The 57,080-nt window shown below is 43.8% G+C and overlaps 3 protein-coding genes and 1 pseudogene across 6 annotated transcripts; 3 read left to right on the top strand and 1 right to left on the bottom strand.

The window, feature by feature from the left end:
- The first annotated feature begins 13,119 nt into the window (after positions 1-13,119).
- LOC129052820 (sperm protein associated with the nucleus on the X chromosome N2-like) lies at positions 13,120-20,368 on the top strand. Its single transcript, XM_054544178.1, has 3 exons — positions 13,120-13,183; positions 16,264-16,358; positions 19,943-20,368. Exons 1-3 carry the CDS (start codon positions 13,120-13,122, stop codon positions 20,366-20,368), a joined length of 585 nt encoding a protein of 194 aa, XP_054400153.1.
- Positions 20,369-33,901: 13,533 nt separating this feature from the next.
- On the top strand, positions 33,902-35,464 carry LOC129047312 (sperm protein associated with the nucleus on the X chromosome N2). Its single transcript, XM_002834675.5, has 2 exons — positions 33,902-34,331; positions 34,977-35,464. Exons 1-2 carry the CDS (start codon positions 34,257-34,259, stop codon positions 35,382-35,384), a joined length of 483 nt encoding a protein of 160 aa, XP_002834721.3. The 5' UTR covers positions 33,902-34,256; the 3' UTR covers positions 35,385-35,464.
- A 7,299-nt stretch (positions 35,465-42,763) lies between these two features.
- On the bottom strand, positions 42,764-50,593 carry LOC112130770 (protein SSX7). 4 transcript variants are annotated; one of them, XM_054544226.1, is made up of 7 exons: positions 50,525-50,593; positions 50,224-50,364; positions 49,989-50,103; positions 49,352-49,447; positions 47,461-47,510; positions 45,593-45,726; positions 42,764-42,866 (listed from the first exon to the last, which is right to left on the bottom strand). In XM_054544226.1, the coding sequence occupies exons 1-7, from the start codon at positions 50,591-50,593 to the stop codon at positions 42,764-42,766; spliced, it is 708 nt and encodes a 235-aa protein (XP_054400201.1). The 4 variants fall into 4 exon arrangements, with proteins under 4 accessions (XP_054400201.1, XP_024096376.1, XP_054400202.1 ...); XM_024240608.1 differs by lacking the exon at positions 50,224-50,364 and adding an exon at positions 43,944-44,048 and having other exon boundaries at positions 42,764-42,864; positions 45,591-45,726; XM_054544227.1 differs by lacking the exon at positions 50,224-50,364.
- A 15-nt stretch (positions 50,594-50,608) lies between these two features.
- Positions 50,609-54,670, top strand: LOC100450220 (ornithine aminotransferase, mitochondrial-like; annotated as a pseudogene).
- The last annotated feature ends 2,410 nt before the right edge of the window (positions 54,671-57,080 follow it).

Here is a 57,080-nt window from a genome sequence, read left to right as displayed (position 1 = left end):
TCAGAGCCGGCATCGTGTACAGACTGGGCTAGGACTCACCTTGGGAGAAAAGTTGGGGAGCCCCTTCTTCCAGGGGCCACATCCCATTGAGATGAGTCGACCCCCATGAGGATCTGCAGGATCTTGTCTGACATAGCCTCATTGGGAAGGGGCGTCTGATACTGTGCAGAGTGGGCCCCGGCACTACAGACTGAGACCCCAATAGGCTCTGCTCACTCCACCAGCCGTCAGCCTTGATGGGCCAGGTCCTCCCAGGCCTGCTGTCCCCACAGACCCCTTTTGGGCTCATCCTGAGGCTCTGGGAGGTCTGCCTTCTGCAGGGTGAGCACAAGCTCACAGCCAGGACATAAGCGGCATTCAAAGTTCATAGAACCTTGTCCCCATGTGCCTGAGGGTGGCAGGAGGAACACACAAGACAGACCTCAGCTGGCCTAAGGGCAACACTTGCACTGTCCACACGACCCTCTGCTCTGGCCTAGAGGGAAGGCCAAGCCAAGCCAGGCCTGGTCAGCTGCGCAGGGCACCGTGAGTCCTTCTGGAAACTGAGCCCACCCCTGACACGACACAGAAGAAAGGCAGGAGTGAGGTGAGCACTCTGCTGCCTGGGCCTTCCCTGCATCCATGGCCTCCTGTGCACAGCTGGACCCCAGGGTTGCCCAAAAAGGGCCCAGCACTGCCCACTGGGAGGTGCCCAGGGCAGAAATGAGGTGAAGGCACAGACCCCTCCCAGGAGACCCCATCTGGCCTGGTGTGCAGCCCTATTCCTAGAACATCTCCTGAAGCTGTCCCTCTTTGGCCCATGGGAGCTCCTTCAGGACATGCTGTCTCAGGCCTGGGCTCTTGAGGACCACATGGTGCTCAGGCCTCCATGGTCGAGTTGAGAAGGACACACTGCGACCTGCATCCCACGTGGGCTCCAGCCTCCCGAGTCACCCTCTGAGGCATTAAATCATGGGGAGCGCCCAGGACCCTCCATCCCTATTCCCTGGGCCTTCCTCCTTTTCCTCTTCCTTCTCAAAGAAGTTTCTGAAAACAGGACAGCTGGGCCCCAGGGCGGGTGCTAGACTCGCCTCAGTGACAGGGCATGGGATGAGGGCAAGACCCCGCCAAGCCCCTCCCCCACACCTCCCTCCCTCCCTCCTGGCCTAGAAGACCCCTAAGGGGCACTGGAGGGGTTGGTCCCATCTGTGCGAGCCAACACCCACAGCTGCCAGCACCAACGCCAGAGAACAGCAGGGGTCCCTCACTCACAAACACCCCTCCAAGGGTGTCAGGACAGCAAGCCTTGAGCCAGGGAGTGGAGAGAATCAGTGTCTCAGACCCAGAGAGGATTCAGGGAAACGGTGCAGTAGGCCCCTTGCTGTGGGAAGTCATGGCATGGCATGGATTGTCCGGGATGGCAGAGGGGCCCAGTGCCCAGGAGCGTCTCATGCGCTATGGAGACAGATCCTCATTCTTAGGTGGCAAGGGGGCCAGGTGACAGGTAAGGACTCTCCCAGCTGAGTTCTGGACCAGAGCTGAAGCCCAGACCGAGCCGTCCTGGGGTGAGGGTATGAGGCCTGGAGCCCCGAGCCGGCCTGAACCCTGGGGTCCGTCTCAGGAGCAGCCTGAGGTGCCCCGACAGCACCCATGCCCCAAGCTGCACACAGCCCTCACTCTGGGTTCAGCAACCTGTGGGTGTTTCCTCAATGTCACACCAGGTGGGCCACTAGAGGCCCCCAAAACTCCAGGGGTCCAGGTTCATGGGGCCCAGCCCTGCAAGGGACAAATGGGCTTGGTAGAGAAGTGGACCAAATCTGCTTTCCTTTCAGACAAACCTGCAAAGATCCCTAGGAAGGTCCTGGGCCAGGAGTGAGTGTCCCTGGCACCCAGGACTCTGCTGGCATCCCTCAGCATGCAGACCCTCCCCAAGGGGGATGGGCTGGCCCTCCGTGGCCCACCAGCTCAGCTCCAGAAGTCCAGAAGCTGACCCTGAGGCCAAGGCCCAGCAGCACGAGGGGACCTCTGCAGAGCCCCGGGCAGGAGGACACTCTCTGGGGGCTCAGCCGCCCAGAGTGCAGCAAGTCTGTTCCTATCTCAGGACAGACCCCGGGATTTTGGGCGATTTCTCTGTTGGTATCCTCTCCCAAAACTCCCCATTTGCCTGGGCATCCAGGGCTCATGGTTTCTACAGTGCAGCTTTGAGCAGGCATGCTGAACTCCTATTCCTTCCACATCTGCCCTGGACACCGCCAGGACCAATGGACAGGCCCATCCCTGCAACCCCAGCAGGGCTCCAACAACAAGACCTTGCCCACCCCACTGAAAACCCAGAGGTAGGACTACAGAAACTCCCCTTGCATGGTGGCATCTGGACCTGACGTTTCTCTGAGAATAGTGACCTGCACAGCCCCAAAGCAGCCAGTACTACTGCTAGGCCATATGGGATCAATATCAGTGGGGAAGTTGGGCCCTCAGAGGCTGCTGGAGGGGAGAGTGACTGTGGCAGCTACACAGCCCCAGCCAGCCAGCAGCATGTCACATGTCCTGTCTGCCCATTCGTGTGACAGAACCTCTCTCACATGGCAAGCGTCCTAGACCCACGGGGTTGCAATCCAGCCCAAGCCCTCCCCAACCAAAGCCCTAAGAGAAAAAGGACCCAGGGGAGCCATGGGTGCCCCAGAAACAGCTAAGATGGACACACAGGTGACTGAGTTCCTGGGACACTGGCCAGAACTAGACTGTGGCTCAAGGCAGGGCAAGCCCCTTAAAGCAGTGTGTGGGTACGCAGGGCCTGTGCATGCCTGGCAGAGCCAAGCCAGTGACATTACCAGGCTCAAAGAGCAACCATCCATGACGGCCATGGTGGGGCGGGAGCAGGTGGACCAGCCCGCTGCCTCATCAACTCAAGGAAACAGGGATGGCTGGGTTCCCAGGCCCTGAGTGCCCACCACCTGACCATTAGTGAGGCAGAGACATGAGGCCAATCACATGATCCTGGGGCCCTGCTTCCATCTTACAAGAACTCCTTCAGCTCACAGCACCAAGAAAATCCTGGGCAAGTGAGGGTCCAGGAGGCCAGGTTCCTGTCTCCTTGTCGGGTGCATTTTGTCATTGGGAAAAGTCAGAAAACGTGGCCTCAGTCCACGTAAGCAGGCTCCAAAGTGGGCACCATAGCTACAGAGAGAGAAGGAGCTCCTGGCGGCACTGGAATAGGCTCCGGCAGGATCCCAGATTCTGTGATTCTGTCCCCCGCAACCTTTTTTTTTTTTTTTCCCTGAGTGCTTGGAATCGTCCCTATTTTACATGGAGTCTGCAGCCATTGACAATCAGTTTATTAGAGGACTTTTCAGCACCCACTTCTGTAGCCATCCTGTGGAAAGCTGGATGAAAGGCACACTGCTATCTCTGCACAACAGTGACCATCCGGATCTCACCAACAGGCAGAGACAATTTCTTAAATCTGAGTAATGGTATCTGCCAGATCACCAACATACACTGTGATGGAATCCTTCTCTGCTGGTGAGTCAAGATGAAGTGTGGTTGAAGCCTGCTTTAGAAGCTTATCTGCTACAGGGTCATTGTTTCCACAATATCGATCTTTAATATTCTGACCAGCAAGGGGGGTCATCCGGATCTGCAGCCTTCTCATGTCTTTACAGACAGTCCTTTCCTTTCACCTGGACAGAACAAATGTAAGGCTTATTCCTCAGCCAGCACAGTGTGGTCCGGGCCAGTTTGAGCAGCATCTCACTACTGGACGTGGCTTTCCCCAGCAGAACAACTGGCCATGTTCTATCAGGGTTAGAAATTCCTCTGTCCATATCTGCAGTCACCTTTAAAGGCAAGTCTGTGTCAAGAACCTGTATGGGCAGTCATACTCCAGGTCTAAGAAGCAAGTCTGACAGACATTCCCTGCAGGCTTGGCCCCCTTCAGTCTTCTTGGGATGCATGTGCTCCCCCGGGCACCAGCCAAACACTGAATGGCCTGACAGAGTTTGCATTTTTTCTCATAGTTCTCCTTGGTCATGTTTCTCTGAGACATATCTGGCACAGAATGGAGAAATCGACACCCTCCCAGTTTTGCCTGTTTTAGGTGCTGGAACCCAGAGAGGTCGCCATCTCGAGAGGGTCGGCACACAGCGGTAGATTTTCAGATGGGAGAGAGGACCCCCAGAATCCCACCAGACCCAGCTCTCCTTCCTGGCGCTGTTCTTGAGGCCCTGGACAATTGCCTTTCACCGTACGTGAGTCATCTTTCTTGAGTCAAGGTGAACCTCACTTTCAAGGAATCCCCATTCTTGTAGGACACTCTGTGCTTCCTGGTCTCTCCAGGAGCTGGCTAAAATTCCATGCTTTTCCATTGGAATACTGAGATAGACAACCTTGAAGTGCAGTTTTTTACAGGTGTCTTTAACCAGCCGTGGCATTAATTTCCCGTTTGGTAGGAGGACAATAGTCTTATTTTCATCAGTATGTGTAGTGCATGCTAGTGCACAGCATGAACCTTAGAGGAAGACTTTTACCTTGAGATGTGAAATGCATCAAGAGCTTGTGTGGAGTTAATAAACCTGCTCTACCTCCACGAGTGTCAGTTTCCTCACCCATAAAATGGGGATCACACAACGACTTTTTCAAGTTGTTGCCAGAGTTACATTCACCAAGATATTTAAAAGTACCTAACTACAAGGGTCCACATCATTAATAAAACCGCATCAGCCTTCAATGCACACAAAAGGAATAAAGTACATGTGTCCAAAGACGAGATGAGCAGCTTTCTAAGCAGTCTGATGAGCATCAGAATGAGATCTATGTTTACGTAGAATTCTTCACAGCTCCACTGAAGAGGACACACATGGGGGCTCCAAGAAGATAAGCACATGGCCATTGCACAGTAACTGGTGCAGTGTGGATGGAATCCCTGAAGACCCTCTGAAATATCATTACACAACTGGCTCTCAGGGAACACTGGAACAAATCAGGAAACTCAGCAGATGCTACCAGGAACTGGGTGAGCAGAGGGGGGTCACGTCCACAAATTTAAGCAGAAGACACCAAACCGCAAGGAGCTCCTGGCTCTGCAACAGCAGCTGTGGTGGCGTCGGGGCCAATCTTCTGAGACAGCTGCTGTGGGATTGCTGAGACCATGTGTTTTTGCAGCCACACACCCAAAAGCAGTGCATTTGAAAACGGATCACAAAACTCTCCTCTCCATTCATCTTTGTTTTAAGATGACTGATGATGGATACCCTCACATTGCAACATCCCCACCAACACTTGTGGACAATCATATTTAGAAAATCCCACCTAAAGAGGGAACAGTCAGGAGTAGGATGAGAATATTGAGGGATGGGGGAGAGATGAGGGTGCTTCACCCCACAGACTCTGTTTGAAACAAGAGCCGTTGTGCTGTGGTCTCCCTATACTTCCTCATTTCGCCACATTCGTAGATGCCACCTGGTTTTTGTCCCTTTATTTACAGAGGTGCTGATGAGCCCATGGGTAATTAACCCTGAAGGAGGAAATTCTTTACAAAATACAATAACAGAGTCCAATTTCAATGACCAGGTTTTTAGTTTTGTTTTTTTTTCATAGTATCCCACATGAAAAATCACAAATGAAACCTGTTGGAATGTGTGATATGAACAAAGTCTTATTTTCATGCAGATTAACAACTTGGCTTTTACGAATTACACATAAAAGCATAAAAGCTGGTACCATCCCAGAATGAAAGGAACGGTCCCTGAGGACATACGGAATGTAGGGACATCTATTATTAAGAGGCTACACGAAACTGGAAGTGCTCCCAGAAGTTTTCATTGTCTAGACAGAAAAATTCAAGACATCAGCCCCAGAGAGTAAAGGTACGTCCCTGGCTGCCGTGGGTGATGAGCTTTTCGTTCAAAGCAGTGATATGAAGCCTGAGGTATCTCAAAGGCACCCCAAGTGCTCCACACCTTGAAAGTCACTCCCACAAAGCTGGAACACCATCTGTTCCTGAAGGATCAGGTCATGACCTGTATCTTTGAGACACTGGGCAGTCAGGCCTCAGTTGTGATGAAGCCAATGATTTCAAGTGTAAAATGCCTAAAACCAAATCTTTAGGTAGCTATTGGGAGCCCCGTCCACTTAAATGGGTTGGTGAACATGGCCCAGCAGACAGACACACACCTGAGCACTGGGGTTTTCTCCTTTGTTCTTAGCATCCCCTGGGTAAACCAGTAATTACCCTCCCTCATGCCTCAACGTTCACATCCGTGAAAAAGGTGATGGTGAGAGTGGCCTTTCCAGGAAAGCGGAGCACATGTCAACACCTGCTAAGCTCTGAATTTGTGCGTGGGCCCAGGTGACGGATTTCCCCAGAAAGCAGCTGAACTGGGACTCTGGCTGAAGAGAGCGGAGGTCAGCAGCACAATGCACAGCCCCTGGGACCTCAGGCCAGTTCCATAGCAGCTTAGGAAAGCAGTTGGGTCCCTAGGCTGGAGGAGGCCCGATGCTCTGGAAAGATCCAGGGTGCGGGTGGAGAGGAAACGGAGCTGAGCAAGTGAGAGGTGGGGTGAGCACCACGTCCATCCGGTTTGGGCAAAGGCAAGGTGTCCTTTGCAGTGTCACACCCTCCTCACTGCTGAGACCAGAACTGCCTCTCATGGCCCTCTCCAGACTCACTTTCCATGGCCAGGAGGTGGCACACCATCAGTAGCCAGCATCATTCTTCTATACAGTTAAATTCTTATTGACTACCATCTCCCGGTTGTGCTATCAAATAGGACGTCTTATTCACTCTTTCTAACTATGTTTTTGGTACCCATTAACCATCCCCACATCCCCCAAGCTCCCCACTACCCTTCCCAGCCTCTGGTAACCATCCTTCTACTCTCTATGTCCATGGGTTGAATTGTTTGGATTTTTAGATCCCACAAACAGGTGAGACTATTTGGTGTTTGTCTTTCTGTGAATGGATTATTTCACTTAACATATTGATCTCCAGTTCCATTCACGGTTTTGCAAATGAGTGGCTCTCATTTTTTTTATGGCTGAAGAGTACTCCCTTGTGTGTATGTGCCACATTTTCTTCATTCCTCTGTTGCTGGACTCTTAGGTTGCTTCCAAATCTTAGCTATTGTGAACAGTGCTGCAACACACATGGGAGTGCAGATATCTCTTCGATATACTGGCTTCATTTCTTTGGGGCATATACCCAGCAATAGGATTGCTTGATCATGTGGAAGCTCTATTTTTAGTTTTTAGAGAAACCTCCAAACTGTTCTCCATAGTGGTTGTATATTACATTTCCATCAACAGTGTATGAGGGTTCCCTTTTCTCCACATCCTCGCCAGCATTTGGTATTGCGTGACTGTTGGTTAAAAGCCATTTGAACTGAGGTGAGATGACATCTCATTGTAGTTTTGATTCGCATTTCTCCAAAGATCAGCGATGCTGTTTTTTATCATATGCCTTTATCATATGCCTGTTTTCCATTTGTATGTCTTCCTTTGAGAAATGTCCACTCAAATCTTTTGGCCATTTCTTGATCTGATATTAGATTTTTTCCTATAGAAATGTTTGAGCTTCCTATATATTCTGGTTATTAATCCCTTGTGAGATAGGTAATTTGCAAATATTTTGTGCTATTCTGTGTGCTGTCTCTTCAATTTGTTGATTGTATCCTCTGCTATGCAGAAGCTTTTTAACTTGATGTGATCTCATTTGCCCTTGTTTGCTTTGGATGCCTGTGTTTGTGGGGCATTACTCAAGAGATTTTTGCCCAGGGAAATCTACAATCTAAATGTCTTGTAGATTTTCCTCAGTATTGTATTGTTTACTTTCATAGTTTGAAAGCTTAGATTTCCTTAATCCATTCTGATTTGATTTCTGTATATGGTGAGAGATAGGGGTCTAGATTCATTCTTCTGCATATGGATATCCAGGTTTCCCAGTACCATTTATTGATGAGACTGTCTTTCCCCAGTGCATGTTCTTGACACCTTTGTGGAAAGTGAGTTCACTGTAAGTGTGTGGGCTTGTTTCTGGTTTCTGTATTCTGTTTGACGGGTCTATATGTCTGTTTTAATGTCAGTACCATGCTGTTTGGGTTACTATCTCTCTGTAGTATGATTTGAAGTCAGGTAATGTGATTCCTCCAGATTTGTTCTTTGTGTTTAGAAGAGCTTGGCTATTCTAGGTCATTTGTTGTTCCATATGAACTTTATGATTGCTTTATCCATTTCTGTGAGAAATGTCACTGTCTTTTTTTTTTTTTTTTTTTTTTTTTTTTTTTTTTTTTTTTAGGGATTGCATTAAATCAGTAGATTGCTTGCTTGTATATGTTTTAGAATGAGTTTTGCTAGCTAGTGTCCTTCAAATAATTTTTTCAGTCAATATAAATATGTTTCCGGTTAGCGTTTCTTGTAAGGTTCCCTGTTGTACATTTAATATCTGAAAGATCTGTGCTGATATAACGAACCTCTAGGTTTACTGATATTGATAATTTGTGGTCTCTGTGTCTCCCTCTCTCATCAGTCTGGATAAAGGTTTATTAATTTGACTTGTCTTCTCAAAGAAACAATGTCTGGGTTTCACTGATATTTTCTATAGATTTTTATCAATTCTATTTAATTCATTTTTCCTCATGTCTTTTACATTTTTTTCCTTCTTTTTATTCTCCTTTGTTGTTGTTGTTGTTTTTTTAAACAGAATCTCACTCTGTCACCCAGGCTGGAGTGCAGTGGCATGATCTTGGCTCACTGCAGCCTCCACCTCCCAGGTTGAAGCCATTCTCCGGCCTTAGCCTCCCGAGTATCTGAAACTATAGGCGTGTACCACCAGCCCAACCAGCTTTTGTATTTTTAGTAGAGATGGGGTTTCACCATGTTGGCCAGGCTGGTCTCGAACTCCAGACCTCGGGGGATCCACCACCTCAGCCTCTAAGAGTGCTGGGATTACAGGCGTGAGCCACTGTGCACAGCCTAACAGTTCTCCTTCTTACTTTGGGTATAATTTGATTTTATTTTTCTAGTTTCTTAATGTGGAAACTTAGATAATTGATTTGAGACTTTTCTTCCTTTCAGACATAAATATTGAAGGATATAAATTTCCCTCTATGCTTTAATTTCATCTTGCAAAGTTTGATAAGTTCAGTTTTCATTTAAAAATTTTTTCCTGCAATTTCTTCTTTGATCTCTGAGTTACTTAAATGTGACGTTTAATTTCTAAGATTTCATGAATTGCAGACGTCTTTCTACAACTAATTTCCATTTCAATTTTTTTTTTTTTTTGGTCATAGAACATGTTTTACAACATTTCATTCCTTTTGAATTTGTTGAGATTTGTTTTTTGGCCCACAATATGGTCTATCTTGGTGATCATTCTATGGAATGAGACCACCACTTCTCCTGTTGTCCTTCCCAGCCTCTCCCCCACCTCCCCTTTTCCCTAGTTCATAAGACAGGAGAAAAGGGAGAAAGCAAAAAGTTGGAAAGAAACAGAAGTAAGATAAATAGCTGACGACCTTGGTGCCACCACCTGGCCCTGGTGGTTAAAATAATAATAATAATATTAACCCCCGACCGAACAAACTGGTGTTATCTGTAAATTCCAGACATTGTAATGAGAAAGCACTGTAAAACTTTTTGTTCTGTTAGTTGATGCATGTAGCCCCCAGTCCCATTCCTCACGCTTACTTGATCTATCATGACCCTTTCACGTGGACCCCTTAGAGTTGTAAGCCCTTAAAAGGACTAGGAATTTCTTTTTTGGAGAGCTCAGCTCTTAAGACGCGAGTCTGCCGACGCTCCCGGCCGAATAAAAACCTCTTCCTTCTTTAATCCGGTATCTGAGGAGTTTTGTCTGCGGCTTGTCCTGCTACAATTCCATGAGCACTTGAGAAGAATGTGCACTCTGCTGTTGCTCTTTGAATATCAATTAAGCCATGTTGTTTGATAGTGCTGTTCAAGCCTTCTGCATTTATATATCCTGATTTTTTGACACTTTTTCTACTGAATGCCGGGAGTAATGGGGAAGTCTTCTACTAAATGCACGTATGTTTATTTCTTCTTTGTGATGTATCAGTTTTCCCTCAAGTATTTTGAAAGTGCCTACATATTCATGGTGTTTCAGTCTTCTGAATCAATGCACCTCTCTATGATTATTATGTAATGTCCCACTTTGTCCCTTGTAATAATCTCCACTATAAAATGTGCTTTGTGAGGTATTAATTTGACACTTCGAGTTTATGTGATTCATATTTGCAGGAAATATCTTCTTCCATCTTTTATTGGTATCTTATTTATATTTAGAGTGCAGTTCTTTTTTTTCAAGATACAGATTACTGATAAATATATTGTGAAAATCAAGATCTTCTTACGACTGTGCAACAACAATAAAAATACCAAAAAATTAGATGCAGAAGGTAATATACAACTAAAATATTATGCAGAAATACACAGAATACTTTGCTAGGTTCTTCAAAAGAACCTCAATCAAACTCTTTGACAGCCTTTCTGGAAAGATATCTTGACACCAAAGTGATATAATTATATGAAAAATATAATTTTATCCCCGTATTTTCTACAGTAGGGTTTTGGATAAAATTTCATTTCATGAAGGTGTTCTTTTGCTAAAAATTCTTTGAAAAACAACTATATAAAATGATCTCTCAGAGTTCTCTTAGCTTTGAAATCTGAGGATTCAAATATCCCTCTGTAGATTGAGGAGGTAAAGTAAAAAAAAAAAAAAAAATATATATATATATATATATACATATATATATATATCATAGGGGAGGAAATGTTGGTCTCCTGCACTTTTCTTTTCTTTTTCTTCCTAGACTAACCAGTCTGTGTTGGTCCTCAGATGGGCTGTTAATCCAGGGAAGAGTTGGCCTTCTGGAGAATACATGGATTTAATGGAGACCAAGGCAGGTTTGAATTGCTCAGAAACAACAGCCAGAATAACTTTTGAAGGGCTGTAAATGAAGATGATTAAAATCCTCTGATTTATGTTACTTTTCCCTCAAGTTTCTAAAAGTGCCTTCCCACCAAGAGCTGTTTGGCTAGAGGCAGAAACGTTTGTTCAGCCCTATTTTTCTCTCTCTCCTTCCTTCCTTCCTTCCTTCATTCCTTCTTTCCTTCCTCCCTTCCTCCCTTCTTCTCTCCCTCCCTTCCTCCCTCTCTTACTTCTTTCCATCCTCCCTCCCTCGCTCCATTTGTCCTTATTTTCTCCCTTCCTCCCTCGCTCCCTTTATGTCTCACTCCCTTCCTTCTTTCCTTCTTTTTATAAAAAGAAATGAACTGATATTTTTAAGTAGAAAGATCAGAAGACTTCACAATTTTTTGCGAGTTTTCTTTTAACTTTTATTTTGCATTCGGGGGTGCATGTGCAGGCTTGTAATATAGGTAAACTCATGTCATGGGGTTTGTTGTACAGATTATTTCATCACCCAGGTATTAAGGCCAGTGCCCATTAGTTATTTTGTTGATCCTCTCCCTCCTCCCGTCCTCTACCCTCTGATAGGCCCTGTCATGTTGGCCCTCTCTGGGTGTCCATGTGTTCTCAGCAATTAGCTCCCATTTATAAGTGACTTCTTGTGGTATTGGGTTTTCTGTTCCTGCATTACTTTGCTAAGGATAATGGCCTCCAGCTCCATCCGTGTTCCTGGAAAGGACATGATCTCACTGTTTTTTATGGCTGCATAGTACTCCATGGTGTATATGTACCACATTTTAAAAAGTGCAGTCTATTACTGATGGGCATTTAGGTTGATTCCATGTCCTTGCTATTGTGAGTACTGCTACAATGACCATACATGTGCATGTGTCTTTATAACAGAAAAATTTATGTACCTTTGGGTACAGTCCCAGCAATGGGATTGCGAGGCCAAATGGTACTTCTGTTCTTAAGTCCGTGAGGAATTGCCACACTCCTTTCCACAATGGTTGAACTAATTTATACTCCAGCCAGCAGGGTGTAAGCATTGCCTTTTCTACACAAACTCACCTGCATCTGTTATTTTTGTTCTTGCTTTTTATCCAGTCTTATAGACTCTGACTCTGTTTTTTGAGACGGGATATCTTTCTGTCTGTGAACGTGAATTCCACTGGTGTCTGAGACTTCCCAGGATTCCAGCTCTCTCAAATGCCTGTGTTTGAACTTTATGAATTTGTTACATTTTCAGTGGTTTTCTTCTTACCCCCTGTTATGGCTGTCACTTCTTCCACACATGCTCTGCCACAGGTGATGCAGTTTGTGTGTCTCATCCCTCCTCAGAGGGACTAGTCACCCTTTTGGATCAGTTCTCATGGCTGCCTTGTTACCTCAGGTCTCTCATGATCTACAAACAAAGCAAAACAAAAGATAATGTTATAGATTATTAGGCTTTTTCCCATTTTCAAGGCTAAAGTGACCTTCTCTTGAGGCTTTCTAAATCTTGCCTGGTGGTAGAACTCTCCTTTGTTAATATTTTGACTACTGGTACAAAAATACAGCATTCAAATATGTGAAGTAAAAGATAATCCAGGGGCTAGCTGACTATGGCTTGAGGTCTAAATACAGCCCATAGCTTGTTTTGCATAGCCATTGAGATAAGGATTTTTTTTCCATTTAAAAGTATTATTTCCAAAAAACACAACACTATGCCACAGAAACTTCGTGACCCACAAAGACTGAAATAATTACGATCAGATCTGTTAAAGCAAAATTTGGTGATGCCGTATTAATCAAATACCGGTTATTCTGCTTTGCATTGTTGCATACATCTTTTCATCCATTAATTAATTTATTTACACTCGAATTGAAAATATGGATGTCACTCTATCTCCTCAAGAAAGCATCCAGCTTTATGATACCATGGTTTCAGTCTGGGAAGCTTGTCCCAAAGATCAGGTCAATACACAAACATATATTTGAGGTAGGAGACTGGCAGGACTTGTTTTCTGGTCATAACTGAGCCTAGAGCCTATGATCAGAATCTATGGCTATTTCTGAAACACACACTGTCTGAATGACCTACAGGTATATTCAGGGAAATTAGTTACCAGTCCAGAGATTTAAATGTGTAGTAACACAACCTAAAAGAAAAAAGTAAACAGGCGTGAATGTATTTAGTCTACAGAAGAATTTATTCAATTACGTTTATTCGAAGCATGGCAGAAAACCCAGAACCAGAGAACAAAGTGATTAATAAAAGCATTTATAAAACTAGCCAAGGTGAGAGGATGGCTTGAGCCCAGTAAAAGGAGACCAGCATGGGCAACACAGTGAGACCACTATCTAAAAAATAAATAAACCAATTACCCAGGTGTGGTGTCTGCATCTGTAGTAGCAGGGACTGGGGAGGCTACATCGGGAGGATTGTTTGAGCCCAGGAGATGGAGGCTTCAGTGAGGTATGGTCATGCCACTGCCCTCCAGCCTGAGCAACAGAGTGACACTCTGTCCGGAAAAAAAAAAGTAAAAAAGGCTTTATAAATAAAGATATGAAAATAATTTATTTCTTCCACAAAAGATTTTTCTGAGACACATCCTCCGGTAAGGGACTGTCTGTTCCCAACGTTTCTGAATGCATGAGATTGGACAAAGAGAGACGAAAGCTCTCAAGTCCCTTTTTCTACTACAAATGCCCTGGGGATGCCCTGCAAAGTCCCTGGCTCAAAGTGCCTGTCCCTTTCTATGAAAGTTCCTCGGTGCCCTGCAGTCATACCTCCTGCATTAGTGTGAGAAATTGGCATAGACTATCCAGGGACATGGGGAAGGGAAACTAGGAAAGATCTGAAACAAAGTAGGAGATAAAAGATTGGAAATTGGCGACGGAGCGTGTTATGGGCTAGGGTGTTCTGGATTGGCAAATTCTGGAATTCTTGTTAAGTACAGTGAGGCTGGTCCTACGAGGGAAGGAGAATAATTTGGGGGTGAACAAATTTCTGCACGTGGATCTGGTGCTCTTTTTAGTTTAGAATGGTGCGTTCAGTGTGGAAAGGATGTTAGCTTTGGCGCTGTGGGAGTAGTTAGCATCACCTGGTGAGAATCCCTCCACTTAGGTTGGAGAGGGGAGGAGGAGGAGTCTGTGATTCAGACCCAGTCCCCTGGTTGTAGGGACAGGAAGGAGTGTTTTGAGGATGGACTTTTAGGCTGGGTCAAGCAAGCATTTGCGTATTGTCTTATTAGATATTGGGTGAGGTGTAACGCTGGCCAAGTATTCCATATAGAAGGGGGAGAAAATACGGGGATATTTTGGAGGATAAAGGGGGATTTGTACATGAGTTTAAATGGGCTTAGGCTGAGGGGCTTTTGGGAAATGACTCATAAACGCATGAGGAACAGTGGGAGAAGTGAAGTCCAGGCCATTTTAACCTTTAGGGAGAGTTTGGTTAGTTGTTGTTTTTTATAAAATTTTTCCTGAAGATTCGGGGTGGCAAAGAATATGCAAAGCCGATTTAATGTTTAGAGCCTTTGCCAGCTGTTGGTTAAACTGTGAAACAAATTGGCACATTATCTGACTGGATGCAAGAGCGAGTTTAAACCGGTGGATAATATGGGTGAAGAGAATAGAAGCGATGGTGCATGCCTTTTTGGTGGTGGTGGGAAAAGCTTTTGTCCATCCAGATAATTTATCTACTATTATCAGAAGGTATAGGAATCACTTTCTGGGGGGCATGTGAGCGATGTTGATTTGCTAGTCCTGCCCTGGTAAGTGTCCTCAGGCCTTGTGTGTTGGAAAGGAGGTGGTTTGATAGCTTCCTGAGGGGAAGTTTGAGTGCAAAGGGAACATGCCTTAGTAATATCTTTGAGATGGGCAGCCACGGTGGAAGAATATATATAAGTTTTTAAAAACTGGAGTAGGGGCAATAACTGGCATGGAAATGGTTGTGCGCATATGAAAGTACAGAAGGTTTTTAAACTTGGACAAGACACTTTTATCATTGAGGTGGAACCATTTTTTCCTGAATGGCGCCAGTCCAGGCAAGTGGGGTTCGTTCCTACTGGGTATATGCAGGGTGTATGCTGGGAAAAAATGAGCAATAACGATGGGGTTTTAAAGGCTGCCTGCCAGGCTGCCGAATTTGTTGAAAGGTTTTTCTCGGTTTTGGCATCTGTAGCCTTTCAGTGTCCCTTGCAATGGATAATGGTGGCTTTTAGTGGTAGTTTATCCACCCCCAGCAGCTTATGTATAAGTTTGCCATTTCTTATGGGAGTTCCTTTTATAGTTAGGAAACCCTGTTCCTGCCAGATTAAGGCATGAGACTGTAGGATATAGTATGCATATTTGGAATTGGTGTCAATGTTGACCCTCTTTCCCTTTGCTAGTGTGAGGGCCCTGGTTAGGGCAACTAGCTTTGCCTGTTGAGAGGTAGCATGGGGTGGGAGAGCATTGGACTCTAGGAGTTTATTTTCAGCAATGATGGAATAGCCAGCTGCTGGACACGGCTCCCTAAAAGAGCTTCCATTAATTAATCATGTATGTGTTCCCTGCAAAGGGGCATCTGAAGTGTGTTGGAAGTGGGAGGAGAGGGAGTCTAAGAGGTCCAGGCAGGAGTGAGAGCGCTTAGAGTCGGAAGTGTTTACAGGGAGGAAGGTGGCTGGGTTGAGAGTTTTATGTTTCTGGAAGGTGATTAGAGGGTTACCTATGAATAAGGCATGTACCTGATGTAAGCAGGATGGTGTGAGGGATAGAAGAAATTGATGGTTTATGAGGTCCTGTAGGTAATGGGAAGATGCAATAGTAATGTGTTGGTAAAGAGGGAGTTTCCGTGCCTCTAAGGCCAGCAACGTGGCCGTCCCCAAGATTTTTAGTCAGAGTGACCAGCATTGGATGACAGAGTCCAGTTGTTTTGAGAGATGTGCAATGGCTTGTGCGGCATCACCGTATGTTTGGCAGAGTGGTCCAAGGGCAAGGCCTTGGTCGGAATGTACATACAAAGTAAAGGGCTTGGTGAGGTTGGGCAGTCCTGGTGTCAGGGCAATTAAAAGGGCATTTTTAAGTTTTGTTTGTTTGTTTGTTCGTTTGTTTTTGTTTTTGTTTTGTTTTAGTGGGAATTGATGGGGTAACCTCGGTTTGGGGGTTTTGGGATGGGCCCATGTGAGGCCATGTAGAGTGGCTTGGCCAGCAAGTCAAAGTTGGGAATTCACAGCCAAAAGTATCCCACAAGGCCCAAGAAGGAGAGGAGGTCCTTTTTTGTGTGTGGGGAAGGGGCATGTCCCAAATTAGCTCCTTTCGTTGGTTTGGGATGGTTCGAGAATTAGGGGTTAGGACAAACCCATGTTTGTGCTACCTGAGATTTTGTGGGTTAGGCCCAATCTCCTTGATTATGGAGGAAGTTAAAAACCTGAGTGGTATGTTGAATGGACAGGTTAAGGAAAGGGCTACAGAGAAGGAGGTCATTGACGTATTGGAGGAGGGCCCTAGGAAAAAGAGGAAGTTCAGCTAGGTCCTTGATGAGGGCCTGTCTGAATAGGTGGGGGCTATCCTGGAACCCCTGTGGGAGTATAATCCATGTTAGTTGGGTGGACATGTGAGTATTAGGATTTGGCCAAGTTAAAACAAAGAGACTTTGGTAAGCTGGGTTTAAGGGAATAGTGAAATAGGCGTCTTTTAGCTCCAACACAGAGGAGTGTGTGGTAGAGGTAGGAGTACAGGAGAGTAGAGTATATGGGTTGCAGACCACCAGATGGATTGGTACCACTGCCTGGTTAACAACTTGGAGATCCTGGAAAAAGGGCTAAGTCTTGTCTGTCTTTTGGAAAGCCAGAATAGGGCTATTGTGGGGAGAGTTGACAGGCTTGAGAATTTTAGCTTGCCAAAGTTTACAAATAGGATTGAGGCCCCTTAAACCGGCTGGATTAAGGGTATATTGAGACTGACAAAGGAAAATGGAGGGGTTCTGAAGGGTTATTTTAACTGGGATGTGATGTGTGGCTATTGTGGGTTTAGAAACATTCCAAACTTTAGAATTAACAGAAGGTAACGGTAAATAATGAGGATGAGTGGGGGGAGAGGGAAGCATTTCGGTGTCAGAGTAAAATAAAAGGGGTAGAATTGTAGGAATCACATTGCATGGAGGCCTGGAATTTACTTAATATGTCCCACCCCAAGATAGGTGTAGGGGCTGAGGGATAACCGGGAAAGAGTGGGTGAAGGGGGGTGTTGAATAGGTTGTATAATAAAGGACGAGTCTGTGCCTAGAGGGGATTCTATTGACTCTCACAATAGAGACCGAAGAACTGAAAAAGGATCTAGAATATTCGGGTAAAATCGAGTAACTAGTTGTCCCATTGAGCATCCAATAGGAAAGACATGGGCTTACTAGAGACTGACAGAATTACCCTGGGTTCCGAGGTGGTGATGGCAGTAGGGGCAGTGGACTCTAGGCCCCATCTGTCTTCAGGTGTGGGTGGTGAAGCAGGATGAAGAGTTTCACTGAGCACAGTTTGACTTCCAGTGTTGCTTGGTACCACAGATGGGGCAAGGTTTTCAGAATATCCTGGGATTAGGGTAGGCTTTTTCCCAGTGTCTGTGTTGGACGCACCTATAACAGGCTCCTGGAGTTGACTGTTGCCAGGTTGAGGAATTCTGTATGCCTTGGGAACCCTGTTGACTGGCAGCTACCAGCATTTGGTATTTAGCCTGGTCTTTCTTTAGGTTTGGGGTTTTCAGTGCTGCCTCTCTATTCTTAAAGACCTTAAAGGCCACTTTGATTAAGTTTCTTTGGGAGGCTTGAGGGCCATCCTCCATTTTTTTTAAGTTTTCTTCAAATGTCTGGGGCTGACTGGGAGATAAAGTGTAAATGGAGGTCGATTTTGCCCTTATTGTTACTAGGGCTTAAGGTGGCATATTTAGTTGTGACCTTTGGAAGGCAGGAGAGGAAAAGAGCAGGGGCAACTTTATTTATGCCAGCTAGAAGGCATGATATGATATGGCCTGGTTTCTGTCTGTCTACGGAAGTTGCCTGACAATTCCAATTGGGGTCAGTTCTGGGGACAGCTAGGGTCCCTATTGGGTTGTGAGCAGCATCTTTTTGTTGGAGGGTGTTCTCATAGGTCTGGGTGCCAATAAAGATGCGTTCCCTGTCCTCCAAGGTGAGGGTAGAGGAGAGGATGACATATATGTCATGCCAGGTAAGGTCATAAGATTTAGGGAAGTACAGAAATTCCTTGCAGAAGGAGGTAGGATCCATTGAAAAGGAGTCAAGTCTCTTCAATATGGGAGAAGTCAGCTAGGGAACTTGAATTTAGATTATGCCTTCAGGCCTCGCAACCTCCTGCAGGGGAAAGACTTTGGAAGGCCTTTGGGCATGTGCCTGGTTTTCGGCAAAAGAGGGTTGGGCGTGAGACCTGGTTTGAGGTGGAGAAGGAAGGGGGATGGAGGGCGACAGTAAGTGGGTGGAGGAGCTGGATCCGAAGGAGAAGGTGGAGGGAATGGTAGTGGGCAGGAGGCAGAGGAAGGGGTTTGTTGGCCAGGTTGAGATTCAGAGGAGGAAGGCGCTTGTCTGGAGGAGGAGGCATTTTGGGGGGTTTCTCCTTGAGGAGGAAGATTTGAAAAGGTGAACAAGATTGGCAGAGAGGGAGAGTGAGCTGTGAACGAAGATATAAGCAAAGCACTTCAGATTACTTACCATTGTGTTGGAGAAAGTTTTTTAGATTATGTTGAACTTGGAAGTTGAATGTTTTGTTTTTTTGGAAGAGGGGAGTGAATACTCTGGATGGGAGTGAATACCCCTGAGGAAAGTGAGTACCCTGGAAGAGAGTGAATACCCCAGGGGGAGCGAGTACTCCAGAGAGAAGTGAATACACCAGAGGAAAGTGAGTACTCGATTCCGCCTGGAAGAAGGGACCTGGAGAGTCGGGGCAGCCGTGTACTATTCATGCTCCCCAGGGGCTGGATCGGCCAGAGTGGCAAACGTTCTGAGGCTGTCCCCTGAGAAGGGAGGCTGCGGTCACCTGGTGACTGGGGAGACCTCTCACCCAGCACTTGATTGTTTTTTGGAGAACAGGCAGAAATAGAGAGGAATCCGGAAAGGAGGAAGAGGGAGACTCACCCACTAATTGATGCCCAGTGTTGGATGTGATGTCCAGAAATGGGGGTGATCCTTGTTGCAGCAGCTCAGAAAGGGGAAGCAAAGGAAATAAAAAAGGTCGACAGTTTGATCAATATCTGGAGGTTATCCCAGGTCTGGAGAAGACTAGAGTATAAGGGGAACGGAACTAGGAACAGGGAGATGACTCAGGATCCGGAAGCAGGCCCCGGTCTAGTTTGTGCTGCTTTCTGCTTTCCCGGTTGCAGGAGAAAATTTACCCATTAGAACCCAATCACCACTCCAGGTTTTGACACCAAAATGTTAGGTTTTGAAGAGAAGGCGAGGATGAAAGAAAGACACACAGAGAGGGGGCAGCTCAAACAGCAACACAGGAATACTGCAGACGCTTGTGGAAGTGGGGGACCAGCTTAATGCCAGATCCCACCACCACTTACAGTCTGGGGTACTTACAGGTATGGGTGGGAGGGATCTGGGCAGTATGGCTTGCTGCCCGGCAGGATATTGATAAGATGTTCTTATGATCAGGTGGTTTGGCCCTTTTTCTGGTGGAATATCATCGTGGTGTTCCTTAGAACTTTGCCAAGCAAGATACGATAGGGATGTTTCTTTAGTTGGGCCTTTGTCTGCCTTGTGGACAGGTGGTTAGGCAGGATGTTTCTCATGGCCTGAACCCCCATGGGATGTTTCACTTTGACCAAGGTCTGCAAAAAGCAAAGAACTAACAAAATCGTGCAGTTTGGACTAACAGACGACCTTACCCATGCTCCTCTTCTTCTTCCCCATAGATCCCTACCCTGTGATTCAACCTTGTTCTTCTCTGGATCAAACCCCTTCCTCAACCTGCATTCCTTCTCATAAAGCCCCCCTTGCTATCCAGTCTCTATCCTATTCACCCACAATAATGTCTTTCTGGCCTCTCCCTGTTTTCTTAACAGATGCAGGAGACACCAAACAGAGACTTAGCCCTCGAACCGAGTTTGAAAAAGAAGAAAACGTCAGAATATTCAACAGTATTAGTGTTGTGCTACAGGAAGACTAAGAAAATACATTCAAATCAACTGGAGAATGACCAGTCCCGAGAGAACTCCATCAATCCAGTCCAAGAGGAGGTGGACGAAGGCCTAGACTCCGCTGAAGGATCTTCACAGGAAGACGAAGACCTAGACTCATCTGCAGAATCTTCAAAGCAGGATGAAGACCTAGACTTACCTGAAGGATGTTCCCAGGAGGATGAAGACCTAGGGTTATCTGAAGGATCTTCACAGGAGGATAAAGACCTAGACTCAGCTGGAGGATCTTCACAAGAGGACGAAGACCCAGACGCATCTGAAGGATCTTCAGAGGAGGGTGAGGAAGACTAGTCAAACATGGAGAAACCAAATTGGACAAATCCTCACCACCAACGGCGATGATTACAATAAAATCAAGTTTGAGAAGCTGATGGCTGTGTATATCTCTGCCTGTTTTCTGATGGTGGGGGGGAAGGGAAGGGAAGAGGTAGGCATTTGAGAAGGGAGGGATATGAGGTCCTGTAGGGTTGGTGGACAGACTCACAGGTTGACAGTAAGCCAGACATTGTAAATAAGGCCTGGGGGAGGACTGATTCCTAAAGAAAATTTTCTTCTTAAAATTTTATCTCACAGGAAGTGGAGATGTGTATATGTTCATGCAACTGTACCTGGCAGCACGTAGTTCTGCTGAATGTACATATCAAAGGTATTCCCATACCCTTTCCATTTGATATTTTCCTAGGTTAGAAATATATGCTTTATATAGAGTAAATGTTCTGTAAAACACAAAGCACAATACAAAAGAAGATAGTAGATGTAGGCGTAAGTAAACAGCAGGAAAGCATTGCTTGTAATGAAATGATTGAAAAGCCAATTCTAAAACAAAATTTTCAATGCATCTTAAATATTTATGTTACTGTTTTAATGACCTCAACAGTCTTTTATTTTTATTTTTATTTTATTATTATTAGACTTTAAGTTTTAGGGCACATGTGCACAATGTGCAGGTTAGTTACATATGTATACATGTGCCATGCTGGTGTGCTGCACCCATTCCTCAACAGTCTTTAATCAAGATAAGTATGCTTTAGAAATGTGTTGATATCCAGAAAGTGTGAATATTCAAAATCGCCATGACTTGGGAAAAGGAAAGTAAAACACTCCAAGTATGAGGAGCTTTTTTCCATGGAATGTGAACTGCAAGGTGGTGAGAAGGGTTAGGTGTGATGTGGTGAGATCATTTTTAGGAGAGTGTGTCTATTATCAGCTTTATAACACTTCCATTTTGCATTATAATTTCCTGAAATTCATCATTTAATTAAGGCTATAGATTTTGATTACAATGTTTCTTAAAATGTCAAACAGTATAATATTTATAGTGAAAAAGAAAACTGCTTGGTGGATACACATCGGTTAGCGGGGAAAAGACACCACAGGGATTCACCATGGAGTCACCTGTGGATGGAGTTTTAGTTTCTGTCTTTGAATTGACCTTCACATAGTGCCTACCTGTTGAGAGTTCAGGGGATGTTGGAGAGATAATTAGGTAAAACAAGAAGGTCTTCACAGGATACATGAGGGAGTTAAATAAAAATTCAGGAGCAATAACAATTTTAGTTATTTGTAACTGTTTTTGCTAAGTCATAACATTGTCATTGATAACATGAAAACATAAAATATACTAAATACCAATAGACAAAACCCAGTTTTCTTTTCTCTAACCGAATACCTAAATACCTAGCACTGATTTCCAGAACAAAATCCCCCACATACCATCTTTGGAATAAAAGAATATTCTTTCAAGTTGTCGGACCACAAGGTAAAAACAAAAAATCCCAATGCTTTTTTTCTTACTCTTTGATATGCACAATTGAAGGTATTTCTCATTGCAAACTAATATTTCCATCCAGCACGTGACATGAAAGAATTTTTCATATTAGGATAGTAATACGGGATCACATTCTTTAGCCTTAGGCATTGCAGAGGGGGGGAAAAAAAAACTAAGCTGAGAGAGGCGGAGCAAGAAAAGCAGAATAGAAGGCTGCACCGATCAGCCCTCTCGCAAGGAAACAAATTTAACAGCTATCCACACGGAACAAAACACCTCCATAAGAACCCAAAATCAGGGGAACTCTCATAGCACCTGGTTGTATCACTGAAAGAGGCACTGAAGAGTTAGAAAAAACAGTCTTAAATCGCTGTCGCCACCCCTTCCCTACCCTAGGCAGTGGCAGTGTGGTGTACAGAGCATCCCTGGAAGCTGGAAGAGCAAGAGCAGAGCAGTTGTGAGGCACTGAACTCAGTGCTGTCTCTTACAGGAGAAAGGAAAACCAGACCAAACTTAGCTGATTCCCATCTGGGAAGGGATCATTTAAACCAACTCTAGCCAGAGGGCAATTACCCATCCCAGTAATCAGAACTTGAGTTTCTGCAAACCTTGCCACCACGGGCTAAAAAACTGTTCCAGGTTTCTCAGAAAACCTTAAAGGCAGTCTAGGCCATAAGATCTGTAATTCGTAGGTGAGTTCTAGCATAGAATTGGGCCCAGAGGCAGTGGACTGTGGCGGGTATGTGGAGGGGTGCACATGACTTACTGAGACATCAGCTGGGGCAGCCAAGTGAGTGCTGGTGTCACCCCCGCCCTAGCCTCAGACTTCCCAGCCAGCAGCTCCATAAAAGGCCCCTTCCTTCCACTTGAGGAGATGGAATAGTGAGGAGCATTTTTTTTTATTGCATCTTGAATACCAGCTCAACTACAGCAGGACAGGGCACTGGTCAGGATTGTGAAGCCCCTGTTCCAGGCACTAGTTCCTGGATAACATTTCTAGACACACCCTAGGCCAGAAAGAAAACTGCTGCCTTGAAAGAAATGACCAAGCCCTGGCAGCATTAATCACCGGCCAACTGAATAGTCCTTGGTTCCCGAATAGACAGCAGCGATAACCAGGTACTACATCAAGGACCTTGGGTGAACCTCTGAGACATACTGGCTTCAGGTACCAACATGGTAAGAGGGGAATAGAGTAACAAGCAGGCTACTGGGGTCCCCGATTCCAGGACTTGACTTCTGGACAGCATTTCTGGACGTGCCCGTGACCAGACAGGTGCCCACTGCCCTGAAGGGTGAGTCCTAGTCCAGGCAGCATTCACCAGGAGCTGACTTAAGAACCCCTGGGACTTAAGGGAGCATCAGTGGCAGTGTTGTAGTACTCTCTATGGCCTGTAGTAGGGGATGCTATAGGAGGGTGAGGCTCCCCTGCCTTTGAAAAACGGAAGGAAGTGTGGGAAAAACTGCTTCTTGTGGTTTGAGTGTCAGCTCAGTTGCAATACAATAGAACACCAGGTGTTTATCTCTAATCCCTGACTCCTGGATGACACCTCTGAACCCACCTGAGGGAACTCACTGCCCTGAAAGGAAGGACACAGGCCTGGCTAGCTTTGCCACCTGCTGATTACAGAGCCTCAGGGCTTTGAGAAAATATAGGCAGTAGCCAGGGAGTGGTTATAGCAGGCCTTTGGCAAGACCCAGCTCTGTGCAGGCTTCAGGTCTGACCCAGCACAGTCATAGTGTTTGTGGATACAAGAGTGCCTGTATCACTCCACTCCCAGCTTTAGGTGGCTCAGAACATGGAGACAGAGACACACAGTTTGTGTGGGAGAAAGTAGGGGAAGGGAACAGGAGTCTCTGCCTGATAACCCAGAGACTTCTCCTGGATCTTTTCTGAAACCCTCAAGGTGGTACCTCCAGAAGTATGCAAGAACTGCAGCATTACTGCGCTTGGGGTGCCCCCTAAAGCAGATAGAGCTTGAAACAAAAGCCCCAAGTCTTTGCAAATAGCTGGAAAATATTCTCAAAAAGGATGGTTACAAACAAGCCCAGACAGTGAAGACTACGATAAGTAACTAACTCTTCAATGACCAGACACTGAAGAATATCTACTAGTATCAACACCATCCAGGAAAACATACCCTCACCAAATGAAGTAAATAAGCTGCCAGGACCAATTCTGGAGAAACAGATATGTGACCTTTCAGACAGAAAATTCAGAATAACTGGGTCATGCCTGCAATTCCAGCATTTTGGTAGTCCGAGACAGGTGGATCACCTGAGGTCAGGAGTTCAAGACCAGCCTGACCAACATGGTGAAACCCCATCTCCACTAAAAATAGAAAATTAACTAGGCGTGGTGGCTCATGCCTGTAATCACAGCTACTGGGGAGGCCGAGGCCAGAGAATTGCTTGAACTCAGGAGGCAGAGGTTGCAAGGAGCCGAGATCGCACCATTGCAGTACAGCATGGGCAACAAAAGTGAAACTCTGACTCAAAAAAAAAAAAAAAAAAAATAGGCGGGTTGATAAAACTCAAAGAAATTCAATGTAACACAGAGAAGAATTCAGAATTCTATCAGATAAGTTAACAACAAGTTTCAAATAATTAAAATGAATCAAGCAGAAATTGTGGAGCTGAAAAATGCAAGTGATAGGCTGCAGAATCTCTCAAATTCTGTTAATAGCAGAATCAATCAAGCAGAAGATAGAATTAATAAGCTTGAAGACAGGCTATTTGAAAATATACAGTCACAAAAGACAAAAGAAAAACCGAGTAGAAAGCAATGAAGCATGCCTACAGGATCTAGAAAATAGCTTCAAAAGGACAAATCTAAGAGTTATTGGCCTTAAGGAGGAGGTACAGAAACACATAAGAGTAGAAAGTTTCTTCAAAGAGATAATAATAGAGAACTTCCCAAACCTAGAGAAAGATACAAATATCCAAGTACAAAAATGTTATAGAACACCAAGCAGATTTAACTCAAAGAAGGCTACTTCAAGTCATTCAATAATGAAACTCCCAAAAATCAAGGATAAACAATCGTTCTTAAAGCAGCAAGATAAGAGAAACAAATAACATCCAATGGAGCTCCAATATGTCTGGCAGCAGACTTTTCAGTGGAAACCTTACAGGCCAGGAGAGAGTGGCATGACATATTTAAAGTGCTGAAAGAAAAAATTTTTAACCTTAGAATAATATATCTAAAACAACTATCCTTCAAACATGAAGGAGAAAAAAGAATGGTCCCAGAGAATGGAAAGCTGAGGGATTTCATCAACACCAGCCCTGTCCTACAAGAAATGTTACAAGGAGTATTTAAATCAGAAAGAAAAGGACGGTACTGAACAATAAGTAATCAACTGAAGGTACAAAACTCAGTGGTCATTGTAAGTACACAGAAAAACAGAATATTATAACAAAGTAACTGTAGTGTGTAAACTGCTCTTATTCTAAGTAGAAAGACTAAAGGATAAACCAATCAAAAATAAAAAGCACAACTTTTCAAGACGTAGTCAACACAATAAGATACAAAGAGAAACAACAAAAAATTAAAAAGCGGTGGGACAAAGTTAAGGTGCCGCTTTATTCGTTTTATTTTTGTTTGTTGTTTGTTTATGAAAATAGTCTTAAGTAAATATCAGATTAAAAATAACGGTTTATCAGATATTATTTGCAAGCCTCAAGGCAACCTCAAACTAAAGAACATGCAATATATACACAAAAAATAAAAGGCAAGGAACTAAATCATATACCCACAGAAAAATCATCCTCACTGAGAAAAGACAGGAAGGAAAGAAAGAAGGAATATAAGATCACAAAACCATCTGAACATAAAAAACAAAATGATAGGAGTAAGTTCTTACTTATCAATAGTAACATTGAATGTAAATGGGCTAAACTCTTCCATTAGAAGACATAGACTGGCTGAATGTATGAAAAAACAGGATACATTGATCTGTTGCCTACCAGAAACACACTTCACCTCTAAAGACACACATAGACTGAAAATAAAGGGATGGAAAAAGATGCTCCATGCCAATGGAACCAAAAAGAAGCAGGATTAGCTATATTCATAGCAAACAAAATAGATTTCAAGACAAAAAATGTAAGAGGAAAAAAAAGTCACTATATAATAATGAAGGGATCAGTTCAACAAGAGGATATAACAACTTTACCTATATGTGCACTCAATCCTGGAGCACCAAGGTATATAAAGGAAATATTATGAGAACTAATGGGAGAGATAGGTCCCAATACCATAATGGCTGGAGGCTTCAACACCCTACTTTCAGCATTCGACAGTTCTTCCAGACATAAAATCAACACAGAAACATCACACTGAATCTACATTATAGACCAAACGGATCTAACAGACATTTACAAAACACTTCTTCCAAGGACTGCAGAATACACCTTCTTTTACCCAGCACATGGATCATTCTCAAGGATAGAATTTATGTTAGGTCATAAAACAAGTCTTAAAACATTCAAATAAATTGAAATAATATCAAGCTTCTTCTCTGACCACCAAAAAAAAAAAAAAAAAAAAAACGGAAAATAACAAGGGGAACTTTGAAAATTATACAAATACATAGAATTAAAAAAAAAATGCTCATGGAAACACAACGTACCAAAACCTATGAGATACAGCAAAAGCAGTATTAAGAGGGAAGTTTATAGCTATAAGTGCCTACATTAAAAAAGAGGAACACCTGCAAATAATTTTATGACGCATCTTAAAAAAATAGAAAAATAAGCTCAAACTGAACCCAAAATTAGTAGAAGAAATAATAAAAGACCAGAGCAGAAATAAATGAAAGTAAAATGAAGAAAATCAAAAGACTATCAAGGAAACAAAAAGTTGGGTTTTTTTTTAAAGCTATACAAAATTGATAAACCTGTAGCCAGACTATGGAAGAAAAAGGAGAGAAGTTTGAGATAAATAAAACCCGAAATTAAAAGGAGACATTACAGGCTAATACTGCAAAAATTCAAAGGATTACTGTGGTGACTATGGGAAACTGTATGTCAACAAATTGGAAAATCTCCCGGAAATGCATAAATACTTACCTATACAAACAACCAAGTTTGCATGAAGATATCGAAAACCTGAGTAAGCCAATAACACGTAACAAGATAAAACCGTAATAAGCAGTCTCCTAGTAATGGAAAGCCTAGGACTTGATGGCTTCACTGTTGAATTCTACCAAACATTTAAAGAAGAACTAATACCAATCCTACTCAAACTATTCGAAAAAATAGAGGAGAAGGAAACGCTTTCAAAGTCATTCTAAAAGGCCTGTTTTACCCTGATACCAAAACCAGACAAAGACACATTAGAAAAAAAAAAAAAACCTACAGTCCAATATGTCTGATGGATACTGATGCAGAAATCCCCAACAAAATACCAGCAAATCAAATTAAAGAATACATTAGAAAGATCATTCATCATGACCAAGTGAGATTTATTGCTGGGATGCAAAAAGATTTTGACAGGTACAAATCAGTCAATGTGATTCATCATATCAACAGAATTAAGGCTAAAATCATATGATCATTTCACTTGATGCTGAAAAGACATTTGATAAAATTCGAAATACCTTCACGGTAAGAATCCTGGAAAAAACTGGGTATAGAAAGAACATACCTCAACATAATAAAAGCCATATATGTCAGACCCACATCTGCTATCATACTGAATGGAAAAATAATGAAAGCCTTTTCTCTATGATCTGGAACACAACGAAGATGCCCACTTTCACCACTCTTATAAAGTGCTGGAAGTTCTAGCTAGCATAATCCATCAAGAGAAAGAAATAAACGGCATTCAAATTGGAATGGAAGAAGTCAAACTATCAGTGTTTGCAGATGATATGATCTTATATTTGGAAAAATATAAAGACCCCACGAAAAAACACTCAGAACACATAAACAAATTGTTTAAAGCTGCAGGATACAAAATCAACATACACAAATCTGTAGCATTTCTATATGCCAACAGAGAACAATCTGAAAAATAAATTTAAAAAATCATTCCACTTACAATAGCCACACATGAAATTAAATACATAGGAATTAACTTCACCAAAGAAGTGAACAATCTGTATAATGAAAAGTAAAAAAACACTGATGAAAGAAATTGAAGATGACACCAGAAAAGAAATATATTCCATTTGAATAGATTGGAAGAATCAATAGTTTTAACATGTCCATACTACCCAAAGCAATCTACAGATTCAGTTCAATCTCTATCAAAGTACCAATGAGATTTGAAGAATCTCCAATGATTTTTCCAATGATCTCCAATCCTAAAATTCATGTGGAATCACAATAGATCCAGAATAGCTAATGCTATCCTGAGCAAAAAGAACAAAACTGGAGGAACCACATTACCTGACTTCAAACTATTCTGCCGAGCTATAGCAACCAAAACAGAATGATACTGGCATAAAAACAGACTTACAGATGAATGGAACAGAATAGAGAACAAATCCGCATGCTTACAGTGAACTAATTTTCAACAAAAGTACCAAGAACATAATTGGATAATAGACAGTGTTTTCAATAAGTGGTGCTGGGAAAACTGAATTTCCATATACAGAAGAATGAAACTAGACCCCTATCTCTTACCATATAACACAAACAAATCGAAATAGATGAAAGAGTTAAATCTGCAATCACAAACTGTGATATTGCTATAAAAAACATTGTGGAAAATGTTCAGTACATTGGTCTGCAAAACATGTCTTGAGTAATATCTTACAAGCACAGGCAACCAAGCAAACATGGAGAAATGAGATTACATCAAGTTACAAAGCTTCTGTGAACTATTAATAAAGTGAAGTGACAACCCACAGGATGGGAGAAAATATTTGCAAACAAGCCACATGACAAGGGATTAGTAGCCAGAATATATAAAGAGCTCAAGCAACTCTATGAGAAAAAACAATCTAATAATCTGATCAAAAACAGGGAAAAGATTTGAATAGACATTTTTCAAAGGAAAACATAATAATGGCAAACAGGCATGTGAAAAGATATGCAACCTCACTGATCACCAGGGAAATGCACATATAAGCACAATGAGATATCAACTCACCCCAGTTAAAATGGCTTTTATTCAAAAGACAGGCAATAACAAATGCTGGCGAGGATGTTGAGAAAACACAACTCTTGCACACTGTTGGTGAGAATATAAATTAATACAACCATAGTTTGAAGGTTCCTCAAAAACCTAAATAGAGTCACCATGTGATCCAACACACCTACTATTGGGTATATACCAAAAAGAAAGGAATTCATTCTATTGAAAACATATCTGCACTCTCATTATTGAAGCACTGTTCACAATACCTGAGAGTTGGAAGTAACCTAAATGTCTGCCAATAGATATATGAAGAAAATGGGGTACGTATACAGAGTGGAGTACCATTCAGCCGTAAAAAGAATGAGATCCTGTCATTTGTAACCACATGGATGGGACTGGAGATCATTAGGCTTAGTGAAACAAGGCAGGCACAGAAAGACAAACATCACATGTTGGCACTTATTTGGGGGATCTGAATAACAAAACAATTGAACTAATGGACATAGAGAGTAGTAGGATGGTGACCAGAGGATGGAATCTGTATTTAGGGGTTGGGAGAAACGTGGGGAAAGTTATGAGTATAAAAAACAGAAAGAATGAGTAAGACCTCCTATTTGAGAGCACAACAGAGTGACTGAAGCCAACAGTAACTTAATTGTACATTTCAAAATAACCAAAAGAATATTATTCGTTTGTAACATAAAGGATAAATTCTTGAAGGGATGAATAGCCCATTCTTCATGTCAGGGTTATTCTTTATTGCATGCATGTTTCAAAACATCTCATGTACCCCATAAATATATGCACCTACTATGTACTCACAAAAAATTAAAAATAATAATTGAAAAGACAAAAAGTTAAAATGTTGAGCACTATAGAAAATTTCTGTCTACTCAGAATGTTTGACTTTAAGGAGTCAGTTTTATTTTCTGTCAGGCTGGACGTTACTTCAGAATGCTTTTTCAATATGCCAGATACGGAATATAGTTTTGGGTTGGCATGTAGAACACTTTCCTTCAAAAAGTGCAGAATGAACACCATGGTCTTTATATCCCTACGACTAGCCCAGTGCTTGAGATAGAATATGTTCCCTCTTTAGAATTGCTGAGAGAATTGATGGTCTTTGTTTGGTAGCTTACTTCTGTCTAAAGAATCCTATTTCTGGGTTAATCCCCCATCTTAAACCAACAGCTTTGTTCTTAGGTGCTAGTATTTTTCCAGTAGTAATGGAATCAGAAGGAAGAACCATGGTAGTTCAAGGCAGGATAGCCCCACCACACTGTATTCTCCCAGTGGTAATAGAGTCAGAAGGAGAAACCATGGTAGTTCAAGGTAGTACAGGCCCACCACACATAGTTTTACACTGGAGTTGTAAGTCTGGTTGGCTTGAATCATAATATTGCCTAAAGTTTAAAGGAATGATAGTATCTTTAAAGGTGAGGATTACAGAATCCTAGCATATTTTTTTAAATGACATTGGTTGTGCCAATTTACTCATTCTACAGCTGAGGGATCTGAAGCCTACAGAAGGTATGCAATTTACCCAGAGTACCAGAAAGAATATGAGATTTAGGGCAGATTGAACTAGGTTTGAACACTTTTACAATTATTGAGTTATTGAGCTTCCCTGGGCCTCAATTTCCTCACCAGTAAATGGGACCCCCGTGATGATATCTACCTCCTGGGTCTGCTGTGAGTATTGCACCTGGGCTAAACATCTTCCCTCTTTCCAGATTCACTCACCACCCTTATTCACTTGCTCTGTCCTGGGAGGCTATTTAGAAAGGATTGTCTCAATAGGCTCCTGGACTCTGATGTCCACTGGATTTGGCTAATGGGGAGCCCCAAGGAGAGTCAGAGGTTGGAGGAAGGAGGGAGAGTGAGGGCTGTGGACTTACTCTCCTGGCTCCATCCCTGTGAGTCACCTCAGCCTGGATAAATCACTTGTTAGAGGTCACTGTTCTTCTCAAGACAGCTATTTCCTCATGATTATTGATCATTTCCGGTTCTAGTAACCACTTCCTCCCTGCTCTCATTCCTCTGGGTCTGGAGTGATGGCAGCTGCAACAAGCACTACCTCTGATGGTCTCCCTGCATCCACCTGTTTGTAAATGGTTCCTTTGTAGATAAATATTTGTCAAATTACTCCATTTTGGACGTACCATCTATTTCCTGTTTGACTTTGATACCATATGCTTACAGCAGAGCCTGGCATATAGTAGGTTCTTGGTATATGGAATCTATTGCTTGTAGTAATATTAGTAGTAGTGGAGAGGTAGTCGTGGTTGCAGTGGAGGCAATGGTGTTGGTATTTTTCAAAGCCACTCATTCAGTCACACGCAAAGCCAGTAGAACATTGTATCCCTCTCCCGTACTCAACTCTTTCTCGTTGATTGCTCTTCACCCGTCTGTGCTCCAGAGGAAAATACATGGTTGGCCTCTAACTCCTTGCTCTTTGTGGCCACAGATTGGGGCAAATCCCAAGCAGATCCTATCCTATATCTGGTAATTTGTGTGGTGGTTAAATCTGTGTTAGACACCTAAAAAGTGTGAAAAATTTATTAAAAAGGTAGCTGAAGTTTATTATTATAACAAAAGTAGTGTCAGTTTATAATATCACTTGTACACAGGCCCAAAAGCAAGAAGTAAAACAGTTCCCAGGACTCCCTGCTTCTTGTCCCGGTTGCATTCTGACTTATAGTGTGATGTGGGAGAGTCACTTTAAGTATGTTCCACAACCTGATATGATAAAGAAGAATACTCTTGAAAACTGAACACATCAGAAATAAAAACGTTCAATACAATGAAGTCGTTGTACACTGACGACCTTTAATTTTTTATTCTTCATTTTGGTTGAAAACATAATCACTAAGGTTTTCGATAGGAGTTACTGTATAAAGTCAGTTGTAATCTTTCAATAGAAATATGCACTAAAAGTTTTCCTAACATTTGGATTAATTTTCCTTGGATAGTGATATACCCATCAAAACATTTTTTGGTAAACAAATTCAGAAAACAATTTTAAAAGGCAATAAGGTAACTGAAAGTTGTTATTTTCAGCAATTGTAATCAGTTTCTGACCTACTCTATCTGATGTGGCCTTTTGGTGTTTTGTTTGTTTGTTTTTCTTTCTACAACATGACATGACAGAGTTTTATTCTCACGGTTAATTGCAGACTAGAGTACAAAAAATTATTAAAAGTTTGCTTGTGAGCATTTAATAAATGGAATTGTTGAACTCTAGACAACATCTGGGGTTCACTAAAAAAAATTATATACGTTAATACCAATCTTCTTTTGTTTCGTTTGTGTTTAGATGACAGTCATGGGACTACAATAAATTGGTTGTGTCTGGAGGTCAGCAGGGTATTTCGCTAGGCCTCTCTTGATTTTGGGGTGTATGAAGTAAAGACATGTGAGCTTGATGAACACTGAAATAGAATTCCAGGGTCTGTTTCTCTTGTGTTTTATTTTTTAAATTTATTTTCCGTTATCGAGTTTTGTTACTTCCTATAGAGGATGAGACAAGTGTCAACCAGTGAGAAGAATCTAGGGCCATGCCTTCTCTGTATTTGGCCCTCTCTCTTATTGCCTTTTAAAATATTTTTAGCTTTTTATTTTGAAACAATTATAAGTTCACAAGAAGTTTCAAACGTATGTACATGGAGTCCTTATGTACCTTTCAACCAGTCTCTCCCAATACTGCACTCTTCAGTACGCTACCACATTACACTATCAAAACTAGAACACTGACATTAACATAATCCAGAGCTTTTTCAGATTCAACACTTGTCTTTTGGGGTATTCTAGGCACTTTACATTTCCATGTGGATGTTGTAATTATCTTGTCAATTTCTATTAAAAACTATTTTAGGATTTTGGTTAGATTGAGTTGAAACTATAGATGAATTTGGAAATAACTGGCATCTTACAATATTGAATATTTCAACCAAAATTCAAAAATACATTTCAATTTTTTCTTATGCCACTAATTTATCTTTGCACTTTTTTTGTAGTTTTCAGTATACAAGTCATTTACATCTTTGTTCAGATTTGTCCCTAAGCCTGACTATTTTTAGTGATATTTTAATTTGCACTGTTCCTAGTTTCAACTTTCAGTTGTTGAAATTAACTTCCAGTCCACCCTAGGACTACCATTGGCTGAAACACTGTCTCTTCTAATATATAAATTTCTAATATATAACTTCTAATAGATAAACATACAATTGATTTATATGTTGATCGCTTACTCTGCAATCTTGCTAACCTCAATTATTGTAGAAGCATTTTTTTTAGATTGACTTTTCTATATACACTCTCATGTAGTCTTTGACAAAAGATACTTTTACTTGTCCCTTCCAATCTGAATGCATTTTTTTTTTTTGGCACTGGACACAATCTCCAGTACAAAGCTTAACTATGCCCACATTCTTGCACATGTTAGTCTTAGATTGTAGTATCCTGCAGGTAAATACTCAGAACAACTTCCAGCACTTGAATATTTACTCCTTCCCCCACCCCACATACTGGTAGAATTCATGTTGGGATACTACATTTACTATGAACATACACCCCTGATTTGAAACAAGACTAGGATACATGGTAAAGAATGTTTATTCACTAAAGTTTTGACAGACTGAGGTCATTGTTTCAGATTGGAAATAGGAAACTTAAAAGAACTACATGGACATTGGGTAAAAGAACATGGGTTGAAATTTGCCTGGCAGTAGCCCAAAAGTAAATGGTCTTCAAGGTGCATATGAAGGAACTGTAAGAGGGAAATGGGATAATTCACATCTCCACCAATAATTAAATGTAGCCACACTAGCTTGGGGGATTTGAGGTGAGACATCTAAAATACTAAGTCATGGTGAGGGCTGGAAGACAAAACAATGAATCACTTAATAGGAATGGCTGTGGGGAAGGGCTTGAAGGAATCATCCTGTCACTTCCATGTGAACCATGAACATTAAACATGGAGAAATGAGGAGCGGCAGCAGATCAGTTTGGGATGCATCTTCAGGGGATGCTGAAACAACAACAGCATTTGGTTTCCTCTACACCCCTGTCACCCCTCCCCCACAAGCCCAGGGAGTGGTCAGCAGTGGTGCTTTGTGATGTCTAAGCCACCCTAGGACTGTTATTGGCTGGGACACTGCCTGTATGATCAAACACAGCTCAAGGGTGTGGCTTTGCCTTGTCACCAGCAGGGTATATATAGGGAGGGCAAGAGCTCTGGGCCACTGGGAAGCTTCAATATAGCTGTGGAAGTCTGGACTCCACAAGATCCTGCTGTGGACATTCAACAACCAACCAGAATCATGGAAAAGCCCACTTCAAGCACCAATGGGGAGAAGAGGAAGAGCCCCTGCGACTCCAACAACAGAAATGATGAGGTAAGATTGTTAGGTTTTGAAGCGAAGGCGAGGATGAAAGAAAGACACACAGAGAGGGGGCAGCTCAAACAGCAACACAGGAATACTGCAGACGCTTGTGGAAGTGGGGGACCAGCTTAATGCCAGATCCCACCACCGCTTACAGCCTGGGGTACTTACAGGTATGGGTGGGAGGGATCTGGGCAGTATGGCTTGCTGCCCGGCAGGATATTGATAAGATGTTCTTATGATCAGGTGGTTTGGCCCTTTTTCTGGTGGAATATCATCGTGGTGTTCCTTAGAACTTTGCCAAGCAAGATACGATAGGGATGTTTCTTTAGCTGGGCCTTTGTCTGCCTTGTGGACAGGTGGTTAGGCAGGATGTTTCTCATGGCCTGAACCCCCATGGGATGTTTCACTTTGACCAAGGTCTGCAAAATAGCAAAGAACTTACAAAATGGTGCAGTTTGGACTAACAGACGACCCTACCCATGCTCCTCTTCTTCTTCCCCATAGATCCCTACCCTGTGATTCAACCTTGTTCTTCTCTGGATCAAACCCCTTCCTCAACCTGCATTCCTTCTCATAAAGCCCCCCTTGCTATCCAGTCTCTATCCTATTCACCCACAATAATGTCTTTCTGGCCTCTCCCTGTTTTCTTAACAGATGCAGGAGACACCAAACAGGGACTTAGCCCTCGAACCGAGTTTGAAAAAGATGAAAACATCAGAATATTCAACAGTATTAGTATTGTGCTACAGGAAGACTAAGAAAATACATTCAAATCAACTGGAGAATGACCAGTCCCAAGAGAACTCCATCAATCCAGTCCAAGAGGAGGAGGACGAAGGATCCTCACAGGAGGACGAAGACCTAGACTCATCTGCAGAATCTTCAAAGCAGGATGAAGACCTACAATTACCTGAAGGATCTTTCCAGGAGGATAAAGACCTAGGGCTATCTGAAGGATCTTCACAAGAGGACGAAGACCTAGACTCATCTGAAAGATCTTCACAGGAGGAAGAAGACCCAGACGCATCTGAAGGATCGTCAGAGGAGGGTGAGGAAGACTAATTAAACATGGAGAAACCAAATTGGACAAATCCTCACCACCAACGGCGATGATTACAATAAAATCAAGTTTGAGAAGCTGATGGCTGTGTATATCTCTGCCTGTTTTCTGATGGTGGCGGGGAAGGGAAGGGAAGAGGTAGGCATTTGAGAAGGGAGGGATATGAGGTCCTGTAGGGTTGGTGGACAGACTCACAGGTTGACAGTAAGCCAAACATTGTAAATAAGGCCTGGGGGAGCACTGATTCCTAAAGAAAATTTTCTTCTTAAAATTTTATCTCACAGGAAGTGGAGATGTGTATATGTTCATGCGACTGTACCCGGCAGCACGTAGTTCTGCTGAATGTACATATCAAAGGTATTCCCATCCCTTTTCCATTTGATATTTTCCTAGGTTAGAAGTATATGCTTTATAAAGAGTAAATGTTCTGTAAAACACAAAGCACAATACAGACATACACAGACCCCTCTGCTCACTCTCTCTAGAGGGACACAATTAAAAACTTTGGTTATAGGGCCGGGCACAGTGGCTTGCGCCTGTAATCCCAGCACTTTGGGAGGCTGAGGCGGGTGGATCACCTGAGGTTTGTGAGGTTTTCAAAGAAAGATCTTGATCAAAAGAGGGAATGTGAAAGCTGACTGTGCGAATGAAACAGCTTCTCCAGTGCCACTGAGCCTCATTTCAAAGCAGTGGAGATAATTAGAAAATTGTACTGTTACTATAAATGAATAACAAAAGGGGGAAATTGTAAGGGTAACTAAACATAAAATTGAGATTTTCCTGTTGCCAAAAGAGCAAGAAGAGACCTTTCTCCATTTCACTTTCCTTAGAGCATTTCCTTGAGAAAATTTGTATTTGTAAATTCTTCCTTTGATATGTAAGCCTCTGGCCACCCTACAACCCAGGAACGTCTTGAAGTTGAACTCCAGGCCTCAAGTGATCCTCCAGCCTCAGCCTCCCAAAGTGTTGGGATTACAGGCGTGAGCCACCAAGCACCGCCACCAGGAATGTCTTTCTTCAGGGCCATGGAGCCATCTCTTTGAAAGGTGAACGTCGAGGAAGATGATGTCCCTGTCTCCCTGTCACCAGGGGAGTTTAACTTAGGTGCCTTGATCCAAGCCGTAAGCACCTGCTCGTCATAGAGATATGAGTTTTATTTTTCCTTCAGATAAAGGCAATTAACTAACAAAGATGGGCACTCCAGTTACTCGATGAACTTAGGACTTGCCTGGGAGCATTTAGTGTTCACCCTTGGCTGCTGCTGTACAACAAGGCCAATTACCCACATATCTGGACTTTCTGATTTCTGCTACCACTTTTTATTTTTTGTTTGTTTGTTTTTGAGGTGGAATCGCCCTCTGTTGCCCAGGCTGGAGTGCAATGGTGCAATCTCAGCTCATTGCAACCTCTGCTGCCCAGGGTCCAGCGATTCTCCTTCCTCAGCCTCCCGAGTAGCTGGGATTACAGGCGTGCACCATCATGCCCAACTAATTTCTGTATTTTTAGTAGAGACGGGATTTCACCATGCTGACCTCATGATCTGCCTGCCTTGGCCTCCCACAGGGCTGGGATTACAGGCGTGAGCCACCACGCCTGGCCTCTGCTAACACTTTTGGATTGTATGAAACACTACACTTGAAAGTGTGGGATCTGGCTTCCTAGACAGCTGTCAAAGGAGCAGTTGATGCAATCTAGAAGTGTAGGGGAGTTCACATCTGTGGGGTAAATTTTGCCCAATAAGAAAAGGAACCAGGAGTGAGAGTCAGGTACGTAATTCCCCCTCCCCTCCCCTCCTCTCCCCTCCCCTCCCCTCCCCTCCCCTCCCCTCCCCTCCCCTCCCCTCCTCTCCCCTCCCCTCCCCTCCTCTCCCCTCCCCTCCCCTCCCATCCCCTCCCCTCCCCTCCCCTCTCCCCATGCACCATTCCAGGCATTGTTTCTCAGTATAGTCTGTCTAGAGGTGTCCTGTATGGCCCAAAGCCTGTTTCCTCGGGAATCTGAGCTAAAGCAATGGGCATTCAAACACTCGAAGACAGTGTTAAGTGTTGTGGAGGACCCAGATCTGGGCAGAGGAAAATTATCCCAATAAGAAAATTGACAATTTGAGGATGTGGAATAGAGGGAAGGACTAGAAGAACCAGTAGTAGTATAGCTTGGGGTACTATTTTTGGAGAAAAAGGCAGTTCTGGTGATTGTTGCAGCGAATTGCTCAGCTCTGTTTTATATATATATATATATATATATATATATATATATATATATCCCTTCTTTCCATCATTCTCCCCTATGAAATCGTCCATAAAGTATCCTTTTATAACTATCTATTGCCTGTGAAGTGAATTTTCTTTTTTTCTTTATCTTTTTTATTTAGAGATAGAATCTCTGTCGCCCAGGCTGGAGTACAGTGGTGCGATCTCGACTCACTGCAATCTCCACCTCCCGAGTTCAAATGATCCTCCCGTCTCAGCTGCCCTAGTAGCTGGGACTACAGGTGCGCACCACCAATGCCTTGCTAATTTTTTTATTTTATGGTATTTTTAGTAGAGAAGGGGGTTCACCATCTTGGCCAGGCTGGTCTTGAACCCCTGACCTCAGGTGATCCACCCGCCTCAGTCTCCTAAAGTGTTGGGATTACTGGCGTGAGCCACCGCGCCCAGCCTGTCACTTTCCTTTTGGAAAATAAAACATATTGAGTCTTGTGCCAAAATGCAGGGGAAGCTGCACCCAGACAGGTAACAAAATATTATATATATATAGATAGGTTTTCTACATACCAATATTAACCATTTAGAAAACCAAATTGAGAAAAAATACACTTATATGGTGACAAATATACATAAAATATCTAAAACCAGATGATTGGAGCAAGATGGCAGATAGATCCCGTGCCCCACTCAACATTCCATTGAACTGGGAAGAAAATGTTTTCAAGGGTCAATTCTCAAGAGTAGAGGAAAATAAGAAAACCTGTCAGTGGTCCACCAGAAATATTGAGGCATTCCTGGGAGATAGAGTAGATGGGATCAGACTGATAGAGAAACCCAAGGAGACAAGACCACAGCTCAAATCACTGTAGTAAAGAGATGCTGTTTGAGACAAGAGACTTACTCTGTTTCCCAGGCTGGAGTGCAGTGGCGTGATCTCGGCTCACTGCACACTCTATCTCCCAGGTTCAAGGGATTCTCCTGCTTCACTCCCCACTGTAACTGGAATTCACAGAGGCCTGCAACCACGGCCAGCTGATTTTTGTATTTTTAGTAGAGACGGGGGTTTCACCCTGTTGGCCAGGCTAGTCTCCAACTCCTGACCTCAAGTGATCTGCCTGCCTCGGCCTCCCAAAGTGCTGACATTACAGCGTGGGACACTGCGCCTGCCCAGGAGATGATCTTTGTAACAAAGCCTCTGAAAAACTCCAAACCCTGAATCAAAAAAACACGGAGCTGGAAAGGGCCTTAGGAAAATCATCAGGTAGGTTAATTTAAAAGTTCATTAGAAACATCTGAATCAGCCAGATTCCCCTCCAACACCACACTCAGATTGGCTGGCAGTAGCCACTTTTGTCTCTAAGATGAAACTCTGACAATTGTTCATTAAAGAAAGTGAACGCCTGGCGAGGTGGCTCACACTTGTCATCCCAGCACTTTGGGAGGCTGAGGCAGGAGGATTGCCTGAGGCCAGGGATCCACCCCAGTCTGGGCAACATAGTGGATGCTGTCTCTACAAAAAAATACAAAAACTAGCTGGGTGTGGTGGCCTGTGCCTGTAGTCCCAACTAGATCGGAAGCTGAAGTGGGAGAATCCCTTGAGCCTGGGAGTTCGAGGCTGCAGTGAGCTGTACGTGCATCACTGCACTCCAGCCTGGTCCACAGAGTGTGATCATGTCAAAAAAAAAAAAAAAAAACAAACAAAAAAAAACTACACACACACACACACACGAATGTAACGTATCAGAACTTGGTGTAACTTCAGCCCTTCACAAGGAGAGAAACACATTTGTGGAGAGGGGACCATGTTCACTCTTTATCTATCCATGATAGACAGATAGTCCGGAGCTTTATATACCCATGGAACCTAAGGAAAAATGTTGCCTGTCATAACTCACAATCTTCCAGCCACCCTTCCTTGTATCTGTCTTGTGGGCTTGGGGAATCAACTTATGGATCCCATCGTCCCAGGGAGAAAGAAAAATCAAATCCTTCATTATCTCTTTTGGGGTATGCTCTCCTCTATTTGCATGGAGGATATGGCACTCAATATCTAGTAGCCGAATGTTACATTTGTGTAATACAGAACTATGTTGGGATAAAATAGAATTTGTTTCCTCTGAGACACAGGTAGAGGTACGTCCACACTGACCTGGGTGGCAGCCACCTCTTCCTGCAGTGCCAGGCAGGGCATGCTCACAGATCTGGGGAACCTCTTACTCCTGGAGCCCCACAACCTCCTTCTTGGCACCCTCTCCCTCTGGTGGCTGTGACAGCCCACACTTGGCCTTGGGTCTCTCCTGCCACTCTTCTGCCCACCCTGCATATCTCTGTCTCCCACGGTCCCTGCTGTGACCACAACTGCCTGTCCCTCCCTACACTCTCTCTCCCCTAGGGCTCCTTGTCTTCGGTAAATGAACCCACAGCCTTTACATTGTGATTGGAAACAGAGCCTGGGGCTTGTTCAATTCTCCCTCCTTCCACCACACATCTGTCCTCCTTAATGTTTCTGAAGTCAGTGAGCTCCAAACTCAGCTCCTCCTGCACCTGCCAGCTGTAGGACCTGTGACAAGACGCCTACCATCTGTCTGGGACTCTGTCTCTCATCTATCATGTAGGCGTAATGATGACAGTGTCCTCCTTCTAAGGCTGGGGAGAACCAGGAGGCCAAGGTGATGGGCTATGGATGGTCAAAACAGCTCCAATCCTGCCTCCACCTGGGGCTGGTGTTTCAAGTCCATTGTGTGTGAATGGAGCTTTGATGTCTCCATTGACACACAATGGTTTGTTCTAAAATAGACTCCCCTGTGCCCATCCTTCCCCACTACTGTTTCACCTCTGTACCATGCAATGGTACCTGTGAGAAAGAACTGTCCCATTCCCAAATCATCGTCCCCACCCCAGCCCCCAGGCCCTTGATTGGTGAGACCCTTGATAGGCAGTCTCATGCTTCTGTCCAGGAGACTTTCCCACCAATTGCTCCCCTGCATGGAGACTAAGTGGACTCTTCTATTCCCTGGCCATCACAGGGTCTACAGTGCACGCATCTGCCTGATTCTTCCACGTTCCCCAGATGACGATTTCATCTGTGTCTCCTCCCACATCCACCCAAACGGACCCTCTCAGACCTTGAAACCGAAAATCATTCAGAGAGCAAAGGCCAAGATGCTCAACCACCTGCTGCAGAATCCTGCTCCAGGACTGAAATGTATAGTCTCTATCAAAATAAAAACCGGAGGCCAGGTGCTGCGGCTCACGCCTATAATCCCAACACTTTAGGAGACCAAGGTGGGATGATCGCTTTGGCCCAGGAGGTTAAGACCAGCCTGGGTAACATAGAGAGACTTTCTTGACAAAACCTTAAAAAAATTAGTGGGTCATGATGGTGCATGCCTGTAGTCACAGCTTCTCTGGAGGCTGAGGTGGGAGGATCACTTGAGCCCACGAGTTCAAGGCTGCATTCAGCTATGATCATGCCACTGCACTCTAGCTTGGGCAGCACAAGACCGCTTCTCTAGAAAAAATAAACAAACCAAGAAACCCAACAACTGGAAACATCCTCCTCTGGAATGGGGGTCAGGAACATCTGCCTGCCTTGTTCCCTGATGTCTCCCCAGCACCTAGAACAGTGCTCAGCACGAGAACACACTCATTAGTGTTTTGTTGAATAAATGACTCCTTTGACACAGCAATTCAACTTCTAAGAATCTTTCCTAAAGAAATATTCACACACGTGCAGAGACCTGTGCACACATTAATGAGAGGAGCAAACAACTGGGGAACGTTTGCAAAGGTTTATTAACTGTCAGTGACTGATACAGGGAATGAGAGGAGGGGAGTACATGCTGAACAGGAAACAGATTGAGGGGGGCTTGACCAGGACCCATGGCAATGGGGAAAAGCATATGGGAGATGCTTATACTGGTACTTGGTGCGTGTGTGTGTGTGTGTGTGTGTGTGTGTTTGTGTGTGTGGTGTGTAAATGCAGAGGAGAAAATCGGAAATTAAACACTCAGATCTGCCCTCAGTAGTCACATCTGGGGAGAGAGGAGGGTAGTGCTGTTCTATGGAGAGAATACCTGACTACACTTGCTTTCTGAGGTAGGTGCATGGATACAAAAACCGAAATACACATTAAGCATGTCTTGCTCATCAATGAAAACGCTAATATCTAACAGAATGGCACGCTGTAAGAAAATACAACGGAAACACTAACATCGGACTCTTGTCACACTAAGAAAAATGATGCTCAACTTTTCACTGTTGTGAACACTTGCTTTCACTTGCTATACACCTGATGACGAGGGGTCCGCAGCCATGCCCATGTTTGTGAAAGGTCACCACGTTCTGCTTCTCATCATGGGCATGTGTCATATCCCTGAGGCTGAGGCAAGAAGAGAGAAGGAAAGTAAGTGGCAGTGAGTTCCCACTGCCTGATAACTCAATCTCAACTCTTCCTGTCCTGCAGACCCTGCACACTCTGATTCTGCCCTACCCCAGGACCTGCACACGCCTTCCACGGTTCCTTGAAGTGAACCATCTGCTCATGCCTCAGTGACTTCCTCACCTGGTTTATCCATTCCTAGGCTAGAGGAAGGCATGGCCCACACACAGGGCTGACCTGGAGTTTGGGAACCCACAGCATCCTGGGTAGGGAGCATCCCTGGATATACAGGGCAGGGAGTAAAAAGAGCTTGCGAAGGCCAGGTGCGGTGGCTCACGCCTGTATACGCCAGCACTTTGGGAGGCCGAGGCGGGCGGATCACAGGGTCAGGAGACCGAGACCATCCTGGCTAACACGGTGAAACCCCGTCTCTACCAAAAATACAAAAAAAAAAAAAAAATTACCCGGGCGTGGTGGCGGGCGCTTGTAGTCCCAGCTACTGGAGAGGCTGAGGCAGCAGAATGGCGTGAACCCGTGAGGCGGAGTTTGCAGTAAGCGGAGATCATGCTGCTGCACTGCAGCCTGGGCCACAAAGGGAGAATCCGTCAAAAAAAAAAAAAAAAAAAAAAGAAAAGAAAACATGGGAAATCTCATCATTCAGCCTCAATGCTGTACCCTAGAAAATTATGAGAAGGGAATGATTTGGGGAATAAGTGACAAGATGGGATACCAGTACCATAACAGAATAGCACATCTGCAGGGATGTGGGGGATGAGCCGAAGGTTCACTTACGGAGTTACTCGTCGTCTTCTTCAGGGTCGCTGATCTCTTCATAAATCACCAGCTGCTTTCTCTCATGCAGTCTGTGGGTCCAGGCATGTTTCCCCCTTTTGGGTCCTATGATGGGGAAGAGTTGGAAAATGAGGGTTGGATCGGTTGGAGAGTGTTAGGCTCTGTTTTCTCAAAAAAGGAGATGCCTCCCCCCTCCCAAGTGCCCATGGGCCTTCTTTATCCAGTTTTTCACATTCTCTGGCTTAGAGAGGCTGAGACCTTAGACCCACACCAATATAGGCCAAATGCCAATTAAATTTTTAGCTTCTGTCCGTTGTTCTGTTCCGTTGTCGGGTTTAGATTCCCCACCTCTTCACTTATGGGAACATCCACCCTTACCTCCTTTCATTCAGCACGTGTTTTTATTAAGGGCACCGAGGCATACTTTTTTTTATTGCACCATATTTTCATAGTGCTTCACAGATGCTGCAATGTTTTTTTTGGAAACTCTCATCAATTTTACACTTTTCCATTATTATTATATCTGTTATGGTGATCTGTGATCAGTGAGCTTTGATATTATTACTGCAATTGTTTTTGTTGTTTTTTAGTCTTTTAAAATAATTTTAATTTTTTAATTTTTAATTTTTGTTTTATTTTATTTTGTTTGAGACGAAGTCTCGCTCTGTCGCCTAGACTGGAGTGCAGTGGAGCAATCTCAGCTCACTGCAACCTCTGCCTCTCCGGTTCAAGCGATTCTCCTGCCTCAGCCTCCCGAGTAGCTGGGACTACAGGAGCATTTCACCACGCCTGGCTAATAGTTTGTATTTTTAGTAGAGACGGGGTTTGACGGTATTAGCCAGGATGGTCTCGATCTCCTGACTTCGTGATCGGCCTGCCTCGGCCTCCCAAAGTGCTGGGATTACAGGCGTGAGCCACGGCGCCCGACCTTGTTTTTTATTTTTGTGCGTACACAGTAGGTGTATATACTTACAGGGTACGTGAGATGTTTTGATACACACATGCCATGTGTAATAATCACATCATGGAAAATAAGGTATCCATCCCCTCAACCATTTATCCTTGTGTTACAAACAATCCAATTACACTCTTCCAGTTTTTTAAAAATGTACAATTAAGTTATTATTGACAATAATCACCCTGTTCTGTGTAATTGTTTGGGGGGTGGGTACCAGGAACTGCACCCATAGAAGATGACAAACTTAATCGATTAATGTTTTGTGTCTTCTGACTGCTCCACCGATGAGCTGTTCCCCATCTCTCCTCCTTTTCTTGGACCTCCCTATTTCTTGAGACACACCTATATTGAAATTAGGACGATTAACAACCCTATAATGGCCGCTAAGTATTCAAATGAAAGGAAGAGTCGCATGTCTCTCACTGTAAATCAGAAGCTAGAAATGGCTAAGCTTAGTGAGGAAGGCATGATGAAAGCCAAGACAGGCTGAAAGCTTGGCCTCTTGCACCAAACAGCCAAGCTGTGAATGCAAAGGAATAGCTCTTGAAGGAAGTAATAGCATGTAATGTAAAGGAAAAGTTCTTGAAGGAAATAATAATACTAATACTCCAGTGAACACACGAATAAGAAAGCAAAACAGCCTTACTGCTCAAATAGAGAAAGTTTGAGTGGTCAGGATATTTGACGAAACCAGCCACAACATTCCCTTAAGCCAAAGTCTAATTCAGAGCAAGACCCGAACTCTCTTCAAGTCCATGAAAGCTGAGAGAGGTGAAGAAGCTGCAGGAGAAACGTGTGAAGCTAGCAGAGGTTGGTTCATGAAGTTTAAGGAAAGAAGCCATCTCCATAACTTAAAAGTGCAAGGTGAAGCAGCAAACCCTGATGGAGAAGCTGCAGCAAGTTATCCAGAAGATCTAGCTAGGATCACTGTTGAAGGTGGCTACACTAAACAACAGATTTTCAATGTAGATAAAATAGCCTTCTGTTGGAAGGAGATGCCTTCTAGGACTTTCATAGCTAGAGAGAATTGACTCGAACTTTGAAAGAAGTTCTACTGTGGGTAAAATGCTATCCAACAGCATCGCATACCACACAGAAATCCTTCATGAAATGGAAAGTTAATCAACGTGGCAAATTTCATTGTTGTGTTCTTTTAAGAAACTGCCACAGCCACTCCACCCTTCACCAACCACCACCTTGATCAGCCAGCAGCCATCAACACCAAGGCAAGTCCCTCCACCAGCAAAAAGAGTGTGACTCACTGAAGGCTCAGAAGATTGTTAGCATTTTTAACAATGAATTATTTTAAAATAAAGGTATGTACATTTTTAGACATAACGCTATTGCACTCTTAGTAGACTGCAGTACAGTGTAAACATAATGTTTTTATGCACTGCCAAACCAAAAAAACAATGTGTGTGACTCACATTATTGCAGTGGTCTGGAACCGAATCTGCAATATCTCTGAAGTACAACTTTACTGGGTATCAGGCACCGAGCTGAGTAAGATATTATCCCAGGTTATCAAAGATAGAATTGCTTGAGCACCTTTCATGTCATCAGGCCTTCTAGATTAAATTTAATGCCTCCAAACAATTTATGAACTATGATTCTTTATTTCCATCTTATGGACTAGGAATCTGGAGCTGAGAAAATTTGGAAGACTTGCCCCAAGTCACGTGGTTTTTTATATGGATGACAACTCCAGTCGGTATCTCTGGAAGTCCAGTCAAACATCTCATCTGGAGCTGGGCGAGCTCCTCAGCCCAGCCTGGACCCAGGCTTGTCTGGGGTCCATGCCACACACCCAGTCCACACACCTGAACATAGCCAGGGAAGCCAGAGGGTTTGTTCCCGAATTCTTTCCTCTTAGCAGATGTCTTGTTAATCTTCTCAGAGGTACTTGGTTTTCCCGGGGGGCACAGCTGTTTCCCATTGTTCTGTGAGCCAGATGCTTCTGGCACTCCCTTCGAATCATTTCCTTCCTCTGCTGGCTTCTTGGGCATGATCTTTATAATGTGAAGGTCACAGATAAACAGTATCGGTGACATTTCTATAGTGCTTTAGAGCTTACAAAGCGTCTTCACATGCATTACCTTAATCAATGTTCTCAACAATGCCGGGAGAGTTACACATGCCTAAATTAGGAGAAACCTGGGAAGTTAGAAGGGAAAGGAATGGCCTATGTGAATATGGTTTCCAGGGCTAGAATGCTTATCTTCACACTCTTTAAGACTGACATTCTTGCAAACAGTAAAAATCTCCATGCAATTAATCTAGGCAGCAAAGAAAGCAGTACCAGATCTGGCATACCACCCTACCGAGGCACCAACATTGAATGTGGAATTCAGTGAGGTGGTACCATACCAATTCTGGTTGCACTGGGATGTGTCACTGACCAACAATCTTAAGCTACTTTTTTTTTTTTTTTTTTTTTTTGAGACAGAGTCTCCCTCTGTCACCAGGCTGCAGTGCAGTGGCACAATCTCGGCTCACTGCAACATCCGACTCCTGTGTTTAAGTGACTCTCATGCAACAGCCTCCAGAGTATCTGGGACTGCAGGCAGGTGCTACCACGCCCCGCTAAGTTTTGTATTTTTAATAGAGATGAGGTTTTTCCCTGTTGGGCAGGATGGTCTTGATCTTTTGACCTAGTGATCCATCCACCTCAGCCTCCCAAAGTGCTGGGATTACAGTCGCGAGCCACCGCGCCCCGCTCTTAATCTACTTTTTATTCAGCTTCCTCATATATGAAATAGTGAAAAAATACATGTAGAATAGTCTACGGGAAAGTCCTCTCTGAGCTTGTAAACACTGTTTAAATATAGTAATAATAACAATTAATACCTTTCGTGATCCTTCCTTGAATTCGGTCTCCACACTGGCAACCCAACTCCCAGATCCCTTTACCCTCTAAACCAGAGTTGAATCTGCACTTGTGGGGTCACTCATTCAGGGGCCTCCGAGGGATCCCCTGGGCTGGGATGGGGGCTTCCGGGATGCCCCAGGTGCAGACAAGGTCCTCAAGGAGCTCACAGTAGGGAGGGGCCAACAGTCAAAACGATTCCTAAGCCATGCAAGTGGTCCCGGTAACAGAGCAGAGGCCAGCTGGTCTTTCCTATTGGGAGAATGGGTGTCTCAATGGAAGCACCAGCAGGCCCTATGAGGTAAAGCCCTAGTGAGCAACATCTGAACTTCATAAACAAATGCAAACGTGAATGAGCTTTAAATGGCTTGGAGCTCTGGATTAGACTACAACTGCCACTGCGCCCCAGGAAAATTCTTTAACATCTCTATACCCCAATAGCTTCATTTTATTATTATGTTGCTGATAACTATGATTCTTTGCTTCCATTTCATGGACCAGGAATCTGGAGCTCAGAGAACTTAGAAGATTTGTGCCAAGTCACATGGCTTTTATATGGATGACAACCGAAGTGTGTGACTCGTTATTATTTGGAGATAATAATAGAAACAATGTCATAGAGGTCTTCTTAAGGATTAAATACAGTAATCCATGTGAACTGCTTGAAATAGTATCTGGCATCACTATGAAAACAAAAGATGTATTAAGGATCACAACTGTTAGTATTATCAAGCCGTTGGTGCTACATAAGTTGTTGTGATAGACATGGGGAGAAGGAGGCAGTGAGGGCATTTTTGATATTCTCCCACTCTTACCAGTGTTCGCATCTGTGGAGGGACAAAGGTTCTCTGGTCCTTTAGATTTGAGAGATACTCACCTTCAGAAAGATTCTCTGGAGCCTGCCGAAAGTCATCTGAGGACGTTCAACTGAAAGAGAATACATCAGAATTTTTCTTTGTTGGTAAAGATTTCCAGACTCTAGAGACTTCTGTAGCATCAGGGTATTCTGCAGCAGAGGGTTATGAGTCCACTCATTGTTGAGGAGTTATTTCAGATTTGCTTCTGAATTATGTTTAGTCATGGTTGATTCATTTATCTGTGGCATCAACTCAGAATTTTCCATCTCATGGTTTATCAAATGGGGACTAAACTCCATCACAGTCTCATCTTATTCCTTTACATATCTTTTACTTTTTCCCAAATAATTAAATTGATTGGTTAGGAATCTGAACTGTATCCACTCAAGATATGCAACAACTGAAAATCATTGTACACTTCAAATGGGTGAATCTTATGGTATGTGAATTAAGCTGTTAAATGTGTGATGAACCATGGATGATTTAGTCCAGTGGCTCTGAAATATTTTCAGTATAAAGACACTCCTTTAACGTCAAAATCTTGGCAGACACTCAAGCACTGGATTTTCAGATCTCTTACAGTGATCGTGGGAGATTGTAGAATCTGGCCCTTTTAGTTGGGGAGTAATAGGTCTATTGGAGACAGTTTGGACATTCTGACCTTGTCTTATAATTGTGTTGTCAGAGCAGAAGAGCAAGTAAACACATATGACCCCTTTATATTCCTGAAACGTACAAAGATCTCTACCGAAGAACCTGTCTTTTTTTCACCCTATGTTATCTCTCCTCACTGACAAGTGGGAAAGCTCTCTGTGTGTTGGATGAGGGATCACTCTTTCAAACTCACTCCTGAGCTCATCACAGAGAATCAGGGTTCTTTGGGAATGAGAAGACTCTTTGGTTTTGATAAAATACAGAGAAACAGCGATGCTTATTACATAATGTGTTCATCACCCTCACTCCTAAGATACCTATCCAGTACCTACACGCTGTTAATGAAACAAACTCTGGAAGTTTCTGGCGAATCTGCAGTTGCAACATTTTCTTTCTTTTTTTTTCTCTTGTAACATTTTTTTTAGCAGTCCTTTGATTCATTAACAGTGCTTAGGAAGAACAACATGTCATTTAAAAAAGAAATATTTCAAACACACAGAAAAGTATGGGGAATAATATTGAGTCCAGTCGGATCTCAACATTACCCCACAGCTATGTTAGGTTTGATTTATTTATTCAGAATATTAGAAAATCTGCAAACAGGCCGGGCGTGGTAGCTCACACTTGTAATCCCAGCACTTTGGGAGGCTGAGGCGGGTGGATCACCTGAGGTCAGGAAGTTTGAGACCAGCCTAGACTACCTGGTAAAACCCCGTCTCTACCAAAAATAAAACAATGAGCTGGGTGTGGGGGCGGGCACCTGTAACCCCAGCTACTCCAGAGGCTGAGGCAGGAGAATCACTTGAACCCAGGAGGTGAAAGTTGGAGTGAGCTGAGATTGCCTTGTTGCACTCCAGCCTGGCCGAGAAGAGTGAAACTCCATCTCAAAAACAAAAACAAAGAAAACACACTGTCAACAAGTCACAGCTGAAGCTGTCTGTGCAGCACTCAGCAATCCCTGCCTTCCCTCCCTCCCCCACTTACAGCCAGTCACCTCAATTTGATGGATTTTTATTCACATTCATGTTTGTATACATTTACCATTTACTTATTATCTATAAAAATATATATTCTTGTTTTTCATGTTTTAAAATTTTATATGAATGGCCTCTGTAGTTAACTTTCTGCCTGCAATTTTTTTTCACTCAGCCCTGATGTGTATGAGGGAACAAATGCCTGAGGATCTTTCCCAGGTAGCTGAGCTGAAAAGCAGCTGGGCTTGAGGAGACCCTTTCCAGCCCCTTCCCATCTACTCACCCTGATTCCCTTGGTTACGGTCATTATCAAAATCATTCCCCTGGAGGTCTGTGGCCCCTGTATTACACATGAAAGGTGGGAGGGTGGCCTTGAAACCTAGAAAGAAGCAAAATGTTTATTCCTTAAGAGACAAGCTTTGACCTGCCACGGTGGCTCATATCTGTAGTACCAGCGCTTTGGGAGGCTGAGGCTGGAGTATTGCTTGAGGCCAGGAGTTCAAGGCTGCAGTGAGCTATGACTGCACTACTGCAAACTAGCCTAGGTGACAGACTGAGACTCAGACTCAAAAAAAAAAAAAAAAGAAAGAAAGAAAGAAAGAAAGAAAGATACAAGCCGAGAGAAGGAAGGTAGGGACGGTGTGGGGGTGCCGGGATGCCACAGAGACACTTGGACTCATCAGAACAGAAGCCTAAGGGAGAGAAACGTGCAGGATCCAGGTATGAGCTCCACTGTGGCCAGTCCCTGCCCTCAGCCCTGACAGGATACAGAAGAGCAGAACACCCAGAAGCTGCCTTGTGATTTTTCCCTGCACAAAAGGAAAATGTGGGGTACTTTCTGCAGCCTAAGAAGTAGCCAAAGCAGGAAAAGGGATGCTCATGTGTCCCCAGACTTGTCTGTACCTAGAACTTTCTGTTACCTAGTTTAGTCATGGCCTCATACTTTCTCTTCATATACACATAGATGATTTTCTCCGAGGATTTCATCTTTTCCCACTCTTTCTTAGAGAAGTATTTGGCAATATCATCGAAGGACTAGGAAAAGATAAAAGAGGAATTTTGTCAGTGACTCAGTTAGACATGTCTGCCATTCAGCTGGAGTCGCTTCCCGTGTGCTGGATCTGGGAAGTGAGGATGATGCCATGGCTAACTGACAGAACATGAGCGACCTTTCCTAGCTTCACCCCTGCCACACAGTAGGGCTTTAGTGCTGCTGACTGGCTCTCTTCCCACTTTCCAGAATGGACTGAGATTCACCAAATGTAGTGCACGGTCACAGACTTGTCTCCAAGAATGGTAGTTGATGACAGAGCGAGGATGGGAGGCTCCCAAGGGTCCAGATCTCCCCCAAGACCCTGGTCCTTGTCTCCAGTATCTCTGTCCTCCCCTCCTCAGAAACTTGGTCACCCCACACTGTCCCCTGGGCCACTACTCTGCCCCCTCCAGGTCACCTCACCTTTTGTATCTTCTCTGGTATTTGAGCACCAGCCCTAGGTCTCCTTGCAAAGGCGTCGTCTCCATTCATGGCACCAAGAGCAGTATGACCTGCAAGAGAAACAGACTGAGTCTTTCCAGCCACAGGAGCTTTGGTCTTGTGGAGGAAGAAATCTGTGAAGGCCGGCCACCCTCAGTCACCTGGAATCAGGTGCTTCATTTCTCCATTCGGGGCTTATCTTTCCCTGAGTAATGGCATGGGGAGAAGTCAGATGAAAATAGGGAACCAGGGGTCTCTGGGAGAAGTATTGATTTGGGATGACAGGTTTCCTATGGGCAAAGCAGCCTTGAGTCTTTAGGAGGGGTTGGCTAATGTTGTTAGTAGTTTCCCTGGGGCTAGGCTTACTCTGAAAGATGTACAGACCCTTGTTGGGGAGGCAGAGATGTGACTGTGTAATTTTATTCAGTGGGGGCATGCTGACACCTCCACTCAATAAATAAAGGAAGGGAAATGAGTCCCAGAGATAACATGGTCTCTCCGGTGATGGATCTGATCAGGCAGAGGGATGGGGGGTTCCGTTCTGTGGAAGAGAAATGAGCATGGCTAATATGAACGGATTTAGAGGCTCTTACTGGGTAATTTGTAAATTATTAGAAGAGAGCTAGAATTTCTGAGACTACAAGAGCCCGCCATCACTTAGAGAGAATGTAGGGAGTTTCAAGGTGCAGCAATCAGCCAGGCACAGTGGCTCACGCCTGTAATCCCAGCACTTTGGGAGGCCAAGGAGGGCGGATCGCTCGAGCCCATGAGCTTGAGACCAGTCTGGCCAACATACCGAAACCATCTCTACTAAAACAACAACAATAACAAACACACACGTGCACACACACACACACACACACACACAAACAGAAGCGGAGTGGTGTACGCCTGTAGTCCCAAGGCCTACGCGAGAGGATCACTTGATCCCAGGAGGAAAGATTTGAGTGAGGTTTTTTTTTTTTTTTTTTTGAGTCATGGTCTCTCTCTGTTGCCCAGGCTGGGATGCAGTGGTGTGATCATGGCTCACTGCAACCTCCGCCTCGTGGGTTCAAGTGATCCACCAGCTGTGGCCTCCAAAACTGCTGGAATTACAAGCGTGAGCCACCGTACCCGGCCCAAATTTGTTAAGTTACTAGAGTTCCCAGGAAAAGTCCCATACCTGAAAAAGTTAGAAACTGACAGGAAGGATTTGAGATGGCGACCTGCCTCACATACACTCCTTATTAAAACTAGATAACAAATGCACCGCGGAGGAGGGGAGGGGTAGGAAGAACGGAAAAAGAAAATCAGCGCATGCTTACTCTGATTTTGGAAGAATCCAAAGAGAAAATCAGACCGTGCGTACTCTGAGTACGGAAGAATCGAAAGAGAGAGAAAGTCAGAGCATGCGTACTCTGAACTTAAAGTAGCCAATCCCGGGGGATGCTTTAGGCGGGAAAATCAGAGTCTCCGCCCCCAGTTTGAGAAGGTTCTGTCCCTGGAGGCTGGACTGATAGACGTCACATCCTCATCAGCTTCCCTTATCCCGCCTACTGTTCTGACTTCTGATTGGCCAGATGGAGTTCACTAACTGCCCTGATTGGTCCATCATCCTTGCCCAGTGACATTGCACAATATTGTCTTCTCCTCCAGCAACACTTTGTTGCCACTGCAACAAAGTGGGTGGTCCTCAGGCGCCATCAGGAGATTTTGAACTCTCTGAAGACCGTCCCTGGATCTCGGGTTAAAAATCTGGATTCTAGTCTGAACAGCGAGAAGAAAAAAATAGTCGGATCTGTGATTTTTCTACTTGAAAGACACAATGTTTTCCAGACTAGCACATTTGCAGAGCTTTGCTGTACTTAGTCGTGGCTTTCATTCTTCAGTGGCTTCTATATCTGTTGCCACTGAAAAAACAGTCCAAGGCCCTGCAACCTCTGATTACATTTTTGAAAGGGAATCTGAGTGTGGTGTGCACAATTACCATCCTTTACCTGTAGCCCTGGAGAGACGAAAATGTATTTACTTATAGGATGTGATTGTGGTATTGGTTACATCCGCCTTGGCCAATCTTCCCACCTCGGTCTCGCCACTACAGGTGGGAACCACCGACCCCCACTAATATTTTTTGTTTTTTGATTTTTTAAAAGAGACGGTTTCGCTATGTTGGCCAGGCTGGCCTCAACCTCCTGGGCTCAAGGGATCCTTCCACCACGGCCTCGGGACTACAGGCATGCACCACCCGGCCCATGCTTTATTTATTTATTTATTTTTTAGTGGAAACCAGGTTTAGCTATGTTGGCCTGGGCTCAAGGGATCCTCCCGCCTTGGCCTGGGGACTACAGGCATGCACCACCCTGCCCACGCTATTTTTTTTGCTTCTTTGTTTGTTTCTTTCTTTAGTAGAAACCGGGTTTCGCTATGTTGCCCAGGCTGGCCTCAATCTCCTGGGCTCAAGTGATGCTTTCATCTCGGCCTCAGGACTACAGGAGTGTGCCATTCTGCCCTGCTCATTTTTATTTTATTTATTTATTTATTTATAGGAAAGACAGGCTTTCGCTATGTTGGCCAGGCTGGTATTGACCTCCTGGGCTCAAGCAGTCCTCCGACCTTGGCCTCGGAACTACAGGGGTGAGCCATCCCACCCACGCAATTTTTTGTTGTTCTTGTTGTTAGTAGAAATGGGGTTTAGCTATGTTGGCCAGGCTGGCCTTGACCTCCTGGGCTCAAGCAATCCTCCCGCCTCAGCCTGGTGACTACAGGCTCACACCACCCCGCCCCCACTAATATTTTTAATTTTTCTAGTAGAGAGTTTTGCTATGTTGTCCTGGCTGGTCCCTACCTCCTGGGCTCAAGCGACCCTCCTGCTTCCGATTTGGGACTACAGGCATGCACCACCCTGCCTTTTGCTATTTTTCCCAGGCTGGTCTTGACCTTCTGGGCTCACTCAATGATTTGAACCTTGGAAGCGGAGGTTGCATTGAACTGAGATCACACCACTGCACTCCAGCTTGGGCGACAGAGCAAGACTGTCAAATAAATAAATACATCCATACATGAAAGAAAGAAGAAAGAAAAGAAAGAAAAGAAGGAAAGAAGGAAAGAAGGAAGGAAGGAAAGAAGGAAAGAAAAGAAAGAAAGAAAGAAAAAGAAAGAAAGAAAGAAAGAAAGAAAGAAAGAAAGAAAGACAAGACCAGCTGAATCTCTGTAAAAACAGTAAGCTTTGTGGTATATTAACTTACCCTCATCCCATCTCGTGCTCCCAGCTTGGTTCTGTTCATTGCTGATGAAATACAGATAGGATTGGCCAGAACTGGTAGATGGCTAGCTGTTGATCATGAAAATGTCAGACCTGATATAGTCCTCCTTGGAAAGGCCTTTTCTGGGGGCTGATGCTCTGTGTCTGCAGTGCTGTGGGAGAATGACATAATGCTGAGCATTAAGCCAGGGGAACATGGGTCCACATACGGTGGCAATCCACTAGACTGCCGAGTGGCCATCGCAGCCCTTGAGGTTTTAGAAGAAGAAAACCTTGCTGAAAATACAGAAAAAAATGGGTATTCTCTTGAGAAATGAACCCATGAAGCTACCTTCTGATGCTGTAACTGCCGTAAGAGGAAGAGAATTATTGTGTGTATGTATGTATGTATGCATGTATGTATTTAGAGTCAGAGGTTCACTCTGGTTGCCCAGGATGCAATGGTGCGATCTTGGCCCACTGCAACCTCTGCCTGCTGGGTTCTAGCGATTCTCCTGCCTCAGCCTCCTGAGTAGCTGGGATTACAGGCACGCGCCACTATGCCCAGCTAATTTTCATATTTTTAGTAGAGACTGGGTTTCACCATGTTGGCCACGCTGGTCTTGAACTCCTGACCTCAGGTGATGCACCCACCTCGGCCTCCCAAAATGTTGGGATTACAGGCGTGAGCCACTGTGCCCGGGAGGAAAAGAATTATTAATTTCTATTGTTATTAAAGAAACCAAAGATTGTGATGCTTGGAAGGTGTGTCTACGACTTCAAGATTATCCACTTCTGGCCAAGCCAACCCATGGCGACATCATCAGGTTTTGCCTCCGCTGGTGGTCAAGGGGGATGAGATTCGAGAGTCCAGTGAAGTCATTAACAAGACCATTTTGTCGTTCTGAGGGTAGCAGCTGTTTTCAGTGGTCCCTGGGAGCTGGCTGGAGACAGGTGGTCTTGTAAAAGCTCTGCTCTTAATGCGGGCACATTCCACTCCATGTGTCTTCAAAACCTTTTTGTGGAGTATCTGTTTTTTTCAGTTGATACATAGTAGAACAACGTTTATGAAGCTGCTGTTTGCTTTGTAACGTAAGAGCATGCAATGGCATCTATATTCTGTGAAAGTGTTTCGATGTGTTGTGTACTTTCTAAGGTTAAACGTATCTATATATACAGACAGCGTTTAAATTACATCCTTCAGTATACTTTATATATGTTTTTATAATTTCCTTGCTGGTATAAATGCTTTGTATTTGAAAAAGTTATCTCTAGGGAATTACATAAAAGACTTCACCTTATAAAGTCAAATCATTGTTATCATTGAATTTTAGGAAGGATGAATGGTTAAGTATGTATAAAATACTAATATTAAGTAAACTTCATGTTGGCCAACACCAGGATGTATTCTATGGATGTCATTATTTTCAATTAAGAATTAGTGTTTAACATTCCTAAATTGTTTTGAGTGCTTGCTTATAATTTGTTAAAAAAAGTTTATTTTTAATATTTCTTTAAATGTAACATAAAGCTTATATTTCAGAAAAAAAAAAAAGATACAGAACATGCCCGGGTGCAGTGGTTCACGCTTGTACTCCCAGCACTTTGGGAGGGCGAAATGGGCAGATTACTTGAGATCAGGAGTTCGAGACCAGCCTGGCCAACATGGAGAAGCCCCGTCTCTACTAAAAATATAAAAATTAGCCAGTCATGGTGGCACACGCCTGTATTCCCAGCTACCTGGGAGGCTGAGACAGGAGAATCGCTTGAACCCGGGAGGCAGAGGTTGCAGTGAGCCAAGATCATGCCACTGCACTACCGCTAGGTGACAGAGTGAGAATCCCTCTCAGAAAAAAAAAAAAAAAGGGTACAGAACATTTCCATCACCGTAATGCTATCCCTTGTGCTACTCATTTTTAGCATCCACCATCCCTAACCCCTGGCAACCACTAATCTGTTTTTCATTTCCATAATTTCGTCTTTTCTACAATGCTGTATAAATGAAATCTTACAGTATACAACGTTTTAGGGGCTTATTTCATTCAGCATAATTCCATGGAGATTCCTCCAAGATATTGATATTTATGTATCAATAGTTCATTGTTGTTGTTGTTGTTGTTGAGACGGAGTCTCACTCTGTCGCCCAGGCTGGAGTGTGGTGTCTCGGCTCACTGCAACCTCTGCCACCCAGGTTCAAGCGATTTTCCAGCTTCAGCCTCCCAGGTAGCTGTGACTACAGGTGCATGCCACCACGCCCAGGTAATTTTTATATTAGTAGTAGAGATGGGGTTTCAACATATTGGCAAGGCTGGTCTTGAACTCCTGACGTCATGATCCACCCGCCTCGGCCTCTCAAAGTGCTGGGGTAACAGGGTGAGCCACTGTGCCCTGACAATAGTTCATTTTCATTACTGAGTAGTATTCCATAGGATGGATGTACCACAGTTTGACCATTCACTTATTTTAGGACATATTGATTATTTCCAGCTATTGGCTATTACAAGTAAAGCTGCTATGAACAATTATGTACAAGTTTCTGGATGGGCATACATTTTAATTTCTCTGAAGTGTAATTGTTGAATTGTATGGTCATTGCATGTTTAGTTTTATAAGAAACTACCAAACTGCGTTCCAGAGGGGCTGTAAGATTTTACCTTCCCAACAGCACTTAATGAGGTGTCCAGTTTCTCTGCATCCTTGTCACCATTTGGTGTTGTCGCTATGTCTTTTATTTCAGCTATTTTAATAAGTGTGTAGTGATACCTCACCGTGGTGTTAATTTTCATCTAGTGAAGTAAATTAGTGTTGAACATCTTTTCATGTGCTTATTTGCTTATTTCCTCTTCAGTGAAATGTATGTTCATATCTTTTCATGATTTTCTAATTGGATTATTTGTTTGCATTTTTTACCATTGAGGTTTCTTTTACTATTATTATTTTTCTTGAGACAGAGTCTCTCTCCGTTACCCAGGCTGGAGTGCAGTGGCATGATCTTGGCTCACTCCAACCTCCGCCTTCCAGGTTCAAGCGATTCTCGTGCCTCAGCCTCCCGAGTAGCTGGGATTACAGGCACGCATCATCATGCCTGTCTAATTTGTGTATTTCAGCAGAGGTGTGTTTTTTGCCATGTTGCCCAGGCTGGTCTTGAACTCCTGGCCTCAAGGGATCTGCCCTCCATCCACCTCGACCTTTCAAAGTGCTGGGATTACAAGTGTGAGCCACCATGCTCAGCCTACCGTTGAGTTTTGAGAGTAGTATACATATCCATTATATATTGTGGATGTGAGTCCTTTCTTGGATATGTGGTTTGCAAACATT

This window comes from Pongo abelii, chromosome X (assembly GCF_028885655.2).
Source record: "Pongo abelii isolate AG06213 chromosome X, NHGRI_mPonAbe1-v2.0_pri, whole genome shotgun sequence".
NCBI classification, from domain to species: Eukaryota; Metazoa; Chordata; class Mammalia; order Primates; family Hominidae; genus Pongo; species Pongo abelii.
The sequence above is the reverse complement of the archived record's forward strand: the minus strand, read 5'-3'. Positions and strand labels throughout refer to the sequence as shown.

What these genes read in the sequence shown, in the direction of transcription:
- LOC129052820 (XM_054544178.1), top strand. Translation starts at nt 13,120, where the DNA reads ATGGCAGAAAACCCAGAACCAGAGAACAAAGTGATTAATAAAAGCATT. An exon ending in CATTTATAAAACTAGCCAAG is followed by an intron (nt 13,184 to 16,263) that starts GTGAGAGGATGG and finishes TTTGTGGGTTAG; the next exon opens with GCCCAATCTCCTTGATTATG. An exon ending in CAGAGAAGGAGGTCATTGAC is followed by an intron (nt 16,359 to 19,942) that starts GTATTGGAGGAG and finishes TTTTCTTAACAG; the next exon opens with ATGCAGGAGACACCAAACAG.
- LOC129047312 (XM_002834675.5), top strand. Translation starts at nt 34,257, where the DNA reads ATGGAAAAGCCCACTTCAAGCACCAATGGGGAGAAGAGGAAGAGCCCC. An exon ending in CCAACAACAGAAATGATGAG is followed by an intron (nt 34,332 to 34,976) that starts GTAAGATTGTTA and finishes TTTTCTTAACAG; the next exon opens with ATGCAGGAGACACCAAACAG.
- LOC112130770 (XM_054544226.1), bottom strand. Translation starts at nt 50,593, where the DNA reads ATGAATGGAGACGACGCCTTTGCAAGGAGACCTAGGGCTGGTGCTCAA. An exon ending in TACCAGAGAAGATACAAAAG is followed by an intron (nt 50,365 to 50,524) that starts GTGAGGTGACCT and finishes GTCATCAACTAC; the next exon opens with CATTCTTGGAGACAAGTCTG. An exon ending in CCGTAACCAAGGGAATCAGG is followed by an intron (nt 47,511 to 49,351) that starts GTGAGTAGATGG and finishes ATTCTCTTTCAG; the next exon opens with TTGAACGTCCTCAGATGACT.